Below are 72089 nucleotides of genomic sequence, written 5' to 3'. Positions count from 1 at the left end.
TGGACCCCAGTGGGATGGGCAGGATTTGGCAGCCAGAAGTGGTGGTGGTGGGGGGAATCATTTTGAGGAGCCACATGTTTGACAGGATGTGAGAATGACATCATAGTAGGAAACTGTGACTCCAAGATGCCACAGTGACAGTGACTCTTCTGGCCCAGGTTTCTCTTGTAAACCCCCCGCTCCCCACCCCAACACTGTCAGGGTCAGTCTGTAGGATCAGTAGAGTATGGTGGAAGTGATGGTGTGACTTGTGAGACCAGGTCACAGCAGACATCACCACTTCCCTGTTGTTTGGATCATCTGCCCTTGGGGACGTTAGTTCCTTATCATGACAGAAAAACCTGGGTGGGGGAGGAGCTAAGGTTTCTAGCCACCAGCATCACCTGCTCTCTCATCTTGGGACACATCTTCCAGCACGAGGACCAGGCTTCAAGGACCCACAGCTTATTCTGATGTCTTTGTTGGTTGGTTTCAGTGTTTTGGCTGCACCTGGCAGTGCTCGGGGCTTCTCCTGGCTCTGTGCTCAGGGGTTGCGCCTGCTGCACTGTAGAGTTGTGGTATCAATGACCAGACCTGGGTTTCCCACATATAAAACACATGCATACCCCTTTGAGCCCTCCCAATGCCATCTGACATCTAGACTGAAGTCTCAGAAGAGAACTGCCCAGTGCCACCATTTGCTCTAGGCCACTAAGTTCTGGGTCATTTATTTTGCAGCAGTATGTAGCTGACACACATTAGTGTGCATATTGTGTGTGTGTTTTTTTTTGTGTGTGTGTGTGTTGGAGGTGGGGACAAACGATGTGGGAAATGTCTTGAATTTTCAACGTGTTGTGCGGAAGAGAGGGGTAATGAGGGGGTGAAAGGCTTGGAATGAACACCAAGAATCCTGATTCTGATGATGGATGTGTGTACCGTGGGGGCTCAAAGAAGGAAGAGACCAGGAGACGAGGCCACTGCAGTAGTCCAGACCGCAGCAACGTCTGTGCAAAGATGCTGTCGGTATACCAAAGACAGCGCTGTGCTGGGACCATGAGCCGTGTGCGGGGAGAATGGGAAGCAGCAGCAGAGGAGAACATGTTGGTTTCCTTTGTTTGGGTCTGGCTTTGAGGCCACACCCAGCAGTGCTCAGGGACGACAGCTCTTTGTGCTCAGAGGCCACATTTGGCAGTGCTCAGGGCCCCTACACAGAGCCGAGATTTAAACTGGGATCATAGCCACAGCCACGTGCAAGGTAAGCGCCTCAACCTTTGTACTCATTCAAGCCCTGGCACAGGGGTTTGGAGCTTAGGACCACTGGAGAGCCCCATCTTTCATTACTTAAGGGGACGCACAGGGGTGAGTCCCATTTAGGGGTGGAGGAGGAGCAGGAGCAAAGAATCTGAGATGGCTCCTCCCCAGAAGGGTTCCTAGGTTCCCTAAGTCAGGTCCCTGCCTGGCAGTGCTAGGGTGGGATGGGGGTTCTGGGGTCCTGGGGCTTGACTTCAGGCCTCATGAACGTTAGCCAAGTGCTCTGAGATTTGAGCTAAATCCCCAGCCCTGCCCTGGATTTTCTTGTTTGTTTGTTTGTTTTGGGGCTACACTTAGCAATTCTCAGTTGGATACTTCTGGCTCTGCACTCAGGAGTTACTCGTGGCAGGCTTGGGGAGACCATATGGGATGCTGGGGTTGGTCACTCATTGTACTATTGCTCTGGCCCCTGCCTGGGACTTTTTACTTTTTAATTTTATTTTGCTTTTGGGCCACACCTGGCATATTCAGGGGATACTCCTGGCTCTGTGCTCAGGAATTACTTCAAGGGACCATATGGAATGTTGCAGGTCAAACCTGAATTGGTTGTGAGTTAGGAAAATGCTTTACCCATTCATTGTACTACTACCCCTTGCCATGGAGTTTTAATTATTATTTTATTATTATTATTATTATTATTATTATTATTAATTATTTGCTTTTTGGGTCACACCCGGCAATGCACTGGGGTTACCTCCTGGCTTTGCACTCAGGAATTACTCCTGGGGACCATATGGGATGGAACCATATGGGATGCTGGGAATTGAACCTGGGTCAGCTGCGTGCAAGGCAAATGCCCTACCCACTGTGCTATTGCTCCAGCCCCCTGCCATGGAGTTTTTATGTGTTAAGATGCAGTCTTTGCTCACAACCAACACCATCTTTTGACCCTGGCACTGCATATGATCCCTTGAGCACCTCTAGGAATGATCCCTGAGTATAGAGCCAGGAAGAAGCCATGAGAACAGCCAGATATACCCCTCTTCCAGCCCCCCCACCAAAAATAAAGGAGCTTTAGACCAAAGAAAGAGACAAGCAGTGGTCCTACCACATCATGAGATATTGCTGTCAAGCGAAGGCTGAGCGCTAGTGCCCTGTGTGAACAAAGAGAGAGAGAGAGAGAGAGAGAGAGAGAGAGAGAGAGAGAGAGAGAGAGCGCAGCAGAGCAAGAATGTCAGCAAGGCTGCCGCAGGCCAGGTAGGCTGCCTCGCTGGAGGCTTCAGCAAAACAGCATCCGCTGTCACTTTGAAGAGTGTGTTTCCCAGAATCGGGAGGGCTGGAAGATTTGCATTTCATTTGCAGTCTGTCACATGCACAGAAAAGCAGGTGAAATGTGCATCCTTGGAACAAGGCACTGGGAAGGCCGTGCCAGGCGCTGAGGCGCACATGCCTGTTCTGCACCCGGGCTTCCCAGTCAGCCCCCAAGTCTCCCTCCCCTAGAACAGTGTGGGGGAGCAGGGAAAGGGAGCAAGAAGCCTCTTATGCAGTGTTTCTGTTGGAGAACTGAAGTTTCTTTCCTCTTAAAGAGTATTTGGAGCATCTAGGATAAGAATCATCCCCACAAACCAGGGCCCGGGGAACGGCTCACAGGGCTGAGCACACGCCTCACGTGTAGGGGTCCTGGGGCTGGTCTCGGCATTGCACAGTCTCCTAATCACCACTGGGAACGACTCCAGAGCACTGGGCCAAGAGTAGCCTCTGAGCACTGCTAGTTGTGAACCCCCAAACCCAATGAAAAACAATTAGCCCTAAGCAGGAGCAGGGGAAATGGCTCCAAGGGTTGAACACAAGCTTTATGCTTACTCCCGGCTCTGCTCTCCGGAGCTTTTCCTGGCTGTGCTTGGGGAAACATATGAGATGCTGGGGATCGAAGCCGGGTCAGCTGTGTACAAGGCAAATGCTCTCCCCACTGTACTATCACTCTGGCTCCTGGAAGCAAAGCTTTTCTAGATCTGTGACTCCATCAACCAAAGAACCACCAATTTCGGAAAGCGATCCTCCTCCTCCTCCTCACTGTAACCATCACCAGAGTAAGCATCTACCTGGTGAACGTCAGAGCATGCTAGCAGCTGAGTCTTCTGTTTCCAGGGGAGCTGCATGGAGGCTTTGACCTCAAAACATAAGATCTCATTGCCTGTGAAGTGAAGGATCCTAACAAGGCCTCCTGGCTGATGTAGTCGAGACAGACAGCTGTAGAATTGTATTGGGCTGGGCTGGGGGCATAAGAGAGTATTTGGGGGTACATCTGCCCTAGACAAAGAGGAGAAGACTTGGGTGGTAACAAATGAGCAAGGCAATTTGTTATATGCCTGCCAACGGGACAAGCTGGATGATGACAGGGGCCGTGGGGACACTGGCGATGGTATTTGTGTTGCAACACTGTAGCTTGATACAATTCTATTACGAACAGCTCTGGCCACTTGCAGGATGGGCTCATCTATTATAAGGCGTCTTCATTAAAAATAAATAAATATTTAAAAATATATAAGTGGGCAAGGGAAGAAATTTTGCAAAAGAGGTTCTAAACTGCTGAAAAGAAAACAAACAAACAACAACAACAAAAAGCTGTGCTGAGCCAAAACCACATCACTGCAGTTCAGTTAATTCCTACTAGAAACTAGAGCGGAAACACCAACAGGACCAAACCCTTACCCTGAGCGAAGGGAACTCGTGTAGGTTTAGTTTGATCATTTCTCGATTGTGAGATGTAGGGACCTTCAGTTCACACACCCAGTTTCTTCACTGTCCGTTTCTAAAGCTTGCTCCGGCAGCTTCCTCCCCTTGGCCCTTTGTCTCCCCTCAAGACTCAGCATATATGGTCCCGTTTCCACCCCTTGTTACTTGTATCCCAGGCTCAGTCTTTTCAGTCATCTTCCCACACACCTGCAGGAGAAATTCCAGTAGCAGCCAATTTGTGATCGCTATATGATTTTAACCTAAGTAAATAAGGAAATCAAAACCATTTAATATGACATAACAAAATACCTATTCTCATTTACATAAATTTTCAACTCTGAAATCTTTACTGCATTAAACTTTATTTTATACTTGGATTTCATTATGGTAATAATCATATCTTACCTGTCATTAATAAAACTTTAGAAAAGTTCTGTGCTAATCTATTTTGGACTGCACATGAACTGGGCAAGACCCTTTGTTTAGTCTTTAGCAATAATCCATCCTTGCTCCTAGGAGACATTAAATGTCGGTTCAATAGTTAGGACACAACAAACTTCAAGCCAAACAAGTTTCCATTTGGTGGGATGAATTGAGACACAACTATCTCCTATCACAGAGAGTTTGGGCTTCAGGAAGAATCCATCTGAGTTGGTACTATGCCTACTGGCTGCAGTATTGCTTTGTCAGAACTACTGGATTAAAGTACCGAAAATCTGAAGACTTTATGCATCAGAGATTTATTCACTACAGTTCTGAAGGATCAGAGTTCAAATCAAAACAACATGGTGGAAGTAATCTTGGAAGACTTGAGGGAGAATCTGCTGCATGCTTTTGTTTCATGGTAAGGAGTTGCCAGCAATTCGTGCTGTGGGGTTCCCTTTCATACTAGCCCGGCTGGCCCACTTTTACTCCAGTGTCAGAGGCCTTCTTGCCTCTGTGTCTCTACAGGCCTCCAGTTGTGCTGGGTAAGGACTCAATCTGTCCCAATGTGTCCTGAGGCTTAGCAGTGACCCTCTTTGCAACAAGACTCCCTGGTTCCAGGGTTCAGGACTTAAACATATCTTTTGGTGGGAGGGTATATTTCAACAGATAGAAGTTACCCAGACATTTCGTGCAGCTTGTAAAGTGAACCAGGGCCAAGATGCCAGGCTTATTACTTTGTAAAATCCAGAAACACAAAGCTGTATTACCAGGAGGCACATGTTTTGTTCATGTCAAGCTAGACTGGATAACTTCTCTAGGCCAGTGTGTCTCAGCCTCTTAGAGGGGTCAGAGCTTCCTGTGGGTCCGTAGGATGTTCTAAGGCATCTACAGGAGAAAATGATTTAAATGTGGGGGCGGGGGGAGGCAGGACACAAGACTAGGGGGCTACCTTCTAGGACAAGGAGCCTCTAGAAGGAAAGAAAGAAGGCACCGGAGTTGGAAAAAGGTGAATTCACACTGCTGTTCCTGATCTTGGTGGCAGCAGCCTGCTCTCATGGATGGGGCTCTGGCCTGGAGGGAATGCATACCATTCTGCTGCCCCTTCTGGTGGAGCAGAAACTGTCCGGCCAAGGCACAGTTGTGGGCAGAGAGCCCTGTAGGACTTTAGAATCCTGGATGTATCCAAGGTTGACTGGCCTGCAGCCGGGTCCAGACACATGATCCCACAGTTTTCCATTTTCCCTTCCACTTTCTCCAATCCTGATCTGGCAGGGGTTGGGCAGAGAGAAACTCCAGATGCCTTTGATCAAATCTGAAGTTGCTCGATTTTCAAGACATAAGAATCGACTCCTTGGGGGAATTAGAATGGGATTAGTAGTGTTAGAGATGGCTGGAGAGAGGAATGATTTCCTCCTGAGGGTAAGGAACTTGGACGCTGGGCCACAGGGACTGCAAGGAGAGAGAAGTGGAGTCATATGGAGATTGGGAAAGATGAAGCATCCAATAAATGTTTGCAATTATTAGTATTGGAATTCTGATTCTTCAGAATCAAATACTCCTAAACTAAGATTTTAGTGTCACCACATACATCAACTCTCAATCAATATTTTTATCTGTAAAATGGGACAATATACCTCTCCCTAAGATTGTTATAAAGATAAAATTAAGCAGTGTGGGTCAACCTACTCACATTTAGTACATTCAGCAAGTGTTCCTATAATCCACACTCATTTCTTTGCGTTCTCTTGCTCTTTATTCTCTTGCTGTAGATATAGACTTCAGATCACGAAACTTGTTACAATCCTGCATATAATTACGAGGCTCATTTGGCTTGCTGTGTTGTAATTCATTGGCTAACGTAGATAGTAGGGTTAATAGATTAAGCTGTAGGTGAGTAGGAGTCATCTTGGGTCACTTCTGTTTGTGAGGGTCTGAGGTTCAAATTCAAACACAGTCTGAACAATAAGATTGTGTTTCAGATGCTTTAATTTTCTTCTTTCATGATACTTGAAAGGTATCTTTTAGGTTTTCAACAACCTTCATAGTGTAAACTGTAACATCTCTTAGGACATGTGGGAACATCTGTATTTTTTCTATTACAGTAAATGTGTAAGGTCTCTTGGGATATCTTTTAAACAAACTTAGAACAACTTTTAGGAATTATAAGTCGTAAGGGAATGTAAGCATTTCATAATAAGACCATTGGAACCTTATGCCTAATGCAGTGTTAAAAGTGTACGATTAAGCAAGTGGGAGCCAGGAAATTCAATTAAAATTATCACAATAATATGAATTTAGCCACATCTTGTACTAGTTATGAAATCCATTTAACACCACAAACAATAAGGGTTCAGCTAGTTTATTCAAGAGGAAAACAGGAAGCAAAACACTTTAATGCTCTATACTCTGTTAATGTGCTAAGGCACATTTTTGCCCTGGGAAGAAACTTAACTTTTGGATCTTGGAGTGCCCAGTCATTTAATCTGAGTATTCCATTTCCTTACTTGTTGCATAATTTCTGTCAATAAAAGAACAATAACAAAAACCAGAGATCGTTGTTCTCTTCTCTCTGCTCATCCCAAAGAGAATGGAATGTGCACAGGCTGAGACCATCCTGCAAGTGGCCTTTCTCATTTCTCTCTACACTTCTAAGCATGCAAGGATGTGCTTTGGTTATAGTGGCTGTAATTCGTGATGGATGTTGCACTCCATCGTGAGCTCCGTGATGAATATTGCACTCTCCAAACAGACCTGGGAACCTCCTGTGTGCATGTTTTTGAAAGAAAAGAGGTTTGCAATTCAGTTCTCCAGTCACTACATAGGCTTTGGAGATTCTCCATCGAGTTTATTCTGTGTGCTTTCCAGCTGTCAGATCGCCCAGTGTTCCTTCTCCTACCATGAGGCCAGAGGAGATGGACATTTGTTTTTAACTTACGTACCCTGGCCTCATGTCACATTGGCTACATCTCAACAGTACTGCCAAATAGATTATTTGGGAGCTATGGTGCTTATCAAATATTTCTTCAAGAATAGCCTAAATCAACTGAGCCCTGGGAACTTCAATTTTGTGCCAAATGACCCCTAAGAAAGTACTGTAAGAGTGATGAAAGTGGAAGGGTTTTCTTTTCTTTTTGTTTTTTTTTTGTCATTATTCTTTAATTTAAAATTTTTTCTTTTTATTGAATCACCGTGAGATACACAGTTACAAAGTTGTTCATAATTGGGTTTCAGTCATACAATGTTCCAACACCTATTCCTTCCATCAGTGTGTATTTCCCACCACTAATGCATCCAGTTTCCCTCTTGCCACCCCCACCCCCAGCTTGCCTCTATGGCAGGCACTTTTCTTCTCTCTTGCTCTCTCTCTCTCTCTCTCTCTCTTCTTCTCTTACTCCTCTCTCTTTCCTTTTGGGCATTATGGCTTGCAATACAGGTACTGAAAGATTATTGTGTTTATCCCTTTACCTCCTTTTAGCTCTCAGTTCTTGTCTAGAGCGATCATTTAAAATTACACTGTCATAGTGGTCCCTTCTCTATCCCAGCTATACCCCCTTACCCCCATCCTGACTTGTGGAAAGTTTCCAATAGTGGACTAATCCTCTTGGCCCTCATTTCTATAGTTCTTGGGTATTAGTCTCATACTATGTTTTTCATATCCCACAAGTGAGTGCAATCATCCTATGTCTGTCTCCTGACTCGCTTCACTCAGCATAATACTCTTCATGTTCGTTCATTTATAAGCCAGTTTCATGACTTCATTTTTCTTGGTGGCTGTGTAGTATTCCATTGTGTAGATGGATCTTTCTTAAGAACAACTTCATAAGGAATGGCACTAACATTCATCCTGAATGATGTCAGATCTCTGAGATTCATTTGTGATTTGCCCCTGTATCTTGCTGTCTCGTAATGTAAAAGCAGACCTCAAACCCATCAGCTTCTTTCCCATGCTATTACCTTCATGCTTGTTTAGTTATATCATAGGCCTCTAGAATGGACACTCAGCTACTCTCCTTGTTTTCATGCTGATCCTACAGTGTGTGTGTGTGTGTGTGTGTGTGTGTGTGTGTGTGTGTGTGGTGTGTGTGTGTGGTCACACAAGGCTACACTCAGGGATTTCTCCTGGCAGCCCACAGGGGACCATAGGTGGTGCTAGGATCAAATCTTGGTCAACTGTGTGCAAGACACATGTGCCACCTGCTCGCTGTACTATCTCTCTGGCCCAATAGCTCACTGATATGTACATTTTAGCCAGAATGATCTTCTAAAATAGAGATCGTGTTGTGAGACTCCTTTTTTTTTCTTTTTGGTTACTCCTGGCTCTGCATTCAGGAATTGCTCCTCGAGGTGCTCTGGGGACCATATGGAATGCTGGGAATCAAACCCAGGTCAGTTATGTGCAAGGCAAACACCCTACCCACTGGCTACTGCTCCAGCCCCGAGACTCCTCTTAAAATCCTTTAGTGGCTTATTTTTGCCTGAGGTTCATTTCAAAACTCTGAGATGGGATGGCTAGGCCCTTTGTGATGTGGTCCCCAGACTCCTCCCATATAACTTTTAAAATCTAGTTTTCAGCATAATGGAAAAAATATTTAGTTCCTTAACTGCACTGAAGTGTTTATTTTGCTGAGGATCTTTGAACTCATCATTTCCTCTTTCCTAACCCACTTAGCCAAGTTAGTTTTTACCCATCATTCAGTTTTTACCTTTTCCTTAGATGCCACTTCCTCTGAAAAGACTTTCCTGATATTCTCTATAATCAGTATTGAAACAAGATGCCTAAAAAATATCAAATTTTCAATTTTCCCCAAATATTTTTAGGGCAGTTACATTTGTATTTTTCACATAGAGATTCTTCATAGTGTGTTAGATTTATACTAAATATATAATTCAGGGATGTTAGTATAAATGGTATTGTGCCTTAATCTTATTTTTTATTTTGGTTTTGGGACCACACCCAGCAGTGCTTTGGGTTTATTCTTGGCTTTGTGCTCAGGTGACCAGATGTAGTGTTGGGAATTGAACCTAGGTCAACAGCATGCAAGGCAAGTGCCCTACCCACTCTACTGTTGCTCTGGCTCCTGATATTATACTTTAATTATTATTATTATTATTATTATTATTATTTAAGACATTATTTATTATTATTATTTTTGGGGGGTCACACCTGGTAATGCACAGGGGTTACTCCTGGCTCATGCACTCAGGAATCACTCCTGGTGGTGCTCAGGGGACCATATGGGATGCTGGGAATCGAACCCGGGTCGACTGCGTGCAAGGCAAACACCCTACCCGCTGTGCTATTGCTCCAGCCCCCTATTTATTAATTTTTTAATTGAACACAGCGAGATACACAGTTACAAAGCTGTTCATGGTTGAGTTTCAGTCATATCATGTTTCAACACCCATCCCTTCACCAGTGTACATTTCTCACCACCAGTGTTCCCAGTCTTCCTCCTGCTCCCCTCCTGCTTCTGTGGTAGGCATTTTGCCTCTCTCTCTCTCTCTCTCTCTCTCTCTCTCTGTTTTTCTTTTAGGTACTGTGGTTTGCAATTACAGATACTGAAAAGTTATCGGGTATATCTCTTTACCTACTTTTAACACTCAGTTCTCCAGAGTGATCACTTCGAAGTATTATTGTCATACTGGTTCCTTCTCTATCCTAACTGCCCTCTGCCTCCCACACATTTGTGGTAGCTTCCAACCACTGACCAGTCCTCCTGGCCTACATTGTACTTTTAATTTAAAGCTCCACTTTCTGGTATAAGGGAAGTGACTGATAATCTATTTTGCAACCTTGCTATAATCTCATTAGTTCTAGTGGTTTTTATTTTTATTGATTCTTCCATTTTTTTCTATGTGGACAGTGAAGTCACGTATTAATAAAGGCTGTTTTATTTCTTTCTTCCTAATCTGCATATCTTTTATTTCCTTTTTTGGGTCTTTTGGTGTTTGTTTTGGAGCTCTACTACAGTGCTCAAGTGCTATTCCTGGTGGTGCTCAGGGGACCATAAACAGTGCTGATGATGGAACTGGGGTCAGATACATACAAACAAGTGCTATAAGCTCCACACCAACTCTCTGGGCCCTGTTTTTATTTTATTTTCTGGCCACACTCAGTGATGCTCCAGGGTTAGTCCTGGCTCTGCACTTAGGAATTACTCCTGGATGTGCGTGGGGCAATGATATGGAATGCTGGAGATTGAACCTGGGTTGGTTGTGTGCAAAGCAAGAGCCCTACTGGCTGTCCTGTAACTCCAGTCCTGTTCACTATTTTTCTTGTCTTTTGTTTTTTTCTTTTTGCTCTTTGGGTCACACCCAGCAATGCACAGGGGTTATTCCTGGCTCTGCACTCAGGAATTACCCCTGGCGGTGCTCAGGGGACCATATGGGATGCTGGGAATTGAACCCGGGTTGGCCACGTGCAAGGCAAATGCCCCTACCCGCTGTGCTATCACTCCAGCCCCTATTTTTCTTGTCTTAATGCATTATCTAAGACATCAGCATAATATTGAAAAGAAATGTTGCCTCATTAGTCCTGAATTTTGGAGGAAAGTTTCTGGTTTCTTATCAGTATGATATCAACTGTAGGTTTATTTTGTGGATATTCTTTATCAAGTTGAGGAAATTTCTGTTCATGTCTAGTTTGCTGAGGATTTGTTGATAGTTGAAAATGTCCATCTTTCACATCAGCACAGTTGAGAATTAAGGAGGGGAGTAGAACTTGTGAATGGGTCCATATGGGACGGAAACCAGACCAGAACCAGAGCTCAGTTTGTCAGTCCTGACATTCACTATCTTGAATCTTGAACCATTACTGTGAACCTCAGTTTCTGTCTTGGCAAAATAGACTAAGAAAAGATAACACATGAGAGGGATACTGGGAACATTGGTGGAGGAGGATGGGCACTGGTGGAGGGATGTAAATGATCACTGTATGAATGAAATGCAAACATGAAAGTTCATAAGTTTGTAACTACCTCACGGTGATTCACTAATAAAAAAAATTTTAATAAATAAAAAATAAAAAATAAAAAGCAGGCTGCAAGCCTGCACCCAAGCTAGAAACATCCAGCTTGAAGAAAATTAAAAAAAAAGAAAGATTCTTTCCATGCAGGATGTCCAGGTTCAAACATGGCACCATGTGGTCCCCTGCTAGGAGCAGCCCTTGAGCACTGCTGGATGGGCCACCAGGTCAAATAGATCAATCAATCGATCAATCAATCAATCAATCTACTCCTTTGGTGCCAGCGAGATGGCTCAAGAGGCTTGGAATGCATGCTTTACATGCAGGAGGCCTGGGTTCAGTCTCTGGCAATGCATGGTCCCCCGAGGACCACGTGTTACTCAGACCACCATCAGAGTGACCTCTGAGCTCGAATCTGGGAATAGTTTCTGAGCACAGGTGGGTGTGGCCCTCACAAACAGCAGCAAGATAATGCTTCCAGAATACTTTGCACCATTCTGTACCAAAGATGAACCCTCAGTAAATATTAGCTTTTCTTCCTCAGTGCTCTGGACTTAAGAATTAAATGGAGCCATACTGAGTTTATGATTTGGGGTAGTTGGATTGGAACTTTTCTTAGAATTAATTTTACATAGTGACTTGATTTTGTGAAGCCAATTCTAACAGATTCCTTCACCTAATGGGGTCAGGTAAAGTCCTGTCAATTTATTGATTTGTTCTTTCTTTTCCATTTTTTTTCCCTTTTAGGCCTCCTGGTACTCAGCCAGCTGACCTGGACAGACCAATGTGGGGCCAGAGATGCAGTGCTGCTTGAGCCCAGCAGCATTGGGTATTTCCCAGCTATGTTGGGGGTCACCAGGGCCACACCTGGCTGGAGATCTGGGCCTCCGGATCTACAACAAGCATTGTTCAGGGGTGCCCTGTGGTACAAGGGATTGAATTCTGGGCTTTGCATATATAAGATATGTACCTTTAATCCCTGAGTTATTTCCCCTGGGATATTTCCAGGACCCTGGTTTGAGCTTTCTTTGAAATAATTTGCATTTAATGCCCTTCCTAGTTTCAAGTGCCCCCCTTCATCCTTCTTGCTCATTTTCTTTCTGGGCTTGAGGAAGTGACTTCTGTCTAAAGATAGATGATCTGGCACGAGTAGAAATTCACAGCTATTCCATTGTTGTTTTTTTTTTCCTACAAAAATTAAACTTAATTATCATTTAGGCCAGTTTAGGATATCTGGCTCATATCTTAGATTCTCTGAAAGGTAATTGCACCTAAAATGCTTAGAGATCAAAACAAACAGTGGACTAGATATGACACACTAAGATATTACTGGGCCTAGCTGGCTTTGCCTTTAGGCAGCTTAATTGGCTGTGTTGGAATTATAGGATGACTGATTCATACATTTCAATAGTTCAGTTAATATTAATTCTTCTTGGAACTTTATCAGATAAAGTGATTATGTATCTTTATGCAGCCCACTAAATTTAACCTCTAAGTGAAAAATTCTAGACATAATATCCAGAGAGTCTCTTGCCCGCATGCCTGGCTGTCTTCCCCAGGGCCCCTCGGAGGGGATGGGCTCCAGCTTCCCTCCCCACCCCGATCAGAGCTCCCGGCGGCCAAAGACCACCGGAACCTAGCTACAGCCATCCTCGAGGCCCCTCTCCACACATTCGGACAGGCCTCACGCATGAAGGTACCGGCAGAGGAACCCAGGTGTGTGTAATCCCATCAACGGCCAACATCCAGAGACTTAAAAGCAAGCTCCCAGAAGCACTCGGCCGCAAAGTGGCTGCACAATATCTTGTAGCCTACTTCTCCCTCTGGGAGAAACTGGCAAGCTTCTGAGAGTTTCCTGCTCACATGGGACAGCCTTGAAAGCTTCCCATGGTATATTCATATGCTAAATCCAGTAACAAGCTGGATCTCATTCCCTGACCCTGAAAGAGCCTCCAGTGCGACATCATTGGGAGGCCCTAGCTGAGAGAAACTTCTAAGATCTCAGGGAAAGGACGAATGGAGAGGTTACTGAGCCCGCTCGAGAAATCGATGATTAACAGGGATTTTGTGAATATCCAACAAGCTATTAGATATTATAATTTATTTATAATTTTTAATTTTTTGGTCTTTGGGCCACAGTTCAGTAATCCAGGGCTTACTCGTGGCTCTGCACTCAGGAATCACTCGTGGAGGGCCTTGAGGAGCCCTATAGGGTGCCAGGGATCAAACCTGGGTTGCCACATGCATGGCAAGTGCCCTACCCACTGTACTATCTCTCCAGCACCATTTACAATATAAGGCATTCATTTTAAGGGTACAATTTGGCAAATTTCTCTATTCATGTAACTATTATGAAAATCAGGATTAGAGCATTTCTGTCACTCTCCCAATCCTCAAAGGATTTTCTGGTCTTCTTTTCCAGTCAGTATTCATTCTAACCTCAGCTCTAGCAATGGCTAATTTGTTTTCTGTCACTGAAGATTCTGTGGATCTTTTCTAGGATTTTGTGGAAACAGATTTATGAAGCACACATTCCTTGTCTGTCTTCTTTGGCTCAGCATGATGGTTTTGAGATTCATTCTGTTGTGTACAGCAGTTGTTTGCTCCATTTCTTTTTACCCCCACTTTATTTAAACATGGTGATTTCATGGTGGTTTACACAATTGTTCATGATCATTTGTTCCAAGCACTCAATATTCCAACTCCAATCCCACCACCATTACCTTCCCTCTACCATTGCCTCCATTTTCCCAAAACCCCTCAAACCTGTCCCCAGAGCAGACCCACAATAATTTATTTTATATTGCTTGTTACCACTAAATGACTAATGGGATGATAAAAATATATTTCCATAGGAGAAAATTATGACAATTGTTATATCTCACCATGGGGACATTAAGCCCCTGTCTGAGGATTTACTAAGATGTTATTGCAAGTTAAACCTTCTGTATTAATGCTTTTGTCAGTCGAGATTTATTGGATTTTAAGTTGCATCCCATCCAATCTGGTGTGCTGCTACTTGGATGTCAGTATTGTAAAGCTTGAAGATATTGTCCCAGAAAATTCAGAATATTTAACTGGGCAGTAGGGCTGGCTGGAGACATGGCCATGGCTTTGGAGAGTGGGAGTGGCTGCTCTGGCTTTGGCAGGGCAGGAGCTGGTGGATTCCCTCCTGAGATTGCCAGGTTGGTCTCATTTGATTCTTTGTATTATGGAGCAATTCCACTCTCAGAATGTCCCATTCTTTGTTTAATCCCTTCCCTGCTTTCGAACAGAGTTACTTGTAGACGTTTTGACTATCTTGAATAGCGCAGTTACAAGCATTATTATATTAACAATCCAGGTCTTCATGTTGGCATATGGTGGATTTGCATGAAAACGTATTTGGGCCCGCTGCTGTGACCTTTTCCAGGCATCTTTTAGACTGAGCCATGGTCAATCAAATGTTCCAAAGTAATGTGAGTTTTCACAACAACACAAGAAAGAAGATAAAGGGTGAAAGGAAGGCTTGCGATGGTAAGCCATCGTGCAGGTAGGATGTGGCAGTGGTGTTCAGCAGCCAACTGAACTGCCTCCCCAGGCTCTTCCGGATGATGGACAATGGGTGAAAGACAGGCAACAGGCAGACTCCCTGGCATCGTCCAATCTCTCCCTTTACGGCATAGTCATAGTCGTCATTTTGGCTGCAGTCCCAGTCAGAGTTCCATCATCCAAGTCTCCTCGCAGACCTCAAAATCTCCAAAGTCTCAGTTCTCCTCCTTGCTTTCAACGCCTCATTGTTGATCTTTTGTCCTCAACATCTAACTCAGCATCTAGTCTTCATCTCCTTCCCAGGGTCTAGTTCCAGAGTTTTGTCCTCGGCATCTTCAATTTTCTCTTCAGAAACTCTCCTACAAGTCTTACAACCAGTCCAGTCTGACTCTGTGTGGGAGTGTGGAGTCTCTTCCAGTCTCTCTCTGTTCTCTCTAATCTCTCTCCAGTCTTTCTCTTAATCTGTTTTTAGTCTCTCCCACGAGTTTTACTTCATCGTCTCCAGTCTTCAGTCTCTCCTCTCTAGTCTCTCTCTGTCTTCCTTTTCATCTCAGTTTTCAGTCTCTTCCACAACAACCCCTTACAGCACAGTTATATAGGAATCATGTAGGGTGGAATACAAAGGTGGGGTTGAACATTAACAAATCAACAAAGAGAGGTAAAGGCCACTCCTTCTCAAGGACAAAATCTTATCTAAGGCGATTACTCAAGATTACTAAGAGATCTGCCCAAGGGCGGGATTCCATCCAGGGTGTATTTTGTATTGCTTTCTCCTTGGCTAGTAATCCACTTAAACAGTTATAATAAATCTACTTCTTACAATATTTCTAGCAATGTCATTTTGTACGAGCACAGTAAGAGATATACTAAGCCTTAAGTTTGGCTCTTCCTGGGATATCTCGCTATATATTCAAGACCACAGTCCTCAGGCCAGGTTAGTCTTCCTAACCTTGGCAGGGTCCTTATTCAGTTACCTCTTTTGGGTCATGACAGAGTTTGACCACGACTGTGTTCTTAATTTATAGTTAAGTATTATGGCACTTGGTCTGGTCCATTTCAATGCCAGGGTAGCTCACAGCTTGCCCTGGGTCCATCAGTCTCTCGTTGGGACCCTGCTCTTGGAGTGCTAGGAACTAAGAGCAACTGAGGCTTAAATCAAGTAAATATGGATGCCCAGGAGTAAATATTATTTTGGAGTCAGTTAACTCCCATGTTATATAGCATAGCATCAATTGTCTTCCTGCATCTATACAAAAAGGACATTGCTAAATAAACCATACAAATGATATAAAGGAAAGAGGAAAACAATATAGGATTATTAGTGCCTGATGGAATTGGGTGTGTTTCAGTTACACTGTTGTGGAAGTAGCTCAATAAACCCCAAGGTCCCTGTGGGAACAGCAAAGACAACCCAGTGTTATCCAACAGGGTAAGTTCTTACACCAGCCCTACCTGCTGCTAAGAGTCACAAGGCCCCATGTGTTTCTTAGGCGTTTCCATATATACCTTGCTCATGCATACTAATTCAATCCTTTTACTATAGAGTTCAAAAATGGCCAGTTTTGACTGAGATACCCCGCTCCCCAAAAAGAGAGAGGGCCCTGAATACAAACTTAACTTTTCTGAATGTGGCTCTGCCTGTTGGACCTTAGGACTCAGCTAACATAGGAGCACTTGAAATGACTAAGGGACATACAACTGTGACTTGGATGGAACCTTTGGCAGCCTCTGTTGGTGGACCCATCAGAGTGCCATGGGATATTGAAGCAATATGCTATTCCAATGTGATAGCTGTTGCATGATCACTCCACTCTGGAGTGACCCTGATAGAAAGGAGTAAAGGAAAATCCCCTTGCTGGACAGAATTCTGAGCTGTGATAGTGGGGAGAGGCATACAGTATGTTCATTATATGCCCCAGCTCACATCTATAACTAATGGTGTAGTGCATTGTTGGGGAACTAGGAAAGAATGTGGTTGGAAAAGTCTTGGTAAGGAGGCTTTGATAAGAGGTATATGGGTGGATTTTTCTGGACACAGACAAACCATGGGAACAGGGGTTAGGAAAATAGTACAGGGGCTGTAGCGATAGTACAGAGGGTAGGGCATTTGCCTTGCACACAGCAGTTGTAGGTTTGATCCCTGGCATCCCATATGGTCCCCCAAGCATCGCCAGGAGTAATTCCTGAGTTCTGAGCCAGGAGTAATCCCTGAGCATCGCTGGGTGTGACCCAAAAAGAAAAAAAAAGAAAAGAAGGAAAATAGTACAATGGATAGTGCTCTTGCATTGCACCCTGTTGATTGGAATTTGATCCCAGGCAACCCATATGGTGCCCTGAGCCCTGCCAGGCATGATCTCTGAGTGCAGAGCCAGGACTAAATCTGAACATTGCCAGGTTGTGGCCCAAACAACAAACAACAGCAGCAGCAGCAGCCAAACAACAACAGCAGCAGCAGCAACAACCACAGGAAAAATTATGTGATATGTAGTTTATATAAACAGCAACTGCTGTATGGAGTATGTTCATTATCAGGTTTTTCTGGCTGCACTGCAGTGGAATCTCCAGATATTTCTCCAGAAAGCCTCAGTCTTTGCAATTTGAATGTCATAACATGTGATGTATGACAGCTACCTATAGTTATATTATCTCCTATTGTTTTTAGGGAATATAATGGTTCTAGTGATTGGGCCAAGCCACAAAAATAAGGACATGCATTTGCATTTCTTTGGGAAAAATACTTAAAGAAGACATGCTAGGCTATCTAGTAAACATGTATTCAGCTTTTAGTAACTACCAAACTATTTCCAATGTGTTTTTATTTATATTTTCCCATTTTTACAAAAAAAATCAAACCTTTGTCCATTGTCACAGTCATAAGCAAGATATCTCCTTGTTCTACATTCTTGATAACCAACATAAGAGGCTTAGAATGGGAACTCATTTGTGACTTTAATTTGTGTTTTTATAATGACTAACAATGTTGAGTATCATTTCATACATGTGTTGGCCATTTGGTGTATCTCCTTTAGTGGAACATCTATTTAAGTCATTTACCCATATTTTCTTTTTTTTTATTTTTGGGTTGCACCCAGCGATGCACAGGGCTCACTTCTGGCTCTGCACTCAGGAACCACCCCTGGAAGTGCTCAGGGGACCATATGGGATGCTGAGAATCGAACCCGGGTTGGCCGTGTGCAAGGCAAACGCCCTACCCACTGTGCTACCACTCCAGCCCCAGTCATTTACCCATTTTTAAGATTTACCCTGAGCACCACCAAAGCAAAAATTTTAAAAAGTAAGAGTAACTCTGGAAGTAGTTTTAAATTTTGATATAGTCTAATTTATTGATTTGTCTCTCCTTACATAGCTCATACTTTGTAGTTTTATACGAGAAATCTTTGCTTTTCTTGTAGTTACAAAGACTTTCTGTTATTTTCTTCTAGAAGACTTACATTTTTAACTATTCAATTTTTCTTCCAGTTTCGGGTTTTGGATCTGTACTGAGAAGTGCTCTGGGCTTACTCCTGGTTCTGCATGCAGGGATCATCCTACAGAACTCAGGGAACCATATTCAGTGCTGTGGATAGAATCAGGGTCTGATGCATGCAAGGCAAGCTTTCTACCCACTGTACTATCTCTCTGGTCCTCTTTTTATATTTGACACATTTGTAGTTACAGTTTGTGCACTTTGTTTCTCTTATCCCCTGCATTTTAGGAATATCTAGTTGTTCTAGTATATTTTTCTGAAAAGGATAGTTTTAAATTTTCTTTGCTCACTGTCAAAAATCAGCTGAACATGTATGAGGATCAGGCATTTCACCTGTTAGAACTGAACGCTTCTTAATGAGGTCATGTCCACTGCTGATCTCCTTTCCTCAGGCAGCCTAAAGGACCAATCAGGCTGGTGCTGAACCTCGGTTCTTGTGGGTGACACATTGCATAGTGTCTTCTGGATACTGTTGCTGTGTGTTTGTCAGAGGGGCAGGAAGAGACTTTCTTGCAGCCCCTGTGACTGTCTGTGGATTTCTGCTTCTTTTACCCTCTTTCCCCCTTGCTATGATATTTTCAGTGTATGATGTGACATTCTAGAGAACAGAGGTCAGATCTCTAAATGTCATTTTGATTTATAGTGCATCTCACATGCATGCATGGAGTATAGTCTGTAGCCTTTGAGATTGCAGCAAGTTCAAGTTCACTCTCCTTCAGTTTCTTCCTCTAGAACATGGCATGATGGCTCCTCTCTATTCAGCTCAATTTAATTCAAAACCACAGGATGTTCTTGTAGCAAAAGGGCATCTGATTGTGGTGGGATGCAGCTATGGCACTTAAACCTGGCTGACTCAGCTGTCTTGGAGTCTATTGACTAGAACATCTGGGACAGATGGCAGCCTGACTTTTATTCATATCACATAATCTTCTCATCAGTATTGGTCTGAATAGTCCTTGCATTTACTTCTATTGAAATAAATTGTTTTGGGGGCTGGGAAGATGGTTCAAAGTTCATGTTCTGCGAGGGAGTCCTGGGTTTGATCTCTGGTACCACTTAGTCAGGTTATTTCTCCTCCACTCCCAAAGAGCCATAGGAAGTGTTCTGAACCAGCATCTATAATCTGTGCTTCCATAGTTTCCATAGTTTTATGTCCTGTTCAGTTTGAGTTCCCAGCTCGGAGAATTCTGTTCCATCCCTGTTTTACATCAAAATATGGTCTCATCCCCAAGAACAGGGAGGGGAGCCTCAAATGGGGAGTGCAGGAAGAGATGTCCTGAATGAAAGCAGGCAGCTCAGGTGACTTGAGGGATACCGAATGTGGCTGCGTAACTGCAGGATGAAGTGGTCCCGCGTTGCCATGGTCACGGAGGCGCGTGTGCGTATGTGCGCGTGCGTCAATGGAGCGTCCAGGCAGCAACCGTTGTTTCTAAGAGCAGCTGGTCAGCGCCTCTGCCTTGCCTGAATTGCTGCTCGCCTTGAGCTACTGCTTGTTCCCAGCTGTCTTGATCCCTGTTGACAAATGGTCGTCCTTCACAGTCAAACCACTAACAGTACTCTAATAAATGAATGTGCTAATTATTTTTCCTCTCCGTGCATTTGTCACACGCAGATGCTGGATTAGCTCAGGCAGCAGCAGGGCTGGCTTGGGGAGTGGGGCTGAGGGGGGCTTATGAGATCACCTTTACCAGCAGGCAGATGCCTGGGAAATGCTGTTTCTTGTGACATGTGCATACATGTTGCCCTTTCTTTTCTCTAAGGCTTGAGGAACCTTTGCTCCTTTGTAACCAAACAGACCTTGGTTTGAATCTTAGTTTTGCTCATTAGTACTGTGTGACCTTGGGTACATGGTTTAACCTCTCTGAATCTGTTTCATCCCTTGGCTGGTAGGAAGAGTCACTTATCCCCAGAGGATGTCCTGAGAAGTGATGCATGCTTTTGGCATGATGCCTGGTACAAGTTAGGTCCCCAGGCCTCAGCTGTCTGGTGCCTGGGGTCCTGGGCTGGCCTACTCCAGTGTGGGCCCTGCCAGGCCTGCAGACCACAGCCGCTCCTAGGAATCTGCTCAAAGGCCTGCTGTGCTCCCCATCTTCCTCTGTGTTGTTTTTCCTTTTCTTTCTTTTTTGGCTGTCTCAGCAGCTCTTTGTTAAGTTGAATGGCATTTCCACAGAGGAGTGTTCCCAGAATCGTAATGCGGGCCTGTAACTTAATGGCCCTCTCAGTGGACTGTGAAAATGCCCTTCTCAGCTGAAGTGGCTGCCTCCTTCGACTGGCCACTGGCTTTCTACTACAGCAGGAGCTTCCAGGGAGCTCCTTTGCATGGGTCCCATCTCTGGTCAAGGCACAGTGACTGATGATCTTAGTGGATGTTTTCCTCATTAGTGGTGGCTAGATTTCTCTCTGGCCCCCACATTGGTGGGATGCCTGGAGGTGGGGAAAGAGGTAGGAGACAGAACCCCCTTCCTGGGTGCCTGTATTCCACGCACCTGGCAGAATTTCCAAGGGTGCTGTAGGCTGGCCATGCTAGATTCTGGAGATGCTGTTTTCTGAGGCCTACAGATGGTCGCACACTTTGACATCAATAACCGGGACACCCAGGCAGGGAGGGCATCAGCACCAGCCTTAAAGATGACAGGCTGCAGGCGAGAGAAGCTTCGCTGCTTCTTGTTACTATGTTTAATTTCTCTCTTTCTCTGTTTCTTTGGTTTGAGGGTCACGCTCAGCAGTAAGCTTAGGGCTTACTCCTGACTGTGCTCAGGGATCACTTCTCGTCGGTTTGGGGCACCTTACACAGTACCGGGCATTGAACCCAGGTGTTGGCTGTGTGTGAGGCAGGCACCTTACTCCTGTGCTATCCCTCCGACCCTGAAATGGCATTTTAACTTAAGATTGAGTGACAGACCGTCATGCTATTCGCACATAAGTGCATTCCTCCACTCTCACAGTGTTCCTTAGGGAATGGTCTCCTAGGACCACTGGTAGCTTGTGGAAACTACCATGTTCGTTCATTGTCCTGCTAGTTGGTTGTTCTAGATAGTTGCACATCTATTTGATGTGCCTGGTTCGATGACATTGTTCTGAGAGTTGTTTACTTTATTTTTGGTGGGGTTGGGATTCATTTTTGGGCCACACTTGGCAATGCTCAGTCAGGGATTCCTCCTGGCTCTGCACTCAGGAATTACTCCTGGAGGGCTCAGGATACCATATAGGATTCTGAGGATCCAACCCAGGTTGGCTGTGTGCAAGGCAAATGCCATACCCGCTGTGCTATCACTCTGGCCCAGTCCTGAGAGTTTAGATGAGAGAAACTAATAATTTAGTTAACAGAAACTCAATGATGTAAAAGTTGAAGGTTGGAGGTGGACTTACTTTTCATTGTGTAGAGGAAATCTTCTATAGAGGGAAAATGTTGACATGCTAACAGAAGCAGAGACAACTACTCCAAGACCAAACCATGTAACTATTTTTTTAAAAAAAACTTTTCATTGTTCAGTTCCTTGGATTTTTTTTTTTAAGTCAGCACATAGAACAGTCTTCTGCCACATTGACTAAGTTAATTTTGTCTGCAATGGGCTGCTTTAGAACCAGCCTCTGTTCTACTGCCCATGACTAGGATATGATGAGTATTAAACTACCCTTTATGGGAGAAATTCCTGCTCCTTTATCACTAGAACCCGAGTGTTCCCTGAAGCTTGATACCCTGAAGTGTCTGTATGAAACCAAGCTGCTGCTGCTGCTGCTGCTGCTGCTGCTGCTCCTCCTCCTCCTCCTCCTCCTCCTCCTCGTCATACCCAGAAATCCTCAGGGGTTACTCCTGGCTCTGCACTCTGGAATTACCCCTGGTGGTGCTCAGGGGACCATATGGGATGCTGGGAATTGAACCCGAGTTGGCCGCGTGCAAGGCAAACGCCCTACCCACTGTGCTATTGTTCTAGCCCTGAAATCGAGCTTCTTATGGTGAGTGAATAGACAAGGTTGGCTGGTGTTAAGCCCTGAACTAATCCTGCAAAGCACCGTAGGCATGCTGCCTGCTGCCTCCCAAACCTATTTCTCTCTCAGCTGAACTGAAACCTGCAAGCTGGTGGTTCTAAGCATGGGATGTGTGTTAGGTCTGTTCTCTGGGCCTCTTTTCCACTAAGATGCCCTATATTTGCTCTCCTACCACCAAGCGTGGTGGCCAGTGTTCTGTCTCAGAAGGAAACTTGGAGAAATAGCTGCTCTTAATCCCTGCCAGTTATTTTGTCTTAGATGAAGATCACTGTCCTCTTTCATCCCTTTCTCTGTTTCTCTCCTGGCTTGACCAAGAGTCCTGGGTGGGTTTTAGTAGCAAGAGAGTCCAGCTTCTCACAGGTATTATGAGAAGGATGTAGGCTCATTCTCTAACAAGTGGGCAAGGTGAAAATTTCTGCTCTTCTTAGACATTAAGGTAGAAGTGTCTAATGTAAAGAAAACATGGCAGAAACTCAGAAATAAATCTCTTGGAAGAGAGCAACGTGAGCAACATGCCACAGAGATGCCCCCAGATACTGCACCAGGATGTTTTATCAGGGGCAACTCAGACAGGGGCGGGTAAGTCCCCAACCTGTCCCAACTATCCCTGGCAGCTGAAACCCTCCAGAACTCAATTGCCGCCATGCTCACAGCCAATTTCCACAGGCTCAGATGAGCCTCATCCATGAGTGAACCTGCTGAAAACTTAGGTAGGAAGGACTTGTGAACAAGTTCTTCAGGTTTGCATGGAGATGGGAATGGGTGACCACCCCCCATCTCCCTGTGCTTCCAGTAGCCTGGCAGTAATGCTCAGGAACTGCCTCTGCCACCACATAAACTCATTAATACCCATGATCCAGAGACTCACTAAATCTTTCAGAAGAGAGCAACACAGAGTGACAAGCTAGAGAGATGCCCCCAGACCCCAAAGCCAACATCTAGCTAAAAATATTAAATTAACCTCAGCTGTATCACCATATTTAAAATTTTAGAATTCCTGGACATCTCGTACTCTATACCACCAATGTACCAAGACAAGGGCTTGATGACTCCGGTGCGAAATATAGCAAAGTGTCTTGGATCAGTTTTCAGACCATTGACCTCTGCCAGCAGCCCACCATTAGCTTCTTTGTATCTATGTAAAGAGCCACTCCTGGCTATTCTGGGGACCACCAGGGCTACACTCACAGTGCTCGGGTGCCATGGGTGCTGTGGCTGCACCCTTGCGTTGCTGGACATGTGTGCCATCCCTGGTGTTCTCTCCCAAATCTTCTCTAGCTTTACAATGATGTAAAAAACAATGATAAGTGCAGGTGTCTCCCAGAAAGGGGAGAAAATCGACCCTCCTTATTGATCAATCCTTCCTGTTGGAATGTTTCCTTTAGGGTCCAACTGTCACCACTAGTTTTTTGGTTTAAGAGCCAGACCTAGCATGGCTCAGAGCTGACTCCTGGCTATGTGCTCAAGGATCACTCTTGGTGGGGCTCAAGGGACCATATTGGGTGCTGGAGAATCAAACCAGGGTCGGCTGTGTGCAGGGAAGTGCCTCTCTGCTGTGCCATCAATGTAGCCCCTGTCACCAAATTTGTACTGCTTACCAGAACTCTTCGGTTTGGATTTTGTTCTTTTATGACCATTTTACTTTTCCGTAGAAATAGAGACATCAGCTGCCCCTGAGCTCCGTTCTTAACCATCTGGCCTTGGTTAAGGGGTTGCTCTCTTGGATCTTCCATAGGTAAAGGACTCAGCTCCCCTACCCCCCCAGTATACAACCCCAGAAAATCCAAGGAAAGGAGAACATTCTCAGAACACAGAGCCTTTTGGTGTTCCATTTATTTGTTCATTGGTTTGGGAACCACACCCGTTGATGTTCAGGGGTTACTCTCTCTCTGAGCTCAGGAGTTTTGCATGGTGTGGCTGGGGGACCATATGGGATGCCACAGATCAAACCCGAGCCAGCTGTGTGCAAGGTAAGTGCCCTATACTTTGTCATACTTCTTCAGCCATTGTGTTCCACTTCAAAAAGAAAAGCCCCGTTTGCCATTTCCTTGGGCTTCTCTCCCCAAGCCCTGCTTCTCGGGCTGGTCCCTCTCACTTGGCACTCTGGTGGCTACTTAAAAGAAGAAGGCGGCAGCCTTGTGTCATCACACTGGGGCCTTTGGAAACACTAGTGATGAAAGGCGGTACAGGCTTCACTTCCCCTTTCTGCCGGCTAGAGCCGCAGGTCCCCCAGCTGGAACAGATCTCTCTGCGGAGCCTGAGACAAACATGGATCAAGAAACTGTGGGCAACATTGTCCTGTTGGCCATTGTCACTCTCATCAGCGTGGTCCAGAATGGTAAGTAAGGGAGCTCCTACCCTTGAGGAACTCAAGGGCCATTTGGGTCAGCTCATAGTGTCCCAGGCCTGATATTTGCAGTTCTCTTTCTCTGTGTAAGCGCTTTTGCCTTATCTGTATTTGCTTTCTTTTTCTTTTTTACTTGAGCATAGAGGGAGGAGTGTGTGCACCTTGGTGTAGACTTGGCCTTTTCTTTCCTGGGCTTTCACTTTGATGGGGTGACTAATCATGTTGGCAGACCCTGGGGTAGCCACCTGCAGACTTCCCCCAACCCTGCTGACATGTCTGCACCCAGCATTTTAGTTTTTAATGAATGCCACTGCAGGGGTGGGTGGAAGGCAGGAGGCCTAGAAAGACAAATGATATGTTCATTCTGATGCTGGGCTTAACTCCATGGAGCCAGGATCACCTGCTTTGCAGGCTGAAAAGAAAGTACATTGGATAGGGGGTAAGGAGAAAAATCACCTTATTGTTTTACCTATAAATTGCTCTCTTCTTAAAGAAATGTATTTTTCCCTCATTTGTTTGCTTCTGGGGGTCACCTGGCAGTATTCGGGGCTTAACCCTAGCTCTGTGCTCAGGGATCACTTCTTGTGGGGTTCAGGGGTCATATGCAGTGCTGGGGATTAAACTGGAGTCAGCTGTGTGCAAGGTAAGTACCCCACGCCCTCTACTATGGCTTTGGCCATGAAATATATTTGTTATAATCCTCCACTCCACTCTATGCAGGTTTTAAAAAGCATGGAAGTTTTTTAAAAATATGCGGCATATCCATAAGGAGAGCAAGGGAGGATTTTCTTGTTTGAGGTCTATATTTTCATGAACTTGTTAAAAAAATTACTTTAAAGAACCAAGCAAGGTCGCCATAACTGAAAAGGGGACAACTGTATAAGAATTTCTCCTAAACCTCTGAATTCTGATTACTTCAGATTATTTTTATAGCCTTCTTCAGTAGCTTCATATATTGCAGTTTATTAAGAGGAATTTTTAAAAAAAGGTAACTACTAAGGGCAGCTGCTATAACTCAGTGGAATGTGGAATGTTTACATACAGTCCCACTTTGGAAAGTTGAGCATGTAATCAACTTGGGATATTCTGCTATCCCCCTTCACACACACACAGACACACACGCACACACACACACACACACACGCACACACACACATCACATGCACACACATGAGCAGAGACTGGTGATTTAGGCATAGCATAAAGCTTTCTGCCAACCTCTGTACTTCAGGCTAGCCCAACTGAGCTCTGAGTAGGTTCCCTCATCTGGAAGAACGCTTTGAGCTTTCTTTTATGTACCATGCCTGGATGTGCTCAGGGGTTAGTGCTGGCTCTGAACTCATGGATCACTCCTGATGGGGCTTGGGATACCACATGGGATGCCAGGGACCGAACCCATGTTGCCCATGTGTAGGCAAGCACCCTCCCTGCTGAACTATCATTCTGGAACTTTCTGACGCAACATTTTCCTACAAGATCACATGCACTGGAACTGCAGATGAACAAAGGACTGCTTTAGACTGCCATTTCCTCAAGCTTTGCTCTTTCTTTTTTTTTTTTTTTTTTTTTTCCTTTTGGGTCACACCCAGCGATGCTCAGGGGTTACTCCTGGTTCTGCACTAAGGAATCACTCCTGGCAGTGCTTGGGGGACCATATGGGATGCTGGGAATCGAACCCGGGTCGGCCGCGTGCAAGGCAAACGTCCTACCCACTGTGCTATTGCTCCAGCCCCGAGCTTTGCTCTTTCTATGCCTGGACTCCCCGTGCCTGGGAAATCAGCAGGCAGGTATCTTATTTAATTTGTGCACATGTCTGGGGACCCCGCTCTGTTGCAGTCTGTGTTGGCAGGTACAGTAGGTGTAGCAGTAAATAAGATGCAGTGGGAGAAGATAAGCAGGCTAGAGAAGCAGGAAGCTTCTCTGCTATTTTAATTAACTCTGAGGTTATCACTGCAGATCAACTTTGAAGAGTTCAGAAAATACGCAAAACTACCCATATTTTTCTCCCCACCCCACCACCTCTTATCTCCCCAAATGCTACTCCTAGCCCTTTTTGTTAGTTTAAGGACATATTTGCATGTTGCTGCCAGGCACCATGACACTTTGTCTTTGTCCCCAAACAAATAAGGCCTTGTCCACAGGAGTCTGGGTGCTGTGGTCTTGGTTAAGTGCTTATGAGCCTCATTTCCACTGGGGAGAAGCTAGAAGCAGGCCCACCTGCTGGAAATTCCTCCTCTGCCTCACAAACATTCTTTAGACATCAAGCTCTTGTCAATCTGCGGCCTTGTTCCAGCCTGATCCAGCCCAACAAAGATCAGGAAAGGCAGAAAAGTTGAAAATCTCTCCTGCCCAGGATCCTTAACTGGATCAGCACAAGACCATCTTTCCAAGGAGCCAGAGAAGCATGTCCTAGGATTGGTAGCCAGGGAGCCCGGCTTCTCTGCCAAGATGCCAGCTGTTCTGAGGTGAAGCAAACCTGGGCAACACAGATTTAGAGACAGTGATTTCTGCAGGAAACCAAACTAATTAGGATGGTGAAGGGCAAAGGGTGTGAAGCCTGCCTGAGGAGCAGAGGGACGAGGTGCAGGAGACTCTTTTTTTAGTACTTTGCGTTATAAGGAAGGTGGTGGGAATTAGCATCCTCTCTCCTCTACAGGAGGCAACCTTCTCAGTTTCTTTCCTCATCTGAAGCCCAGAAGAGAGACCCTATGGTCCCACAGGAAGAAGTAATGGTGAGGATTATAATAACAAGGAAGGAAACAAGACTGAACCTACCCACTGAGGGCAGGTTGCTAGTACCTGCCCTCCTGGCGATTGCTAGTATCCCCCTTCCAACTATATGCCCACAAAGAAATCTGCTCCCACCATCTGGGAGATCTCACAGCAACCTGGACTGGGCTGGGCTCTGAAACTAGAATCACAGGGGTTGGAGTGATAGTACAGTAGGGAGCGTGCTTGCCTTGCACACAGCCAACCAGGGTTCAATCCTTGGTACCACATATGGTTCCCTGAGCCTGCCAGGAATGATCTCTGAGTGCAGAGCCAGGAGTTAGCCTTGAGCACGGCAAGTGTCACGCCCCCCTCCAAATGAAAACAATAATAATATTAAATATCTGCTCTTTATATAAAAAATAAAAATAGAATCATGGACTTGTAAAGTTCTGTACCTGTGAAGTACAGGCACCAAATTTATACCACTTTCAAGAGCTTCTTCCTGGGTTCTCCAGGGTTGGGGTTTTGGGGGCTTTCATACCCCACTGAGCTCTCCTTCCCATCATTGGGTATAATGAGAGTTTGCTTTGTGCCAAGAACAGTGCTCATGCTGGACACAGTACTAGTTTACTTAATCCTTGCATTCTCAGAAACATCTACTATGATTCCAGTTTCACAGATAATCCAGGTGTGATGAGAATAATGGTGGATTATTCCACAGCTAGTAGTGGGTGCAAACATATTTCAGAGTATGCTTATACAACAAGGAGTGCCTCAAATTTGTTCATTCAAGCACTCACTACTCAGGAAGTGTTTTCACTGACTTCTCTGCAGCAGCCCTACTCCTGCTGGAAGGATCTAGACCAGATCTGCTGCTTTGGTGTTACCAAGTCAGTGTGATCTTCCTTCTCCAAGCAAATACTCCTCGTCTGAATTGGTTTCTAGAACCTTGGGTCAAGGGTGAGGTCTTCCTTTATTCGAAGATATAAATTGATTCTTTCTGTGGAGGGAAACCATTTCTGAAACCTACTCACAAATTCTGTTAAAGTAATCCATGCATGAGTTAGTCCTTTGAGTACTTGTATCACCCTGGAAACTCACATTTAACTCCGGGGCTATGAACATTTCAAAATCTTTATATTCCATCCTAAAAAGGCAATTTTATATTTCTGGACTAGAGTTTCATGAAGTTATAGGTGGAGTTATTCATGACATTGCTATGTGATATTTGAAGATTCTGCATGAGATAATACAGGGGAAGTGGCCAGCAGGGCCTCGCATGTGGTAGATGTGGACTTGTCTCTCATTGCATGCCTCTCTTTCTCTCTGGTTTGATCTGATGTTTGAAGTTTGCCAGGATACACGTGTCAACAATTTCTGCATGCACTGTTTTTGTAACAAGAGTCAGTGGCCAAGGGGACCAGAGGGGTCTGAGGAAGTACAACTCTGCCAAGTTCAACTTAGAAGAAAGAAATCACCCCTAGTGGAATGTTGTACTGAGGACAGGTTTGGGTTTTGTCTTGTCTGAAGGGTAGGAGAGAGTTGAGTATCTTTTAGGGGATAGAGGAGGCAAAAAAGAGATCGAGGTTCAGGAAATGGGCAAACTGATGAAACGATCCCACAGAGGAGGGGGCAAGGCTATGTACGTTTTGAAAAAGAGGAAGGAGGTTACTGAGCAGAGAGCGGAAGAAGAAAGGCAGGCTTAGAGAAACAGGGCCAAGCTGGGCTGCTGGCTATAAAAGTTACCCCAGATATTCTTCTCAGTATCCTGTTTACATATATTGAGGCAGAGGATGTCACCTTGGGTTCTGGAAAAGCAAGGATCAGAATCTTGCCCTCACTGTCAGAAGAGATATTCAGAGGGGCTGGAGTGATAGTACAGCAGATAGAGCACTTGCCTTGCATGTGACCAGCCTGGGTTCAATCCCTGATATCCCAATGGTCCCCTGTCATTGCTAGGAGTGATTCCTGGGCAAGAATCAGGAATAAGTCCTGAGCACCTCTCAGTGTGGCCCCAAAACTGAACAAAGAAAAATATATTCAAAGCAGACAGGTGCTTTCCCAAATCCTGTGTAGCAGATTGAGCCCTTGCATGGTGAGTCAGAGAAGAAATACATGCTTGCATGGTCAACTGGATTTGAATCTTGGTGCCCAGTGACATAAGTCTGAGAAAGTTATTAGACTGCCTGAACCCCAGTACCCTTGTCTGCAAGTCCCACTGTGCAGGGTGTGGAGGCCGCAAGGAAACCCTGTCTTGTGCCTCCCAGAGAGCCTATGGGGTGACCCCTTCCTGTAAGCTGGTTTGGTGCGATGACATCAAATTGGACATCTCCTAAGTGAAGGAAGTTACTTTGGCTGAAAAGAAATCCAGGAAGAACTTTAATCATAGGTGCAGTTGACAGTTGAGAGGGTGACATGAAGCTGATGCAAAGGAACCCCAAGGGTGGGTCCCCGACAACCACACTTTCAACTCACTTTAACTTTGGAAATAGAGTTAAAGAAATAAAGCCAGAGAGGATGGAGAAGAGAGAACCTCACTCCCCTTTGATGCTTTGTAGATACCCGCTTTGACGCTGTGTGTCACCCCCGCCCTCACTCCAGCCAGTCTCCTCCATCCTCTGCCCTGGTCTGGCTCTTCCCCCTGCCCCCACACTAAGAACAATTCCTGCCCAAAGGGGCAGCCACCAGCCACACCTGCCAAACCACAGCACACTTTCCTCTACGGACTTTGTTTCCTGCAGGTGCTAGCCTGTCTTTGCTTTCCTCACCAGAACACAGGTTTTTTGAGTGCTCCAGGTCTTCGCTTTTCATGCCTCCCATGTCTGCCATTATACATTTGACACGCTGAACCCTAGACCCTGTCCCTGTGACATTGCATTTTCCTGGAATGGGGTGATGCAAGTGGGCCTCCACCTTTTCCCACTGATTTTGTTCCTTGCTTCCTCTGATGATGTCTCCTGCCTTCTCCATCTGATTTTCTCCTTCATGCCACTCATGTCCTCTAGAATTCCTCCCAACCACAGCATATGTGGTTGCCTTTGACTCTCCAGAGATGAGTTCTCGCTCAGTCCCAGCGAGCCAAGGCCTTTCAGCAGTGTGTGGTTTCCTTCATCCATTTATCTATTTCCTCGGGCTGGCAGACCCTTGAAAGTAAAGGGCTGGGGGCGGTGTCTTATTCCCTATGGGGATTATCAGAGAGTAGCTGCTGAATATATAGATTTTCCCCTAAAGGATATTTGTTGGAGCATAGTTAGGGATGTTTGGGAGGTTAGAAAGCTGCTGAACTTTCTAGTAAAATAATAGAGGTCCCAGCTCACGCATGTACCCATGATAAACCAAATCCAAACCTTTCCCTCTGGCAGGGTTCTTTGCCCATAAGGTGGAGCATGAAAGCCGGACCCAGAACGGGCGAAGCTTCCAGAGGACGGGGACACTTGCCTTTGAGAGGGTCTACACTGCCAAGTGAGTAATTGCAAACCCTGATACAACTGACAAGAGCATGGGGTCCACCACTGGACTGAAACCCATCCAAGAGGCTGCATGTCTCTCTGGTCCAGCATGGTTCATGCTAGGTGGGCGGGTCTTCCAGAGTACCTTGAATTAGGCTCCAGGACGGGCTCTATGTAAATGTTCCAAGGAGTGGAACTAGGGCCAGAGCTCACATGGCAGAACATATGCCTTGTGTAAATCAGACCTGAGTTTGACTCAGCATGGCATGCCCCCACACTCTGTAGGCCCCCTGCTACATGCACCCCGCTCCAGCATTGTCTAGGAGTGGCCTGTGCCCCCTGAGCACTGTTGGGTGTGGTCCACACAAATGGAAAAGAAAGGAAGTGGGGAGAGTTGTTTGGGTTGGGGACATGTGATAGCCACAGTCCCCACCCCTTTTCATTGGTCCAGACACCTGTCACTTAAGTGAAGGAGGGAACCAATTACCCAACAGTCTTCACGAACTGGCCAGCATTTTCGGGGACAGCCGGACGTTTCATCATTTTCATCAGGTAGCAGGTTCCTTGAGCAACCCTACCTAGAAGAGAAAGAACAGAAGTGCTCCCTGTCCTCCTTTACTTTCACAGGACATGCTGCTGCAGTGATGGTGCCATGAAGGTGCCGTTTGGCAGGCAAACTCTCAGGGGGCTTGTTCCAAGAAACAGTCTTCTTTTCTGCAGAATGCATCAATATTTTTTTTTTGGAGGGAAGGCCCACCCAACTGTGATCAACACTGACTCCCTACTCTTAGGTGCTCAGGGGACCCTATGTGGGGCCAGGGATGAACTGGGGTCAGCCCCATGCAAGGCTTGTGCCTGAGTCCCTGTCCTACATCACTGTCCCTGAAGAATGGTGGGCTCGTGCCTCTATCAGCTCTGTGCTTTCCTGTGCCTGGAACATGGAGGCCTTCAGAAAGCAAAAGATTTTCTGTGACCTAACCAAGGCCAACTAGCCACTGGGAGGCAATTCTGGGATCCCCAGAGATCTTTCCACAGGGGGAATCATGGCTGCCAGAAACACACACTTTAAAGAGAGCAATAATGGCATGGGCAGATTCAGGGCTGAGAATTCACATGGAATCAACAGGAGGCTCTGAGACCTGCTGGTTGTGGAGGAACAGGCCAGGCCAGCTGGTTTCTGTCATTTGCCCCAGGAAACGGAGCAATCTCTGTTCCTTAGAAGACATGATGTGGCACTACCCAGGTGCCAGTCTTCAAATTGCGGAAGGGCCTTTGTTGCTGGTTGTGCTGTGTCATTTGAAAGAGGGGGGTGTGGATTTCCTGAGTCAGAAGGAGCTAATGGGAGCAGTCTGGGTGGGGTTATTGCAGTCTGGGGGTCCCAACTGGGGGAGCACTGCAGCCCAGTTTCCACAACCTACATTTTTCTTAAGGTTGAAGGCCTAAGAAGGGACAGAGAAGCATGGGCAGGAAGATGCTAGAGACAGGTGACCAGAGGACTTCTGTGAGTCACCCAGACACTGCTGAGGTTCTGCTACTAAAACGACTTCCTCCCTGATGCAGCTAACAATGCTCCATGTGTTGTGGCTGGTTACCAAGGGGCTGAACCAGGAATGCAGTAGGCAGCTGCTGGCTGGCCAAGCTGGCAAGCTGGTTGGCTTGCCTCGGTTAGGAGGCTTCTAGGAAGGGCATTGTTTGTTAGTCCAGAGGGCTCATTTGTTAGCCATTTAGTCAAGAATTTCTCCCAAAGCACCAAGAGGCAGGCAGGAAGAGCTGTGAAGATACAAGAAAAGAGCATGGATTTGGTCTAGTTATCTGAAACATAAGAGATGAAGCATCACTCGTTTATAAGGCACAGATTGAGAATAATCTGGGCCCATAATTTATATGAGCCCACTCCTGCCATAGACTGGCATGATGAAAGCTTTTGGTTGATGGGGTGTGGGATCATGAATGTTTAGCAACAATAACTATAAAGGAAACACAGCATAAAAGATAAATGGTGTGGGTGGATGAGAAGCCTGGTGCCAATATTTTTTTTTGTCCATACTTGTCAGTGCTCAGGGCTTATTCCTGGCTTTTGTGCTCAGGGTCTCTCCTGACGGGAATTTGGGACCGTTTATTATAAACCCCGGTTAGCCAAGTGCAAGGCAAACTCTTATCCACTGTTTTATCTCTCCAGCCTTGGAGCCTATTTTATTTTAGCATAAACTATGACAGTAAACAAGTACTTCAAGAGGTTGAGGCAGTTGAAAAACAGGCATGCCAGCCAGGCTCAGTAGCTCAGACTTGGTCTCAGTTTATGGTCCAGCTCACCATCTCCTCTGAGAGATAAAGGAAATCTAAACCTTGTCTCGTTATCTGTGTGTGTGCAGCAGAGTTCACAAACCTCCTCCCAGCCTGTGAGCATGACTAGAGCAGTCAGTGTGGCAATGTCTGCTTGTTTGAGAAACATTCCAGTTGACTGCCCCAAGATCCTGCCCCTTGAGTGTATAAGCGCAAGTTGCAAAGAAGAGCTGAATATCGAAAGCTGTTTCCCCTCCCCTGCAAAATGTGTTCTTTAGATGACCAGCTCATGAATTCTAATAAATAAAATTTTGCTTGTTTGGGGGCTACATCTGGCAGTACAAGTTCTGTGCTCAGGGATCACTCCAGGAGGAGCTCAGGTGACCATATGGGGTGCAATAGATTGTACAAGGGTCAGTCACATGCAAAGTGAATACCTTACCCACTGTACAATCTCTCTGGCTCTGTTTCATGTGCTCTTAAAAGGTGTGTCAAAGAACATGTTCTGCACAGCAGAACTTTATTTTCTTTTTGGTATTTGGGCCACACCTGTCGATGCTCAGGGGTTACACCTGGCTCTGAACTCAAGAATCACTCTTGGAAGGGTCAGGGGATCAAATGGGATGCCGGGAACTGAATATGGGGTCAGTGATGTGGAAGGTAAGCACCTTACCCGCTATATTACCCCATAGTTTCCCAAAACAACAAAACTTATTTTATTTTGCACAAGAACCTTACTGTGCAAAGAGATAGAATGGTTCTTGGTGGTCCAAAAAGGGTGGTCTAATCTAACTGTAGACCTTGCCTCCTACATTTTAAAAACTTTTTTGCATCTTGAGTCACACCCAGCAATGCTCTGGGGTTAAGCCTGGCTCTCCACTCAGGAATTACTTCTGGCCATTCTTGGGGGACCATATGGGATGTCGGGGGTTGAACCTGGGTTGGCTGCGTGCAAGGCAAATGCCCTACCTGCCATACAATTCTCCAGCCCCAGCTCCTCCTTTTATGGTGCCTAGCCAGGATTTAGCACTTCACAGAACACATTATGGAAAATATCATCCTCATGTCCCTTCTCCCATCCACCTCTAGAATCCACTCTAGACTCACTTCTAAGCAGTTAGCACTTGTCATATTATCTGAAGGTGATAGATACATTAAGTTTGTTGATTAGTATTGGTGCCCTTTTATGGTATTTACTTACTTAAAATTAGGCTTAACTAAAATTAATTTCAGTAATTCTCTACTACATTCCAAAAGGTGAAGAAAAATGAAAGGTAAAGTAACAAGGAGTTTTTTTCCCTCTAAAAACATTGACAATGCAGGGCATCGAATTGAACATAGCACGGTAAATTGCCTCAAAATCAGCTTAGCAGCTCAGTTAGGCTTCAAGGATTGAGAACCAAAATGGGTTTGTCAGTTTAGCTTTGCAGAAAAAATGGCACAAAACTCTTTACAAAAGAAGATTTGCAATAACAATAATTTGTCAGTAGGAAAGACATTTCCATTGGGATTTAGAGGAAGAAAAACATTGAAGCAATAATAGCATTCATATATTGAATTCTTACTATGAGTCAGCCTCTGCTTTATTTCATTTTCTTCTCGCAACAATCTGGGGAAGTAGTTACTAATTTCTCTAACTCTATGGAGGATAAAATGGAGGCTCAGCAAAGTGAGGAAAGAACCCACATTCCCATTGGCAGTGATAAAATGCACCCTTTGGAATAGAGACGGGCTGTGTGGTGCCCAGCTGATGGGATGCCTGGCACTGATCGAAGGACTGAATTCTGTACTGCAGTGGGGCTTTGTCGTGCAGGGACACGTGCACATGGCACTTTGGGGGGAATACACAGCAGACATCCTCAGTGGAGAGAAGGCATAGGCTTGAGCCAGAATTAGGGCAGAATAGAATCTGGGAGAATTCCAGAAATCCTGAGGAGGCGACTATGTCCCCACAGTTGGGAGAGTATTATTCAACTTCAGGTGATGTTTTAGTCAAGGATCATGTGACTCGAGATCATAGGCTAGCATAATTGAATGGCTGATTCAATGTAAAATCACTGGGCAGTTTTCTCTGGTGAGTAAATCCTTTGGACAATAAACTTCAACATTTTGCTAGGGATATGGTTTAGTGGGAGACTATGTGCCTTGTATGAGACTGAGAGTTGGATACCTAGTACCGCATATATTACTATTGCTGTTGTTTTGGGGGCTACACCTGGCAGTGCTCAGAGCTTACTCCTGGCTCTGAGCTCAGACATCACTCCAAGCAGGCTCGAGGAACTGTATAGAGTACTGGGGATGGAACCAGGGTTGGCTACAAGACAAATACCCTACCCACTATACTATATACATGTATATGTATGTATATATATACATACATATATATATATATATTCTTTTTTGGGGTCACATCCGGAGATGCACAGGGTTTATTCCTGGCTCTGTACTCAGGAATTACTTCTGCCGGTGCTCAGGGGAACATATGGGATGCTGGGAATCAACCCCAGGTTGGCCACGTGCAAGACAAAAGCCCCACCTGCTGTGCTATTGCCCCAGCCCCTCTACCCACCATACTATTGCTCCAGCCCTTCACTACTGGATATGGCCATTGGCTCTGCTTGTGCGATTCTCAGTGCACCGGTAGCCACACAGTCCTGGCATCTCTGCAGTCTGTGGTCCTTGGTTGCAAGTGATTTCCAGCCATAGCACAGCCTACTGTATGAAAGTTCCACAGTAAAGGGTGTGAGCCTTAGAGAGCACCCAAACATAAGGGATCCACAAACACTGTGGCTGCCAATGTGATCTTGGGCAAGTACATGTGTGACCACCCATCCAAATGGTGCACGTGTGAGGGCCCTGTCCTGTGGAATTCAGACTGGCCATTAGACTAGGAAAAAGGAGGATTTTCCAGAAATCCATGATTGTTATAAGAGGGGGCTCTGCTCTCCCAGATCCATGTGCAGGACAGCACACAGTGTCTCTTACCTTTGATTGTCATTGATTTTTCAAGCAGTTCCTTTTTTTTCCTTTTTGAGTCACACCTGGTGATGCACAGGGGTTACTCCTGGCTCATGCACTCAGGAATTACTTCTGGTGACTGGCTTGCTAGAATGTAGATTTCCAGGGTCCTGACTGGAGAGTTTTGGGTAACGGCTGCATTGTGTGTGTGTGTGTGTGTGTGTGTGTGTGTGTGTGTGTGTGTGTGATATGTTTGCGGTTCTAACCAGTAATGGTCAATTCTGATACCAGTGAAACCGACCACATTAGCCCATTATCTCTCAAGGTTGACTGGATCTTAGAGTCATTAGTGACCAGGTGAAGAATTTAAGCCTAGAGAGAATGCTGGGCCAGTAGTTAAGGGCTGGTTAATGTCAGGTCAGGGACTAAATCCCAGTCTTGAGTACTTTCTGATCTATTGTTTTGCTCCTCCAAGTTGGGCTGATTGTCTATGAATGGTCTTGTTGATTGTTCTGATCAAGAGTGTATGTGCCCCATGAGGACACCCAGCATTTAATCTAACATAGTCAGAGAGGTAATAAATCTGGTTTTGGAATTAAACTGACCAATGGTGTGGAATCTGACTGTCCTACTTCATAGCCTGGTGACCCTGGCCAAGTTCTTCAGTTTCTCCAAACTTCAGTTTTTTCAGGCAAAACATGAGAACAAATTTTGGTAGACAGATTGTGCTCCTCCTGCTCCCCTAACCCCCAGGATGTTCATAATGAACCGCAGGAATTAGATCCTGCTGCATGACAAGGAAGGATGGGGGGATGTGAATTGAAGGTTGCTGAGAAAAAGAAAGATTTTTTTTCTTGGAAAGAGAACAGCACAGAATTATTTTATTTTATTTAAAACTTTAAAAAATGGAATATCCTTGAGGTAGACCATTACAAAGCTGTTCATGATTGGGTTTCAGCCAGACAATGATCCAGTGCCCATCCTTCTGCCATGTACATTTCCCACCACCAATGTCCCCAGTTCCCCCCCACCATCCCCAACTCTCCCCCCACCCCGCAGCCTGCCTCTATGATGGCACTTTTCTTTTTTCTCTCTCTCCTTTTATGCATTATGATTTGCAAAACAGGCATAACAGGTCCTCATGTTTATTCCAGATGTTCAGTATTTCATCAGGAAGATAAGGTTGGAGTAGCTTTTTAACTGGGTGGAGTGTGGATGTGACTGTCGAGGTTTCCAGAAGTACTGGGAGTTAGGGGGATGTAGCTCATCCCAACCCTGAGAAAGCCTGGAGACTTCAGTCACAAAACCTGCCCACCCAAATTTTCAGCAGATTATATCTCAATGAGGTTCGTCCAGGTGGAGTCCGGCTGGGAGCATGGCGGTGACTTTGGATTGTGGAAGCAAGCGGGGGCTCTGCTTGGGAAAGCACCACACTGACCTGCCCCCCTGTGATTTACCCTGGTCTGTTCAGCCTTGCATGGCTCTGAGATTAACTGGAGCTTTTGATCTCTTTTGAGATTTACTTATGGGTTTCTGAAGCAAGGCCAATAAATGAGTTTGTATGGCTGAGCTAGAGGTGGTTTGTGGGCATGGTTCCCACATCGCATGGTTTTGGCTATTTAAATTTTTAGGAAACTTGGTCCTGAGTTGTTGGGGTCTAGCCGGAGTCACAGTGGCAATTATGGGTGTCAGGAAGTATAAAATCACCATCAGGCTGTTGATGCACTGGCTCTGCAGGTACAGGTTGATTTGCTGGTGTCACTGCACCTCGAGAAAGAGACTTGATGTGAGTTTATCTTTAGTGTTCAGTGTGATCTCTGGGCTTCCTGAAAGTGGAAGGAGGAGGCTGAGAGGCAAGTGCTGGAGCGCTTCTGCGGTAAGATAGAGATGACTGGCCACTGTTCAGGGCTTGGAAGGAGTCCAGGTGGGACAGACCGGAAGATGGATTGTTTCCTGGGGCTTCCAGAAGAACTGAAGTGATAGTAGCACATTGATTGGAGCTGATTTCACACTTCTGCCTCCAGACTACAAACCTGTGGTTCTTATTTTTTGTTTTGTTTTAAGGGGAAGGAGGTACACCCGACTGAGCTCAGGGCTTGTTTTAGCTCTTTGCTCGGGGTTCACTCCTGGCAGTGCTTGGGGAGCCATATGAGGTGCTGGGAATCAAACCTGGGTCAGCTGTGTGCCAGGCAAGTGCCCTACCTACTGGACTATCTCTTTGACCCTAATTTGTGTTACTCTGAGCCCATGAGCACCTGGCTACTTGTTCTCACCATAGAAAATGCATGCAGTCCCCATGTACTTATAGGACTGTGGAGAAGTCGGAGGAGGTCAAGGGTGAGAACCTTGACACAACACCTGGTGTGAAGTGAGAGTTCCCTGGGGCTGGGGAGGCCTGAGCCAGCACCTGCCTTTGCATGGCTCCAAGCGAGCACCAGACTCTTGGTTTCTTTTCTGTGTTGATTTCTTTTCATTTTACAGTTTGTAGCTCACTCCTGGTGATGCTTAGGAAGAGAACCCAGGTCTCCTGTGGGTAAAGCACGAGCTCCCCTCTTTGAGTCACCTCCCTGTCCTTGGTCTTGGTTTCTTAATGCTTATTTTTTTTTTTAAATTTTTTATTGAGTCACCAATGCTTATTTTTTTTGGGGGGGTGGCACACCCAACGTTGCTCAGGGCTTACTCCTGGCATTGTGCTCAGGGATCACTCCTGGTGAGTCTTGGGGGAACCATATATGGTGCCAGGGACCGAACTTGGGTTGGCCATGTGCAAGTTGCATACCCTGCCCACTGCACTATCTCTCCAGCCCTCTTTTCTTTATCTTGTCAAAGTTTCACCAAAAAAAAAATACAATTTATTTTTTGTTTTGTTATTGGGCCATACTCAGCTGTATTCAAAAATTACTCCTGGCTCTGTGCTCAGGAATGGCTCCTGGTGATGCCCAGGGGACTGTATGTGGTGCCAGGGATCCTACAGGAGTCAGCACGATCTATCTGGCCCACACAGTGCAGTCTGTGTGCTCAGCCTGGCCTGCGTGTCTGTGCTGACTTGTGTGTCTGCTACCAGAGCCGACTGCTCCATGTGCCTGTCCTCTCCCACCACCCTGCTGTCTGCAGTGCTCACTTTTCAATTCCAAGAAGCACTTTGGCACAAGCCAGGGGCAGGAAGCCTGCCAAGGCGAATACATCAAGAAACCGAGTCTCTGATCAGTTTCATCGAGGACCGGAGCAAATGGATTCTGAGGGCGCGTTTGCTCTCCTCCGCTGTCTGTTGCTGATGGGGCATCTCTGTGGTTCAACAGGAGCAGAATTATGAATGGGGTTTGCATGCCCTGCCCCATCGTGATTATTCATTTGGGGATTTGGGTCATTTTCCCCCCGACTGCCCTGTGATAAAGGTGTTTTCTGACCTTTCTGGAACTCCCTTCTTTTTCCACAGCCAGAACTGTGTGGATGCGTACCCCACTTTCCTGGCAGTGCTCTGGAGTGCGGGGTTACTCTGCAGTCAAGGTAAGTCAGTCTTCCCTTTGTTCTTTCTCTCAAATGAGCCTCCGGGGAAGGTTCAAGTGCATGCCTTTGTTGGAAAAGACTTTGCCTGACCTCTAGCTCCCTTCGTGGAGCCCCAGAGAGGTGTGTCCCCCCCCCCCACCCCCAACCCTCAAGGGGCCACGTTTCAGGCAAGGCTCTGTGACTGAGCAGAGCAGTCCTATAATGCATCGCTAATGCCTCTTCCCTGGTGGCTAGGAGAGGTGGTGACTCAGAATCCTTAAGCAGCCTGTGCTCAGGTACAAGGCTGTGATCACTGAGCACGCCCGGGGGCTCTATGCTGGCATTGCTGGCAGTTGGCCCTTCTGCAAATCAGCTTCCTGTGTGGTGGTCTTTCTCTGGGTCCGGCTACAGAGCCACCGGCTGGTTTCCATCTCCTTTGTGCAACCCACAGTTTTGACTTTGGTGGGTTGAAACTCCTGGAGTTGATTTGGGATGAAAGAGAACCCAGAGTCATGCTTTTGGGTCCCCTCTCGGGATGAGCTATATGTTTTGGCAGGAGCTGGGCACAAGCTGGTCGCTTCTAGTTTGTGGCCCAGCAGGGGACCTGTGGAAAGGCCATCCGTAATCTCTAATGATCTCTCCCACCCTTGTCATCTTCATTGCCCCATTAAACTAGGTGGAGGAGGGACCATTTCCTTGGATTGCCTTTGAGGGACACTTTAGTTCAGAGAGAGAAGGAACTGGTGTCTGGTTCCCAGCTGGTGAATAACTGGATCAGGGATAAGAGCCCAGGTCTTTCCAGCTAAATCCTGGCCTTTCTGCTAATTTCATCTTATTTTATTATGGTATCAAATACCTACTGTATGCCAAGATTTGTTTCAGGGTCCACAGTGATAAATGAGAAAGAGACGGTGGCGAGGCACACAACTGTTGTGGGCCACTGAACCGTAGCAAACGAGTGAACCAAGAGCTAATTGCTGAAGCGAGAGCACCATGAGGAGATAGACAGGATGCAGTGATGGAGAGCGGAGGGGAAAGGCAGCAGAAGCCACTTCAGAGATGCCATGTGGCCTCCTGGTGTGCTCCGCATGGCTGTCAGTTAGCGATTTATTTTCCGCTCTCTATTCTGAGTTAAATAAGAAACATGCCTGGCATTACTTGAAAAATCAAGTTGAACTATGCTTATACTTAGGAGTAATGAGTCTTTTCTGCCTGAGATGACACTTGATAGAGACAAATCTAGCATTGTTCCAGCTAGATAAATACAGAGAAAGTTTGAAGATATTTCAAAGCCCTGAAAAATATATATGTTATACCCAAACAAATTGGCATTGCCAGGAACCAAAAGTGTCCATAAATCCTGTTCATCATTTCTTATTGATGTAGACTGTGCACTTTTTTACATGGGTCATACCCAGTGGTGCTGGGGGCAGATCCCGGGAGTGGGGGCCTGGCAGCTCAACTGCTTACAACTACAGAGGTTCAGGGGCTCACTAAGGGGTCACCAGGGTTACACTCAGTGATACTGAGGATTGGGAGGTGCTGAGTATCAAATTCAGGGCCTCATCTATGTAAGACAGTTGTCCTATCACTCGAGCTATCTCTCCAGTCCAGTGGAATTTTTATTTTGGGTTGATGCTCAGGGACTACTCCTGGCTCTGCTCTTAGGAGTCTCTCCTGATAGTGTTCCGGGGACCATATAGAATGCTGGGAATCAAACCCAGGTTGGCCATATGCAAGGCAAATGTCCTACCCACTGTGCTATCTCTTTGGTCCCAGTCTGATAACATTTTTTTCTGGGGCCATACCTGGCAGAGCTCAGGGTTATTTCTGGCTCTGTGTTCAGGAATTACTCCTGGTGGTGCTCAGGGTACCGTATGGGATGCAGGGGAGCAACCTGCACTCTGTCTGCTATACTAACTCTCTGGCCCCTGGTAGAATATATATATATATATGTACATATATATATATATATATTTTGCTTTTTGGGTCACACCTGGCGTTGCACAGGGGTTACTCCTGGCTCATGCACTCAGGATTTACTCCTGGCAGTGCTCGGGGGACCATATGGGATGCTGGGAATCGAAGCCTGGTCAGCCGCGTGCAAGGCAAATGCTCTACCCACTGTGCTATTGCTCTAGTGCCCCCCGCCCACCCCCAGTAGAATTTTTAACTGTAAATAATCTGGGAGATCATTCTAGTTCAAATCTAAAACCTTCAGTTTACAGAGCAGAAACCCAAATCTCAGAAAGACCAGTGGTTTGTTTCAGGCTTGGTGTCTGAGTATGAGCCTATGACACGGCACCAGAGAAGACCCAAGTCCACATATGGGGAAATGATGCCTGTTTCCACCCATGACCTCTTGCAGTTCAAGCCCCCCTTAGTTCTTATGGAAAGAGGGGTGTAAATCAGAGCAGCACCAGCTGGATGTCACAAACCAGTGAAAACTTTGTCCAAGACAAAATGAGAATGTGACCATTTATGACTTTCAGAAAATAAGATGAAATCAGATGTCACTTCACTATTTTCGGGGCTGGGGGTGGGGTGGGGAAACGCGCACTTAGTGGTATTCAGGACTTACTCCTGGCTCTATGCTCAGAGATCACTCCCCGTGAGCTCAGGGGAACTTATGAGATGCTGGGAATCAAACCTGTGTCATCCACATGCAATGCAAATGTCCTACCCATTGTACTTTTGTTTAGGCCCCAGGAGCCATGTCTTTTGTGTGTTTGTTCCCACATCTCTGATACCTAACAGTAATATTTCAGGGGGCCATTGGAATCGATGATGACAATCTTGAGTGACCCATGGAGGGAGTGTGACCTGGCCGTGACTCAGATTCCTAAACCTCAGTTTCCTCATTCGTGAGACAGGACCATGCCTTGTCCAATAGATAAATGTCCATAAAGCCCTGGATGTGATGCTTGGCATAAATCAGAGGGAACCTTATTCGTGACCCACAAAACGGCCATGTCATGTAGTTGAACTTAGCAATAAAGTCCAATAAATGCTGCCGCTGATGGTGCTGCTGGGGGTGATTTGGTTTGGAATCAAACCTGGTCAAATTGCCTCTCTCCCTTGCTACAGCACTCTGACTGGTCTCATTCATTTTTCCTGAAAGTCATCATAGAGCCAAAGGCTAACAAAAGACCCCTGTTCTCAGGGAGCTCTGAGTCTGGGAGGCGACACTGGGAAAACAGCCCTTCCTGGAGCCTCAGTCACTCAGTACTCCTGCCTGGTCACTGACTGGGTTGAGCACCTGAGTACACCAAGTGCTTGGGGTCCTTTGTAACTGTCAGTGGTCAATGCAGTTAATTTGGTGCTTGAGGAGCGCCAGGAGTTTTAAATGCAGGAGGCTGTTTCTGCCTCACCATAATTTCTGGTTAATTCTCTACTTGAAGTTAATCTTTTCCCCCAATACACAACTGAGCACCTGACAGTACTACCCCTCCCCACTACCCCTCCCCCCAACCCCAGACAAGCAATCCCTGTGAATCTGCATTTTCTTACTCTCTGCTGGAGACATTTGGATTTTATAGGGCTACTTGGGGTGAGGCTTATGGCAGGTCCTCAAAGGGTAGAATGCAAAGGATAGAATGCCAATCCAAAGACTCCCCTTCTCTAGAGATCTTTTCAGAAAAGCAGCAACTGTTCAGTTTTCTGGATAAAGTTGGCATTGCCTTATCTATAGGCCCAGAAAGGGAAGGCACACTTTTTAGAGAACACTTATTAATTGATTGATTGATTAATTGGGACCACACCTTGTCTGGCTCTGTGATGAGATATGACTTCTGGTGGACCTGAGGGACCATATATGTTGCCAGGATTAAATCCAGATGCATGTCATGCAAGGCAAGTAGCAGATCCATTGTACTGTCATTCTGATCCCATAGGAGAACTTTAAAATTCAACTCGTTACCCCAACACTCACTGATAGTCTTTTGGGAGGGGCCAGGGAGCACACCTGAAGGTGCATGGGCGTCTCTATAGGAGATGCTGGGGGACCATTCCTTTTCCTGGGGGGTGGTTGAAACCTGGGGCACTTGCATGCAGAGTCTGAGCTCCAGCCCACAGAGCTATCTCCCACTCCACCAGCTGATAGCCTCAGAGAAACCCCTTTGGCCCTTGAGCCTGAGCTTTACTTCTGGAACTAAAAACCACGATTCTGATCAAGTTGAAAGGCTTCAAATTAGAAGGTGGATATGAAAAGAGTTGGTTAACACTAGCACAGTAAAATCACCTTACTCTTGTCAAGGGGCTGAGATTTCTTCCAGTCTGAAATTTTATGCTGAGTTAACAGCATCCCTGTCAGAACCCAACGCCTCTGCACCCACATGTTATTGTGTCATTACAGGTGTTCATTTTGTTTTACGCATGTCTGTGCTTCTCTTGAAGTAACAAGGAAATTTTCCTTTCTCCACCTAGCACCTGCTGCCTTTGCTGGACTGATGTACTTGTTCGTGAGGCAGAAGTACTTTGTTGGCTATCTTGGTGAGAGGACGCAGAGGTAGGCTGTTGGTTTTGAAGAACCAAAGTGATTCACACGTTTGAGCACAAAGAACAATAATGTTCCTGAATAGTCAACCTAAAATGTGGGAGGTGAAGGCTGACTCAGGTTCCTCACCCTTCCCTCCCTCAACTTTGAAGGCTCTGAAAATGTAGCAGGAGCACTTGGTTAGATTTCCTGTTAAACGAACTCTGCACACAGCACTGGGCTCACAAAGGATGCTTTACCTCTGTGCTCTGCGCCTTCCTTGCAACCCCACACCCTCCACTCCCACCCAGCAGAGTCTGGGGCTCGAATAATGGTCTGTCTGGCTTCCTCCCACCCCCCAGTCTCTGGTGAGTGAAGCCTTTCATTGTTTTCTTAGAGAAATGAGAATGAAGGCTTGCACCTTGTGATAAGTTCCCTTGAGTAACAGATCTTCCGGGGAGAAGCAGAGAGAAAGTTGAGAAAATAAGATGCAATGAGATGAACGAAAGGAGACCACATAAGGCCACCACCACAGCAAGGCAGCACTTCCACTGTTCTTGCACCTGAGCTGGGAAATCTGAATTGTTTTGGATGGGGGAAGGGCACAGCCAAAGGTCCTCAGGGCTTACTCCTGGATCCATGCTCAGGAATCACACTAGGTGATGCTCAGGGGACCCATGTGCAGCTGGGGAGAGAATCCTGGTTGGGCACATGCAAGACCCTGCCTGCTGGACTATTTTTTCAGACCTGAAAAGCTGGAATTTTGTAAATAAATGATGATGCAGAAGATATGCTCCAATCCCAATGTGTCCTCTGGTTTGTCAGAGATTAGACTTTTGAATTTACCGAATAAACTCCAGAATCAGGATAGGGTCTGGGGAGCCTTCCCCCCCTCCTCTTCCTTTCCCTTGTCTCACATCCTTTGCTGTCCTTTACAATCACTCTCTTCCAGAATGGGCTCCCTGCCATAGCTTCCTTCAGGAGTGACAGGTCTCTATCAGGGGACCCAGAGGCCTGAGCTCATTGAATGGGGGGGTTAGATGGTGAGCTGCAGTGGGAAGAATGAGTCCTCACCACAATCTCTTCACTGCCTGAAGCTCTGAATTCCTCTGAAACCACAGTTCTGCTTTCTCCCTTAGCCTTATCAACACAGTCCTAAGTGTTATTTTTATTCTTTCCCACCTCAGGGGGCCTCTATTCTACTAGTCCCAGTTGGTTTCCTGTTGTGAAGAGGGGAGAGGACAAGTGTCTCTTATTAGAATAAATAAAGGGTTCTGCTCTCTTGGGCTGGATGTGTCTCTCTCCCCTAGAGACTCAGGGATTTGACAGGGTCATCATACTCTTCTGCCACTGCTTCCTAAGACCACGAAAGGGGCTTGATTTCTAAACCAATCTGTGAAGCTTAGAAAATTGTCTTATTTGCCAACAGATTTTTCATTTCAAAGGTTCCCAAGGAGTGATCAGTTGGTAGAAGTAAGGACTAGGCTATAGACTGAAAAATCTTAAACTGCTCAACTTCCCTGGACCCCATTAAAATGTAAATGTAGTGACCTCTTAAATTTCCCCATCATGATAAGAAGAGGTCCACCCTGAACCCCTTAACCCACTCTCTGAATTGGTTCTAACCATCCTCATTCTTGAATCCCTGGCATTTACTTTTTCCTTTCCTTCCTTCCTTCCTTCCTTCCTTCCTTCCTTCCTTCCTTCCTTCCTTCCTTCCTTCCTTCCTTCCTTCCTTCCTTCCTTCCTTCCTTCCTTCCTTCCTTCCTTCCTTCCTTCCTTCCTTCCTTCCTTCCTCCCTCCCTCCCTCCCTCCCTCCCTCCGTCCCTCCCTCCCTCCCTCCTTTCTTTCTTTCTTTCTTTCTTTCTTTCTTTCTTTCTTTCTTTCTTTCTTTCTTTCTTTCTTTCTTTCTTTCTTTCTTTCTTTCTTTCTTTCTTTCTTTCTTTCTTTCTTTCTTTCTTTCTTTCTTTCTTTCTTTCTTCTTTCCTTATTTCTTTCTCTCCTTTCTTGGTATTGAGGGCCACACCTGATGGTGCTCAGGGCTTATTCCTAGCTCTGCATTCAGGGTTTTTTCCTGGTGGGGTTTATGTGTGTGGGGGGGCACATGTGGTACAGGGGATCCAACCAGCTGCATGCCAGACAAGTGCCTTGCCCCACTCCACCCTCCACCCCCATCATCCCTCTGGCCCTATGGCATTTACTTTAAATCAATCAGATACTCTTTCCTGCCTAGACTAAATATGGCCTCAAAAACCATTTTTGTTCGTTTGTTTTTGGTCCACAGCTGGTTATGCTTAGGGCTACTCTCTAAGGTGTTTGGGGGACCATGCACTGCTGGGGATCAAACCCAGGTCTCCTGCATGCAAAAGATGTTCTCGGCTTGTTGAGTGCCCTTTCTCTGATTCCTTTTTATACTTTCAAACACATATTTCTGAGCAGATGTCATCTATACAAATTGCATTTAGTAGGTGAAATGTTTAATTCTCATCTAGATTAAAATAAAACGCTAGGTGGACACAAGTTGGAGGTGCTTCATGTTTAGGTCCAAAGCAATTTTCAGCTGTGTCTTTTATTTTATTTTTTATTTTCTTGGTTTTTTTTGGGGGGGGATGGGGGTGGGGGGGGACACACCTGGTTCTGATTCTGCTCTCAGGTATCACCTCTGGTGGTGCTTGGGGGACCATATATATTGTCAGGGGTCAAACCAGAGTCCATGGGGTGCAAATATCTTAATACCTGTACTATCTGTCTGACCCTCAGATGTGTCTTTTAGAAAAAACTTGCCAAACTCTTGTCTGAGTCCTAATTATTTGTTGTAGATTCCTTTCTTTCTCACCTGCCCACACTGTTGCATCAAACTTAGACTTAGCAGGTGCCTTTGGCCTTAGAATCTGCTTTATTTTTCACCTCACTCAATTCTGGGGAAGACACTGTTCACTGAGACCCACCCCCAGAGTCTCTTCTGGGGCCTCCAGTCCTCCTTGCTCCTGTCCCACCCCTTCTGAGTGACAGTGAGCTTCCTGTCTGCTGGGGGTGCTGTAGGGAAGACACTTCTCTCGTCCCCACTGAAGCCCCTTCCTCCAGGCTCCTGAGAGCCCTCAAGTCTTAGCTGTTTTTTTTTCTTTTTGGGTCGCACCCAGCGATGCTCAGGGGTTACTCCTGCTTTGCACTCAGGAATTACCCTGGCGGTGCTTGGGGGACCATATGGGATGCCGGAGATTGAACCCGGGTCGGCTGCGTGCAAGGCGAACCCACTGTGCTATCGCTCCGGCCCAAGTCTTAGCTGTTTTTACTTAGCTTTTTTTACTTTTTTTTTCACTTTTTACTTAGCTTTTTTACTCCTTTTTAGGAGTTTCTGGTTCTTTTTTTAGCCCTTTAACCTTCTCCTTGACCCTTCACATTAGTCCATATTAACGAGGTAGCAGTTAGCAATGAGTTTGAGCTTCTTTCCCATTCATTCTGAGCTGCTCCCTGGGACCCTTCTCAAGGTAGTTGGCATTAAACCACACAACGATTTGCCTTCATCAGATGATACTAGGCTGCCCCCACTTCCTGTCCCCCAGAACCCTGACTCTCCACACAGTCCCTGCTGAACAACTCTTGGTATTTGCAGCTCAGTGGTGGAGAGGACCAAAGACTGGCAACCCTCGAGCCCCAGAAATTCAGCTTTCCCTGACCCCCCTCCTCATTGGCTCACACACTCATTCACTCAGCAACCATTTTTGAACATTCATTATTAGTAGCCACCTTCTTGGATGAAGGTACCAAGACAATCACCGAAGGGATGACAGTAAGTGTGACAGTCCTTAGAAGGAATTCTGGATGCTCCCTAGAGTCCATGACGTGGACCAAGATCAAAAATATCATCCTACAGAAGTCACAATGGGCACAGATTTTAGAAGAATGGAACCCATGCAACCCACTTTTGTCTTAAGGTCAAGAGTTCAGTCTCTGGACCACCCTTTAAGCATATATGATGGGGTGATTTGAGCACGCTGAAGAGGCACATGCTTTCTTTGGGACATTCTTGTGAGAATATCAGTACCAAGGCTGGAGTTTCTTAAAGTGAAACACACCAGGTAATTGTACCAGAAATGAATGAAGTGCTTATTAAAATACAGATTCCCAGGCTCCACCCTGGAGAGACACACCCAGAACCCTCAGGACAGGGGCCCAGGAAGATCCCAATGTTGATTTTGAAAGCTGCATAGTTTTGGATTCATTGGAAACTATTCATATCCTTCCTGTGAGGATGATTCAGTGGTTGGAGAAAAGGTGTAGAGGATCTGATTTATTGGAGATACAGTGGCAAAGAAAGGTGACAATATGGTCCTCTTACAGAAATTAGGATTTTCATTGCCTTTAAAGTCACCACATTGAAAGTGACATTTCTTTATAGAAAGGACAGGATTTTAAACTCCATATGGAGTGTTAAGCTTGTTTCTGCTCACGTTGTACTCATTTTTGGGCTAGGTAGGAGAGGGTTGATGGTCCCTCCTTTGTGACATGATGCTGGGACTTAGGCCACTTGGGTCTGTTTTTCCCTCCCATGGCACAATGCTCTTTCTAGAAGATTCCAGGCACATTGGAGATGAGAATTGGCCTATATCTCCTTTCTTTTTATGTTTCTATGTAGTTTTGTTTTGTTCTGGAAGCAAGGTATTTTTTATTGAACAAAACTTACTTAGAAAGATGTGTGTGTGTGTGTGTGGGGGGGGGAACAAGAATATGAGCTTGAGGAGCAAGCAAGATTTGTGTCCAAGAGAGAGCACAGGCATGAAGAGCTGGGCTAGGTTTCTACATTGCTTTTATGCCTGGGTGGACACTAAATCCAAAATCTCTATGATCTGATGGAGCCCTACTAAAGTCAAGGTGGGTAAGAGCAGGCCCCCTAGTTACAGGCATATGAGGCATATGAGTCCCCACTTTGCCTCTTTCTGCTTAGTGACCTTTCCCAGACCTGCCCCCTGTCTGTCTGCTTTCAGTTTCCCCATCTGGAAAATAGGTCACTAATACCTCACAGGTGGTTCTTAGAACAGATCATGTCATAATAATCAAACACTTAACCCTATGGATGCTCAATACTTGAGTTCTGACTTTCCCAACCACTCACAGAGAGAATGAAGGATTCATCTTTAGGAAGCAAGTGAGAGCGGTCTTGTTTGTTCCAAATGTAGTTCTGCAGAAGCACAAGTCTATGGTTCCATGCTACTACTTTTCTCTGCCGCATTTCAGGCTCTCAGCAACAGTACTTGAGTCTCACCTGCAGGCACCAGCTGCAGCTGCAGGACCATTGTCTACTTCCAAACTGAGACTTAAAAAGACCTTGAATGAAGGGCCTAAACTGGGTGTCCCTAGTCCCATTTTGCTTTCAGGTGACAGATTCTGCTTTACTTCCTTTCCACATACCCTTCAGAGCCTGGAGTTCTAGACCCTTAAGGGGTCTGTTTACTTGAGTGTGGGGGGGCTATATCTTGAGTCCTTCAAGCAATCTTTACTGGATTTAAGAACCCCACTATTTTTCTTTTTATCACACTGCTCTTTCATTCTCCTCTACAGATTAAGCTTGAGTCTCTTCTAAAACAATTTTGCAAGTCACTTTGTCTTGCTTCTGTCATGAGCATATGCAGTGATCTCATTCACGAGATAACTAAATCACCTCTAGATTTGACTTTTCCCAATTGAAATTCTCAAAACCCACTGTCCTCTGGCTAAAGAATAGCTCTTTCTTGGGCTCTTTTCCTATCTTACCAGTATCAGCCGGTAACTGTATTCATTCCCAAGGGTCATCACAATCAACTGCCACAGACTGGGTGGCTTAAGCCACAGAGATGCACTTCCTTTCATTTCTGGGGACTGAGTCCAAGACAAAGGTGTCAGCCCTGTTTTATTCTGCAATCTCTGCCCTTGACTTGGATCTGGCTTTCTTCTCCCTGTGTCTTTACCTTATCTTTTGTGTGTATATATGTATGTGTGTGTGTGTGTGTGTGTGTGTGTGTGTGTGTGCAGCTATTGAATTAGGGTCCCCCCTGTGGCTTCATTTCCCTTTTACTAACTCTTTAAAGAACCTGTCTCCAAGCACTCTCTCATTCTGAGGTGCCTCCAGTTAGAATATCAACCTGGGAATTTGCCTGGTCCCAGTTCAGGTTCTACCCCTAACCCTTGATGAATCTCTCCCTGCAAGGATTAGCAGGTCTCACTCCATGAGTGTGACAGTGGACGGGAAGCCAAGGACAGAGGCACAAGCTCTCCATAAAGCAAGAGCATTACGGTGTTGTACTTGTGGTCTGAACATGCATTCCTGTGTTTTGTGTTCAGTGGAGCTACCTGTTGATCATCCTTGATTTCTAAACTTGGCAATACTCCGGGGTTACTCCTGGCTCTGAACTCAGGAATTACTCCTGGTGGCGCTCGGGGTCCATATGGGATGCAGGAATTGAACCTGGATGAGCTGCGTGCAAGGCAAACACCCTACCTGCTGTTCAATCTCTCTAGCCTGCAGAGTTACATTCTGAGCTTTGGGAGTTCCCCTCAAAGGGATCAGATGTCGACCGTCAGCCTTGTGGAAGCCAAATTCTGCTTCTAGACAGACTATATGCAGCAGCATTAGTTCACCCGCTTAGCTGAGCTGGTTGTCCTTGCAGAAAAGGTCTTTTCCTCTTGGCGTTTGCTAACAGCCTCAAAGAGCCCTTTGTCTGACCTTGCAAAGAGGCTGGAGCTGCAGATGCTGGCCACAGGCTCCACCCTGGCTCACAGGAGGGCTCTGTAGGAGGTGGGAGGAAGGGTGCTGTGCACCAGGCGGTCACATATTACTGGGGAAATGCCTCCTGACCCCGGCTGATGAGCTGCCTAAGCAGTTTAGGATTTAGAGGTTTTCAGAGGAGAATATGAATGTAGTGAAGCCTTTCTCCCTCCGTTCACTTAAGAGCCTGTCTCCCGTTGCTGGGGGGGTAGGGGGCGGGGGCAGCTCTCATTAGTGTGAACATGAGTTATTCTCCGGCAGCCTTGAGAGAATAGATTGCAACCTCCGATGCCAGAGCACCTTTTAGCTTTCACCAGCCTTATTGGCTCATTTAAACCATGGCTTCTCACAGGAGGTACTTACAGGCTCGCATTATACACAGAGCTGCCGGCGCAGCACTTCCAGGCGCCCCTCCAGAGAAGCAGCTGCAGAGGATCTGAATGAGACGATGGGGTTCCAAACACCCAGTCCGAATGCCTGGTGCCCAGTAGAAACTGCCACTCTGATGCCCTCGAGAAACTGGGGGGGCAAGAGTGGCTCATAGTAAAGTCCCACAGCCAAGCCCTGGATTTGATGGGTTTTGAGGTCCAGGCTCGGGTAGCCTGGTTTTGAAATATGTTCAGTGACTAATAATAGCTCAGACACTTTCATTCTTCATATGAAGTAAATGGTGCATTCTCGAGTAGAAGGAGCTATAATTTAAACCCCATGTATCTCAGAGATAACATTTTTTGTTAAATTGGCTTCATTTGTGCCGCTTCCACAATTTTCTCTCTCCTTCTTTTTCCAGCACACCTGGCTACATATTTGGGAAACGCATCATTCTGTTCCTGTTCCTCATGTCCGTGGCTGGCATTTTCAACTACTACCTCATCCTCTTTTTCGGAAGTGACTTTGAAAACTACATAAAGACAATCAGCACCACCATCTCCCCTCTGTTGCTCATTCCCTAACTCTCTGCTGAATGCAGGGCTGTTGCTCTCATCTAATCAATACCTAGATATGCTCATAACTCAATCCTCTCAAGGATGCAGGTCCCTTTAGATAGCTGTAAATCTAATGGCCATCTGGGCTTGCCAGCTGAAGTTAACCTTGCTTTTCCTGGAAGAAGACAGCAGCTCGGTTCCTTGAACATAGCTGTGGCCCCAGAGGTGTGAGGCAGACCTATGTTGGCCTTTTCTTGGCGCCCATTGCTTTATTATGACCGGGTTGGTGGTTTCCTAAAATAAAATGCTGAGACATAGTTTAGACTGCTGATTCAGTTTATTACTTTTTTAAAAAATGTGGGTATGTTGCTACAGTTGAATAATTTATTTTGTTTTGTATATTCTAAATAGTGAAAATAAAATATACACTGTCCTCACACACATACCTGGAAGGGAATTCACCCCAATGTAAAGTGTGATTATCTCTAGGTGAGCAGATTGGGTTTGCATCTTATGCTCTGCTATGAATCTTCATGTGTGATTTGGATTTTCTTAATGAGACAGTGAATACCATTCAACAGAAAAACAGAAGAGATACAACTATAGTTCTGTGTTTTCCAGGAAGTCTTTCTTAACTCCAGATGGTCCCGAGTTGTTTCCCCCTCCTACAACACACAGGCACAACCCCAAAACAAGCACAGTATAAAGATATTTATTAGTGTGTGTGTCATTCTTCACCACTAAATCATCAACTCGTGATTGAGTTTTGAATACCCTTACCCAGTTAATTTTGTCTTTCCTGTGCCAAGTGCAGAGACTGGCACTTAGCAGGCACTCAATGACTCAACTTGTTTGGAAACTCAAATTAATGTCCTAAAAAAACAACAAATTGTAGGGAACAGTAGGTGTGAGGTTTTTGTTTGTTTTGTTTTGTTTTCAGAATTACTCCTGGTGGTGCTCGGCGGACCATATGGGATGCCTGGAATCGAACCAGGTTGGCCACATGCAAAGTTACTGAGAGATTAGCTGTGCTATCACTCTGGCCCCTGTGAAATTAAGATGTATTGTTTTAGAGAGTGAGAGAGAGGAGAGTGAATCAAGCAGTGGTGGGGTAACAGTGAACGGTGGTGGAGAAATATTAGTACTTTTGTAGTGGGTTTGATATGGCAACATATATTTCCTAAAAGGAACAAATTTGCACTCCCAAAGCACACACCATTATGTAAACCAACATTACCTTTATAAAAGCTTTGAAATTTTTTAATTAAAAAAGTTAAAGGGGGCTGTAGCGATAGTAGAGCGGGTAGGGCGTTTGCCTTGCACACAGCCAATCTGGGTTCGATTTCCAGCAACCCATATGGTCCGCCGAGCACCACCAGGAATAATTCCTGAGGCAGAGCCAGGAGTAACCCCTGAGCATTGCCAGGTGTGACCCAAAAAGCAAAATTAATTAATTAATTAATTAAAAAATTTCTAATAGTGGGGCTGGAGCGATAGCATTGCAGGTAGGGCATTTGCCTTGCACATGGCAGACCTGGGTTTGATTCCCAGCATCCCATATGGTCCCTCAAGCACCACCAGGAGTAAATCCTGAGTACAGCGCCAGGAGTGACCCCTGTGCATTGCCAGGTGTGACCCAAAAAGCAAAAAATAAGTAAATAAACAACTTCCTAATAGTTTCTTTTTTAGCAGTGGTGGTGAGGTTTGGGCCACACCTGACAGTTCTCAGGGCTCACTCCTGGTGGGGCTTGGGGGACCCTATGCGGCAGCACAGATTGAACCTTGGTTGGCCTCACTCAAGGCAAGAGTTCTATCTGCTGTACTATTGCTCCTGTCCCTTCCCAATAGCTGTAAGGAGATAAGTGGCAGAGAAATGAAAGCAAAACATAACAAAACAAAACCACTCCCTCAGCTCCCAGCCCTCACCCAAATTGCATTATCTTTACTGTAGTAGACTTTCTGAATAATCTTGCTGACCTTCCCTCTGCCTTCCCATTCCTAACATGGATTAGGTAAGTATCTTTGTGTGTTAGCATCATGCTCAACTCATCACCTCATGCAGTTTCAAACGTGCTGTGAGTCAGTGCCAGAGCCCAGGATAATGCCAGGCCCATTCTTGGTGCCCTCATATTGGTTGAATAAGTAAATGAGTGGATGACTTCACAAATCTCTGACTGTGTTTAATAAGATCTGAGCGTGGAGTAATATCCCATACTGAGTTTGGATTTGTAGTGAGTTAAGCACCGTCGCATTGTGAATACAGTTTGGAGGATGACTAGTGTGACCAAAAGTTCAAGGCAGTAGACAGAAGCAGCTCCTGCAGGCAGAGAGATTAGGCTAGAGCTCTCAACAGAAGTGTCCAGAAGGAGATGGAGAACCCTTTCACCATAGCTGAGTTGGGGAGCATAGTGGATACACTTATGGGGTCTGGCCTGTGTGATGGTGCGGTCACTGTTTTCCGTGCACCATATGCAAAGCTCGCTCAAGTCAAGGGAAGAGCCTCCATGTGAACCTTGTTTCCTTGACCCATCTGATGGCTCAGGCTGACACCCTGCCTCGGTTTCCAAAGCTAAACTTGATGCAGTAGAAATTTCCTGATGCCAACTGCTTCAAGAGAACTGTTCCTGCTTCTAGCTCTAATAGACTTTAATATCCTGCCTATCATTATTTATTTTTTTCCCTTTAACTTTTATGGGGAGGGAGTCATTGGCCATATCTTGTGATGTTTAGGAGTTATTCCTAGATTCTGTGCTTAGGAGTGACCCCCTGGTGGTGCTAAGAAACCAGATGTGATACCAGGGATCTAAATTGGGGTCAGCTGCATGCAAAGCAAGCACCTTATATCTCTAGTCTTCCCTCCTTTTCCAAATAAAAAAAATTAATTGGGTCACACTCAGTGATGCTCAGGGGAATTACTTAGCCTCTGCACTCAGTAATTTCTCCTGAAAGTGCTCAGGGGACCATATGGGATGTTGTGGATCAAACCTGACTTGGCTGCATGCAAAGTAAGTGCCCTACCTACTGTCTGTCTCTCCAGCACCCTCCTTCTTTTCAAAACTAATTTTCTGTTGGAGTGACCAGATGCATTATAAGTTTCAGCGTGTACACATACTGCAAATAAAGATGAAGTTATATAACATTAAGGCCACCACTAAAAGTTCAATTTTAAATCTTTCATCATACACTTAACCCTTTCCCCCCTTCCTTTCTGGTCACCATGAATTTGGCTTTATACTTTAAAAGTTTGGTTTATTATGTCCACTCATTTGTTTTGTTATCTTTATATGCCACACATTTGTGCAATAATAAAGTGTTTGTCTTTTTTCATTTCACCTATTTCATGAAGGGTAATAACTTCTAGGTACATCCATGTTGTTGCTAATGGCAAAAATTCATATTTGTTATAGCTTAATAGTATTTCATTGTGCACGTATACCACATCTTTTACCACTCTCTACAGGCACTTAGGATATGTCAGCTCTTAGTAATTGTGAGTAATACTGTGAGGAACATAAGGGTGCCTTTCTCTTTGAATTCAGTGTTTGTATTCTTTGGGTAAATACCCAGGAGTGGAATCATATTGAATTCCTACTTTTAATTATTTGAAGACTTTGCATTCTGTTTTCCATATGGCTGTGCCAATTTACATCCCCACCCACAGAGTCTAAGGGATTCCTTCTCATCACATCCTCTTCAACACTTGCTTTCTGTCTTGGATAATAGCCCTTCCCACAAGTGTGAGGTGATAGCCCCTTGTTGTTTTGGTTTGCATTTCCCTCATAACAAGAGATGAAGCACATCCTCGCGTGTGCCTGTTTGCCATCTGGACGCCTTCTCTGAATGGAGAATATCTATTCAGAGCTACAGGGGCATTTCTTTTCTTCATGGTTTTGACAGGATGGTTTTGACAGGAAAGCAACAGGGTAAGGTTGTGCGTGAGCGCTCCTGGCCTGGCTTGGACAGGTCGGTGGTGACTGATTAGCCAGCCCAATGTGTCTGGCCCTGACAGGGTTCTTCAGAGAAGGCACTTGCTGTCTTAAAACTGGGACAGTCCTGGGAAAACCAAGATGAGTCAGTTACATGGAGCATGTGTTTTTACCTATGTTTTACCCATGTGTTTTCTGGTTTGGGGCCTATTATCTAGCACACCCATTTTGAGTTATTTTTTTTATGACGTTAACAATAAAGTTTCAAACTTTTGCATGTAGCACTCCGTTTTCCTAGAACCATTTGTTGAAAGAGTGTTCCTTTCTTTATTATGTGGTATTTATTGATTTATTTGTTTTTAGCCACATCTGGCAATGCTCAGGCCTTATTCCTGGCTCTTTGCTCAGGGATCACTCCTGGTAGTACTTGGGGGAACCACTCATGGTGCCAGGATTTGAACTGGGTTGATTGCATGCAAGGTAAGAGGTTTACTTGCTGTACTATTCTTCAACCCCTGATTGTTTTTATGCAGATTATATGTTCACTTAAGTGTAGGCTTATTTGGGCATCTCTCTATACTATTCCACTGATCTAAATGTCCATTTTTGTTTCAGTACCATATTGCTTTAGTTATCATTGCATTGTAATGTAATTTGGTGTTAAGAAAGATAATACCTCTTTTTTTGGGGGGGAATGATACCTGGCTTAGGACTTATTCCCAGCTTTGTGCTCAGGGATCACTCCTGGCGGGCTCAGGGATCATAGGAAATACCAGGGATTGGACCTAGGTTGGCTGCATTGCAAGGCGTGTGCCCTCCCTACCCACTCTGCTATCACTATGGCCTCTCAATTTTTGTCTCTCAAAATTGCATTGACCATCCAGAGTATTTGTGGTTCTCTATAACTTGTAGAATTGTTCTGAGTTTGTTCATAAAGAGTTAAAGGCTCTTTTTGCAGTTGCCTCGAGCAGAGTACAGAACTGATGGACATTGAATATTTCAGACCTGGGTGAGTCTCTGCCCCATCATATCTCACTCCTGTGACTGCTCCCTAACCCTCAGTTTCACATCTTATATTGGGATCAAATAGTGCCATGCATATTGGGTTGTCATGAAGAATAAAGAGAGAAAAATCATTGAAAATAATTTGCCTGGGATCGGAGCAATAGTACAGCAGGTAGGACATTTGTCTTGCTTGCAGTGAACCCGGGGTTTGATCCCTGACATCCCATATGGTCCCCCAAGCACTGCCAAGAGTGATTCCTGAGGCAGTGCCAGGAATAACCCCTGAGCATTGCCGAGTGTGACTCCAAGAGCCAAAAAAAAAATTTGCCCACAGTAAGTGCTGAAAGTCATGATTATCAAATAGCCTGGTATTTATTATTGCTGTCTCTTCATATTATGTTTCTAATGCTGCCTAATATATCATCACACATTCAGTGACTTACAATCCCAGATCTTTGCCATCTCACAGCTGCCTGGCACAGAGGACCTCATGGCTGAGCTGTTCTCTGCTTGGGACCACCAGGTGTGACCACCACATAAAGCTGAGTGTTCATATTTTCCCTCTAGGTTCTTTGGAGATTGATTGGCAGAACTCAGTTCTCTGTGGTTGTTGCATGAAGGCCCTTGGCTCCTAGAAACTTCTTCCCTCACACATGGTCTTCTTCTGAATGTGACAGTTTACCTCTTAAGACCCAAAGGGGAGACTCTATTATGCTAATCTATTATGCTAAGATTTATATTTATAAAGGGTTCACCAGATTAGGTCAGGAACTATCTGGGCAAACTCCCTTTGAATAACTTTAAGATTTGTGACTTCAGTGGCATCTACAAAGTCCCCTCCCCTTTACCTTGTGAAGTGACTTGGTTAAGGTCTATCCCATGTATTGCTGGCACTCTAGAGGAGGAAATTATATAGAGGGAGGGGTTGCTTTAAGATTCTACCTTTGCTCCCGACTTCCGGTCTCAGAAGAATCAAAGGAGGGCATGGGTGAGGTGAGTGAGTGCCCTGGACAGAAGCATGTGTGCACCCCCCCCCCCACACACACACACAGAGAGAGAGAGAGAGAGAGAGACAGACAGACAGACAGACAGACAGACAGACTTGCACATGTTCTAGAATCTGTCTGTGGAACACCTGGCAAGAAATAAGAAGTTTCCTGAGGAAGGAAGAAGCAGGGGTCCCTGCCACAACTTGAGGGCATGAAACGTTCCCTTTGGGAAACAGCTGAGTGAAAGAAGCAACAGAGGATGGTGAGATATGCCCCAAGTGGGCCAACTTCTCCCACAAGTTCCACTTCCCCTAAATAGGATTATTTTCAGAATGGAAAGCTCGGGTTAGGAAGAGATCCGCTGTGCAACTGGGTTTTATTATTTATTTTGAATTTACATTCTTTTTTTTTAAATTGAGGTTGTGTAATTTTCCATGCACATACAACCCAACACCATACTCATCACCAGTGTATCCAACGCCCCCGACTCTGCCCTCAGGACCCCAATGGCCCATCCCTTTCAACGCCTTCTTCCTAACTCAAATTCCCAACTAAAGATGAATGGATCAAGAAGTTGTGGTCTGTATCCACAATGGAGTACTATGCAGCTCTAAGAAAGAATAAAACCATGAAATTTGCAGTGACATGGGTAGAACTAGAGGATCTTGTGCTGAGTGAAGGAAGTCAGAAGAAAAGGGATATACAAATAATCTGTCAGGTATGTATTTTATTATTTTTATATGCACAGCCTGGTAAGCTACCTGTGGCATATTAGATAGGCCAAAAAAACAGTAACAACAAGTTTCACAATGGAGACGTTACTGTTCCCGGCTCGAGCAAATCAATGAACAAAGGGACGACAGTGCAGTGCTAAATGCACCCACTTCCTAACTTCCCCATTTCAGTAAATGTCGCCCTGTCACTAAGTCTGTGAAGGTGTGAAATGGAGACACTGACCTTCTCACCCAATCCTCTCCATTCAGTCCTCCCTACCCAATCTTCTCACCCAGTGCTCCTCCCTTACCAATGCGCTATGAGCTCCAGCAACTCCGCTTCCCAGGTGAACTAGAGTCACTGTGTGTGCCCGTCCCATTGGTGTGGCTGATGTCCATGCTAATACTAGCTCTCCCAGGGTCACTCCATGAATACCTCCTGCAGGGGTCATGACCTTTGCCACTTCCTTCATTAAAACCCATCAGGGACTCTTCACTGATCTTCAGCTGAACTCCAATGGCCAGGATGTGGCCTCACACCCCTCCCAGCCGTCTTTGCTTTCCACTCTGCTCACAAGCACCAGAAGTCCCATCCCCTCCATTAGAATGTAAGTTTCTACCAATCAGACCTTAGTGTTTATCACTGGGCCCCTGGGGTGAGGGGGGCTGAGGGTGGTGCTAGGGACAGGTCCAGCTACAGCCCGAACAGACTGAGAGATGGTGAGATTGTGCCTGTTGGCTTGTACCACCGTGGGCTTGGGGGTGTAGTGTGATGACCACAGCAATGGACACAGGAAACGTTGTTCTCCAACATGAGCATGCCAAGCTTCAGCTTCGGGTGCTGGAGAGCAGCGGGGTGGAAAGCAAAGAAGGCTGGGAGGGGGGTGAGGCCGCGGAGGAAGGATGGGCCTCAGGGAAGATGTGCGTGGGCCATGGGAAGCTCTGTAAGGGGCTGACCTCGCCTGACTGAATACAGGGCAGGAGAGAAACATAGAGTGGGCGGCGAGCATCCTGCGTTAGAGCCAACAGCACCAAAACCCTGTGGAAAAATGCAAATCTTATACTGCCACTCCTAGGGATATGATCTGGGGAGAAGGGTTTAGGTATAGCACCTAGAAATTCACATTTAGGGGGGTCACACCTAATAGTACTCAGGGCTTACTCCTGGCCCTGTGCTCAGGGGTCACTCCTGGCAGTGCTCAGGGAACCATAAGGGATGCTGAAGATTGAACCTTGGTTGTGGCATGTAAGGCAAATGCCCTCCCCACTATGCTATTGTTCTGCCCCCAGAGTTCACATTCTTATCAAGCTAGTCAGGTTTCCATGATGTGGGGGCTACTGGCCTCCTGCCCCAAAGCTTTTTACCTGACTGCTGCACCTCTGTGCCATCATGAGAGTAAGCAGCTGTGGGGAGCTGCTGAGCCCATGAGTAGGGGCCACTCTGGATTGAGAACGGTTGTGTAAGGTACAGTAGGCTGGGCCGTCAAGACTTCATGCAAAGAGAAAAGTCAAATAGTTCATTCATTATGATTATATTTTGGCTTTGGGGCCATACCCAGTGGTGCTCAGGGCTTACTCCTGGCTCTGCATTCTCAGGTTACTCCTAGTGACCTCAGGAGAACATATGGCTGTGATGGGATTGAGCCCATGTCCACTGCATGCAAAGCAAGAATCTTACCTGCTGTACTATCTCTCCAGCTTCAGTGATTTAAACAACTACATGTTCATTAAGGTAACATTGACTTCAGACTGGAGCGATAGCACAGCAGGCAGGGCGTTTGCCTTGCACGTGGCTGACCTGATTGAACGTGGGTTCAATCCCTTCGTCCCTCTCGGAGAGCCCGGCAAACTACCGAGAGTATCCTGCCTGCAAGGCAGAGCCTGGCAAGCTACCCATGGCGTATCAAAAACAGTAATAACAAGCCTCACAATGGAGATGTCACTGGTGCCCGCTCGAGCAAATTGATGAACAATGGGACGACAGTGCTGTTCAGTGCTAACATTGACTCCTGACATTATAGAAGTTTTTGGTGCACAACATTGTAATCATTAATCATGTTTTTTGACTGTTACACATTGAAATGATAAATTGGGGCCTGGAGAGATAGTAAAGCAATAAGAGCACTTGCCTTGCATATAGCTGACTGAGGATTGATCCTAACCACCCCATATGTTTCCCTGAGTCCTGCCAGGAGTGATCCTTACAGAGTCAGGAGTAAGCTCTGAGCACAGCAGGTGTGACCAAAAAACTAGAAAAAAAAAATTGAGAGTGTATTGTCTTAAATAAAATGGAATCAAATTTCTACTGGTGGATTTTTGTTAATGTGGCTACTAAACATTTCTAAATTACTTAAATAGCTCACTTTGCATTTTCACTGGGAGTTAGGGACCAAAATGTTCCAGCCAGGCCACAGCTGGAATAAATGATGTGTCACTCATAGACATTTGTCTTTAGGTACAGTTTCCTGCAACCATACAGGAAGTTGTAGCAATGAAAGTCTCCACATGAAGTCAACCTGTCTTGGCTAAATCTGGAAAATGGTTCTTTGAAGCTTGTGGCTGTATGATCATAAGAGTGTTTCATTTACTATTTCTGATCACAGATGTGGCACATTATTAAAATATCATTTTTATGGTCACCCTAGAGGCGAGGGTTATCTGAATATGGGAAGAGAAACAGCTTGTGGAGCTGTTGTATAAATGAAATTACTAGAAAGCAGTGCACTCGATTGCATATTGGCTTGGGGGCTTCTGCTTATTAAACTGTTTAGATAGCAGTTTCTGCTCATTTCTGCAGAATTGCTCTCCAAATTAAAAATTTGGCTTGGCACACCAACATGGCAGAGTCTCTGGAGGAGTATATCCTTTCCTTTTTTCTTGTTAGTCAGGCCTAAGTACTTAGATGTACTGATAGGAAGCTCAGCCTGTCTTTACGGAGAGTGTGGATAAGACTCTAGCACAGCCTTGTGAACTGACACACTTCAATTTGCCCATGAGAAGTCAGCACAGGCTTTGAGAAAGTCCATCAATAAAGAAGCCACACCTCTCTCTATCTTTTTAGAAACATTTTTTAATTGGTCTTAATAGTTGAGGAAGTTACTGTAAAAAGGGATGCTATTAATAGACCAGATCTACCACATAAAAGAAATGAAATATAAGCCTCAGAATTCAGATGATAAGTAATTGCTCGGCCAATCAACAAGAGGGCAAAAGAATGAACATTTGGGCTAGAGCAATAGTATAAGGAGAAGGGAGCTTGCCATGACTAACCCGGGAGTTATCCCTGAGTGCAGAGCCAGAAGTAACCCCTGAGTAGTTCTGGGCGTGGCTCTGTCATCAAAAATAATTAAATAAACAAAACACTTCTTTTAAAAAGAATGAACATTTGGTGCACAGTTACATAGTTCTGTATATATGTATGTATATATATGTATATATATATATGTTCATGTTTCCAAGGTCAGTATTACAGCATCTGGAATATGGTCATAACAACCATTTGGATATTTCTGAAAACATCTATTCTCACATGGAGCCGAGAGGTCATCCCAACTGGGCACAAGATCTTATCCTCTCACTTGAATTATATTTAATCTTACCAATGCACCATCAGTGACATATGAAGATTCACTGGCTGATGTAACTGAGTGAAAAGACCAGATTTTTCTTTTAATTTCTAGTCTTGAAAAATGGATTGGGAGGAGAGGAAGAAAAAGGAGGAGGAGTAGAGGAGAGACAGCAGGAGGAAGAGTGAGAGAGAGGGAGAGAGAAAAAGAAGAGAGAGAGAGAATGAGAGAGAGAGGGAGAAAGAGAGAGAGAGAGAGCATGCAACACAATACCATTTTGTGATTCAGCTGACGCATCCTTTCCATTTCCCCTTCAATCATCTGAGTTAATGGGACCACAGAAAACATTAGCTATGCCTAAAACCTCATCTCAGTTTAACCCTTTGTTTCAGCCCTTTTTTTTCATGAAAACAAGATTCCTTACCAGTGTCCCCTTATACTGAGACCAAAACTGAAATATAAAATGTAAGAGGCCAAGCAGAGAAAGGAAGTTGGGAATGTGAGGAAATTGAGAGTTGCTTAGGGGCTTTTCTAGAAGGTTTCTTTGACCCCAGTAAAGCATTCTTAACTGGTGTAGTGACATGAAACAAGCCAAATAAATACCTAGGTGCAAGGTCTGATCTTGATGAAATGTTCAAAAAGAGAAATAAAAGAATTGCCATTGTTTTTCACTCTCCCTACTCTTCTGTTGTTCTGTTGTAAGCATTTTTAAGCATGACATCAGAGAAACACCTGCCATTGAGAGATATGTTGGTGTTGATTTCACTCAGACCTGAGGAAGCAGGAAAGAAGAAAATGCCAGTGAGGAGGAGAAAAAGGTAAAGAGAAGTGAGAACAAAATAAAGATGATTAAAGAGACACTTTCAAGGAGGTGAGGGGTACAGACTATGATGCCAAGGGCTGTTTAGCTCAAAGGTGCCCCCTCAGCAGATCAATACTGGTGTAACAATGAGTTTCTACTTCATGCAGACTTCCTTATTTTGCAGAAACAGAATTGCTTATGAAAAGATGATTAATCATTCAATCTATAGAAGGTAAGAAAAACAGTATGGGTTGTAAGATCTCAGAGGATGCAATTATTGCCACCAAAAGTTTGCAGTTCCAGGGAGGAGAGATTTTCTGGGACCCAGGAGAACAGTTTATGGGTGGGACTATTAGTGGGAGGGATGGTGACATGGAAGGATGGTGACAATGAAAATGTTAGGGATCATTTCAGTGGACACTGAAGATTGTACTTATTCCACTTTACAGGATAACTATAGTCTAAAACATTTCTGCAATTCACTGAGTTGTGGTTGTTTTTGCTAACATATAGCAAGCACCATGCACTTGGTTGTGGTGCTTGCTAGAGGCTACACTTGTTCTTACACCAGGTATCACAGCAGCAGTGTTGGATGTCACATTCAGTGATGTGGGGTAGTGTTGGATATCAAACTCCTGACCTCATGCATGCAAGAGAGGCTTCTGTAAACTAAAAATTTCTAGATTAAGACAAACAGATACAGTAGGTAAGAGAAGTGCAAAACTCATTGAATTTCAACATGAGACCTAAAGCTTGAAAGCAACAGCCATCCCCTTCCAATTTTGGGAGATTCTAGTGATTTGTGAGACAATAGATTATGAAAACAAAGATCTGTGGGAGAATAATGAGTGAACCATTTTCTGGACTGTAGTGAAATATTCCCTGAAAGGAAGGTCTGTGGTTTAGGATGTGGAGACCTCTATTATCAGCTAGCTTATGGGATTTGGGTCTCTCAGTAGAGTGGCAAGTGTTCTGTTGTTGCTTTTAGAGAATGGTGACTTGTGAAAGAAGAATTGCAGTAGAATAATCTGGCAGTTTGTAGAAGACAGTTTGAAGAGAGGACCAACTAGACAGGAGAGGCAAAACAGCTGGAGATCACTGGTAGATGAATATTTGAATGATCTAAGTGCAACATGGAACCTGAATTGAATTGGTTACTGAGGAGATGAAGATAGAAGAGAAGATGTAACATGAATAAAAGAAAAGAAGCAGCAATATTACTTGAAGGGAAGCAGGGAAAGGGGAAAGAGAATTAGGGAGAACTTTTCATTTTGAACCTGAATCCAAAGAGACTCATTGTGCAATTCTATTCTGATCCTGCAGCTAGCATAATTCAGGCGAAGGGCTAGGAGTCCGTTATCAGCCGTGATTTAAATAAGATACAACACTTTCCTGATTAGACTGGGAAAAGCCTTTGTAATACTTCTACTGAGTCTTCAAACTTGAATTCCCTGTTCTCAAGGAATATTCAGCTGAGACATGCAGAGTAAACATCAGAAGAACAGAGGTCACAAAAGGCAAAGAATGAAGAGTTTCAAATTATATTTCTTAGTTCTGTGTAAATCACCATAAAATATAAAAGTCAAAGAACATCAAAGATTTCCTTACATAGAAGAAACGAGAATCTCTAGTATTTGATAATAATCATGATAATGACTTTATTATGTTCTCACTGTGTGCCTACACTGAACTGTGCTCTTTGCATGCTTTAATTCATTTCATCCTTTTGTTGTCTATGATTGGAGACATTTGTCCAAGACCACAGAATTAGTAAATGACATAGAAGAGACCAAATTCAACTCTTTACATTTAACCTCATTTTTATTTTTAAATGTTTTTGGTTTAGGAGCCATACTCAGTGGCACTCAGGACATGCTCTTGGTTCTGGGCCCTGCTCAAGGGTCCCCCTTGGCAGCAGTTTCCAGAGGTGGAACTCCAGAGTTGAGAATAAGCAACCAGAATTCCTGAGTAATGTCTGGAACTCATAGCTTTCTGTGATGGGCCCTCCTTGCCATGGCCAAAGACCTCATGAGATTCCTATGACACTTTTCTGATTACATTGGGGAAAGCCTTTGTAATATTTTTTCTGAATCCTTCAAACTTGAATTTTCTTAATTTTATCATTGAGAGTCTATATTTCTGAAATACATCTTGTAAACTGGCAACCTCTCCCTTTTTCCAATTTTAAAAAAATGACTTCTGATTCATTTTCTTAATTTTTGAGACCTCTGTTTCAATGATCGAGTGCTGCAGAGCTGAAGTCTTCCTGAAATAAACAATGCAACAATTGAGGGTGAATTTTCTATTAGAGCAACTAAATGCCTCAGAGATGAGACTTCATTACAAACTCACATTCCCAATTCTCACTGTCAAAGCATTTTAAGTATAAAGTCTACATTGTAAAGCAAACCCATGCTCTTGGTCTCCACTCCATAAAACTTTAGTATATAACATATAGTTTTAAAAAATACAGATACAGATGTTAGCAGGAAAGTGGATTTTTTTCTGCACTTGTGAATTCTTGAGAATTTACATAACAAAGATTTACACACAAAACTCAGATGCTTGAGACGTTAAAGTTTATTATAGTTATTATAGATGGGTCCCAGTTCCCTGTGTACAACATCACCCATCTCAGCTGGTCTCTGGTCGGGATTACCACGTACTGGTAACGGGCAGAGTGTGCTGACTGGCCTTGTCGCTGCACCATTCTCTCCTTCAGTGTATATGTTCTTGATCTAGAGTTTGTCTAGCTGAGAGGGAGCCTGTCACCTATGACTCCTTGCCGGGGCTTGCTGCTCTGGAGCCGTTCCCTGGGCCTCTCTAGGACTGTGCCCTAGCTATTTCCCATTGTCCCAGCTTTACTTAGCCCCTGGCCACGGTCACGACCACGGCCATCGTTGTGTGCCGAGCACGTGTGGGTGTGACTTCCGTGCTGTCTTTTGTGTCTGGACATAGGAGCCCTGCCTCCTTCTGCCTTTTGTCCAGGAGTGAGAGCCCTACCTTTTCCAGCTGATTGTCTGGGAATAGGGGAGTGGGTAAAGGAGAGTACAAGCCTTGATTCCTCTTTTCCGTTGTTGTGGCTCTTTTTGTGTTTTTTCATTTCCTGGCTGGGACTTCCTTTTCTCTGCTGTTATTTTCCCGCCCTAGTTACCCCACCATTTATTCTTGATTGGACACCTTTGCGGGTCGGTGAAGTGAAAATGACCAGATTCAATTAATCTGGCACTCCACCTTTCCACCCCTATGTGTCACAGGTAAACTAAAGAGAGTCTCTGTTTTATTCTTTGTGATCAGAAAACCTGAAACGGGCTCAGGCATGAAAATAACAGTTAATGATGCCCATAATGAGCTTTCGTGATAGGTGAGGCTCTGTTCTGGGAGCTCCAGATACATCTGTTCATTTAATTTTCAAAAAAAACTAGATAGAGATGTTCCAAGCCAATTTAGCAAAGGAGAAAAGTGAACTTTAGAGAGGGCAAGTAGTTCACAACAGATCACCCAACTCAGAAATGACAGATGAGGGGTCAGAGTAGAACTTGAGTGGCAGAAAACTCTGAAATGATGCAAAAAATTTGTGAATGTGTGGGCATCCATGTTGTTGCTAGAAATGAAGGGTAGGGAAAGTCTGTGGTTTGTTTCTATGACTTTCATTGAATTCTGGAAGCCTTTCGACACCATGGTCTGAACTATCTCTGTCAGAAGCCAGACGCCGAGCCTGACAGCTGCCGGTCGTAAGTCATCTTCTTAATGGAGGTACATAGGCAGATGCTTCATTTCCTCTTCCGTGGACAGACATATTGAACTGGGCCTTTTAATCTAAAAACATGGCAACATTGTCTTAATTTATGGAAAATATGTCAGGTAAGAAAAATCACATTCATGAGAAATCAATTGATCTCTTGTATTTATCATTAATTTTTTAAATTTTTCAATTTACTACTAGGTTCAAAGAGAACAGGATGACTCCATGCTATGAAATTCAAAATGTGGGTCTTCTTCTTAATGTTTATTTGGTAAAGAAAGGTGATTTAAGGGATTTTCATGATAATGGCCTTAAACACTTTCTAGGCTTTACAAGTGACTCTACTAACTCTGTAGCCTTCCACTGTTTGAAAAAAATATTCTACTGCTGTATCTATTTGCACCAAAGCAAAATAATCATATTTCCTTTGGTTTTGATGAGGTGTTGACAGAACAGATCATCAAAACATCTTACTGTTGCCAAAACAAACTGATTTGGAAAGGAGAATGGGTGATGAAAGGGAAGTAGAGAATTTTTTTTTGAGATATTTTGTTCTTCTTTTCTAGGGTATCTTGAATTTTTTTTTAAATTTATTTATTTTTAATTAGAGAATCACCGTGAGGGTACAGTTACAGATTTATACACTTTTGTGCTTATACTTCCCTCATACAAAGTTTGGGAACCCATCCCTTCACCAGTGCCCATTCTCCACCACCCGTAAACCCAGTGTCCCTCCCACCCTCCCCAATCCCATCTCCCCCCCACCCCACCCTGCCACTGTGGCAAGGCATTCCCTTCTGTTTTCTCTCTCTAATTAGCTGTTGTGGTTTGCAATAAAGGTGTTGAGTGGCCGCTGTGCTCAGTCTCTAGCCCTCATTCAGCCCGCAACTCCCTTCCCCCACATGGCCTTCGACTACAATGTAGTTGGTGATCCCTTCTCTGAGTTGACCTTTCCCCGGAACGTGAGGCCAGCCTCGAAGCCATGGAGTCAACCTCCTGGTACTTATTTCTACAGTTCTTGGGTGTTAGTCTCCCACTCTGTTATTCTATATACCATAGATGAGTGCAATCTTTCTATGTCTGTCTCTCTCTTTCTGACTCATTTCACTCAGCATGAAACTTTTCATGCCCATCCACTTAACTACAAAATTCTTGACGTCCTTTTTTCTAACAGCTGCATAGTATTCCATTGTATAGATGTACCAAAGTTTCCTCAACCAGTCATCCGTTCTGGGGCATTCGGGTTTTTTCCAGATTCTGGCTATTGTAAACAGTGCTGCGATGAACATACATGTGCAGATGTTGTTTCGATTGTACTTTTTTGCCTCTCTGGGATATATTCCCAGCAGTGGTATTGCTGGGTCAAATGGGAATTCAATATCTAATTTTTTGAGAGTCGTCCAAATTGTTTTCCAGAAGGGCTGAACCAGTCGGCATTCCCACCAGCAGTGAAGAAGGGTCCCTTTCTCCCCACATCCTCTCCAACAGCGGTTGCTTTTGTTCTTTTGGATGTGTGCTAGTCTCTGTGGTGTGAGGTGGTATCTCATGGTTGTTTTGATCTGCATCTCTCTGATGATTAGTGATGTAGAGCACTTTTTCATGTGCCTTTTGGCCATTCGTATTTCTTCCTTGGTAAAGTTTCTGTTCATTTCTTTGCCCCATTTTTTGATGGGGTTGGATGTTTTCTTCTTGTAGAGCTCAACCAGTGCTTTATATACCATTGATATCAATAGGGTATCTTGAATTTTTAATGAAATAGTATTTCAGATATTAGTATCACCAATGCATGATTTTTCTACAATATCCCCTTTCTATTTGAGCATAACATTTACCTTAAGAATCACTTAAAAATTTTTATAGAAAAAGGTATGTAAACTTTGCAGTAATTTGAAATGTATTCTAGCGACACATGCCCCCAAATTCACCATTCTAAGTATTTTTCATCCCATATTCTTAAAATTAGGCTAAAATAAGCAAATACCTCAGCTCATCTGCCCCATATTTGGAGAACTTCTGTGAATATTGAAGCTTTGCTCAGTATAATATGAGACTCTGGCTCTGTTATGCAGAAATTCGTGAACTTCCCACTGGAATGCTTGGATATGCAGAACTGAGAAGCATTTCAGGTTACTGTATCAGAACTAAGAGCAAAATTGGTGTGGAAATGAATTTTTCCAAAGCCACCACATTTCAAATGCAAGATTTTTTCCATCTGGTTACTTCTGGGGAAATTACAGCTGGGAGGAGGGAGATGAAAGGGAAGAGACACCAAAATGTGGCTCAGCTCCTCCATGACCCTAAGGTCACTTCCATGTGCCCCCTCTTCCTCACCCTGAGGGGGAGTTCTAGGGAATGTCTAGGTGCCAAGATAACTTGCTGATTCAGCCACCTCCTCTTGCCCCACTCTCCCCTGCTTACACATGTAAACATCAGAGCTGAGTCCTGAGAGAAGCAGGGCACTTGCCTTGCATGTCGTTGGCCTGAATTGGACCCCTAGCATGGTTTCCCAAGCCCCACCGGGACAAATTTCTGATTTCAGAGCCAGAAGTGAGCCCTGAGCACTGCCCGGCGTGGCCCGAAATTTAAAGAAAAACAAAAAGAACCAGAGCGAAGAGGCAGTATCTCAGGCTGAAGCCAGAAGGGATCTTTAAATATGATCGGTGTCCTCCCCTTTGAATACCCTGAGAACGTTCCCACACCGCACTCCAGCTGTTTGCCTTTTCTCTCTTCTGAAACTTTCATTTGTGTCTACCTGTGCCTTTTCCACCAGATTCTTTCTTTTTCTTTTTATTTTTTTGGCCATACCTGGCGGTGCTCATGGCTTATTCCTGACTCTGTGCTTAGTGGTCACTTCTGGTGGACCTGGAGGACCATATGCAGTACCGGGGACTGAACCCAGGTCAGGAGCTCACAAAGCAAGTGCCTTGATTGCTGTACTATGTCTCAGACCCCTCTTCCCCAGACTTCATCTTCTATGCTTAGTTCTTTATGGTGGGAGTCTGAGTGTTGGGCTGATGGTGGCAGAAGGACTATGGGTTCTGCTCACTCCTTCACTTGTGGCCCACAGGTCGGGGTTGGAGAATCAAAGCAGCTCCAAGAAGCGGGACCTAATCTTACTTGGAGCTGTAATGATGCAACATTACAATGTTTCATTACACTGATGCATCATTGCAGCTAATCTCTATGGCAGTCTTGGGGCTCTCCCTGTTCTCTGAGGGATTGGCAGGAACAGCCTCTGGCTCCCAGGGATTCCCTAACAGCTCTGGGAAGCATCAGCTGTGGCTCACCACTGCAGCTAAGAGAAGCTTCATCTGGCAGTGCTCTTTGCCTTCTCCCGTGTCTCCAGGCTCCTCTCAGCACTAGCTGCTCTCTGAGCAGCATTTGGCCTCTAGCTGCCAGCAATGGCCCAGAGCGACGCTTAGTACAGTGTTAGAGAGTGGGCGCTGGTAGGGAAGGAAACAAAAGGGCTGCAAAGCCAGGGCAGTGCTGCAAGCTGGGCGCTACCGCTACCGGAGGCCTCACTGTTTCTGTCTGGGCATGTTCTCAAGGCTCCACTGTGGTTTTTCTTTTTCTGTTACTTACGTGCACCTCACAGGTGTTCAAGGACTTACTTTAATTCTGGGCTCCCAAAGGTTGCACCAGGCAGGCAGCTTCTTCAGGTCCGGTGTTAGTTATCTCACTATTTACTGTGATGGTATGGAGAAACCAAACATTTTACCCTAAGTCTCATGTTAGACTTGGTGCATGGAATGCTTATACGTATTCTTAAAGCTATGCTGGGTCCTGAGAGCTCTTCGGCACTTGCCAATTTCCAAATGATTGCTTCGATTTTTTTTCTCATTGCAGACATCTTTATACATATATTATATATGTATTTTTTTTCATTTGAGAGGTTGGGGGAGCTGGGGGCCACACCTAGTTGTGCTCATGGATCACTCTTGGCTCTGTGCTCAAAGATCACTACTGGTGGGCCTTGGGGGGAATCATATGTGATGCCAGGATTGAACAGTGGTTGGCTGCATGCAAGGCAAGCACCTTAATTTCTGTAGTATTCTCTCTGGTTTCTATTTTATAGCCTCTAGATTAAAATGTACCTGTCACTGTCACTGTCATCCCGTTGCTCATCGATTTGTTCGAGCAGGCACCAGTAACGTCTCTCATTGAGAGACTTATTGTTACTGTTTTTGGCATATCCAATACACATGGGTAGCTTGCCAGGCTCTGCCTCGCGGGCTCGATACTCTCAGTAGCTTGCCGGGCTCTCCGAGAGGGGCGGAGGAATCGAACTCGGGCCAGCTGCGTGAAAGGCGAATACCCAACCTCTGTGTTATCGCTCCAGCCCGTAAAATGTACCTAGTTACCATAACCTTCATTTTACATGCCCCAAACAAAACCCCGATTTCCCCACTCCTGATTTCTCACCCAGTTCCTTATTACTAAACAGAGCTCTCTGCTAATTAGCTGTTTGGGGGGAGAAGCTTGGGGCTGATCGTCTTCTTGAATAAAGCACATCCTGTCAGTTTGACCTTCATTAGATGTTCGGAAAATCTCACCCTTCTCACTATGCTGTTACCTCCACCCACTTGTACTGTCCCATCACCATAGCAACAAAAACTCTGTGAGGGTATAGATCTTGTCAATTTTGTTTATGGTGGTGTCTGCTGGCATGTAGTAGGTGCTCAGTAGGTATTTAATGAGAAAATCTTTTGCTTAGATTATTGCAACACCCCTACCCCCGCTCTTTTCCCGAACTTTCTTGACTGAAGAACTATTATCTGAATAGTCCTCTGTTGTGGGGACTTACTTCACAATTGTTGTAAGATGGTTCAGAGCATCCCTATTTTCTAGACCTCTTGATACCAGCAGGACATTCCTCTTGCGCTCCAAAGTGTGAGAAACAAAGGTGTCCAAATTGTCCAGTGCCCACTAGGGGCGCAACCACTGCCAGAACTGTTTTTTCACCTTCATGCTCATGGTCCCATGTTTCTGGGTAGCCACAGAGATTTTCTAATAATTGAAAAAAAGGGGGGGGGGCTGTAGTGATAGCACAGTGGGTAGGGCGTTTGCCTTGCACGCGGCCGACCCGGGTTCAAATCCCAGCATCCCATACGGTCCCCTGAGCACCACCAGGGGTGATTCCTGAGTGCATGAGCCAGGAGTGACCCCTGTGCATTGCTGGGTGTGACCCAAAAAAAGCAAAAAAAAAAAGGTGAATGGGTTTCCCATTGACTGAGAGTCAAATCCAAATGGCTTCTATCACCTATAGGTATAAGGTAGTAGACCCTATACCTCTATATCCTTCTCCTCTCCTCCTGACATGGAGGAGATGTACAAGGTGGAGAGGCATAAGGAAAAGAGAGAAGAGAAGGGAATAAAGTATAAGGAGGAGAGGAGAAGAGAAGAAGAGTGTATACCTACATACTGATATACCTTCTTCTATTGGTGGTATAAGGCATTTGGATTTGACTCTGAGCAAAGGATAGGAGAAGGGTATACACCTAAAGGTATAAGGTGATAGACTTTGTTTCTCCTCTACCCTTGAACCTCCTCATTGCTCCCTCTGCCCCAGACACACTCGCTGATGGTCCGCTGACCATATACA

General features: G+C 45.1%; 1 protein-coding gene across 1 annotated transcript; it reads left to right on the top strand.

Moving 5' to 3' along the window:
* Positions 1–24588: 24588 nt before the first annotated feature.
* Positions 24589–52041, top strand: ALOX5AP (arachidonate 5-lipoxygenase activating protein). Its single transcript, XM_004604545.3, has 5 exons — positions 24589–24702; positions 30786–30885; positions 39550–39620; positions 44025–44106; positions 51606–52041. The coding sequence occupies exons 1-5, from the start codon at positions 24633–24635 to the stop codon at positions 51766–51768; spliced, it is 486 nt and encodes a 161-aa protein (XP_004604602.1). The 5' UTR covers positions 24589–24632; the 3' UTR covers positions 51769–52041.
* The last annotated feature ends 20048 nt before the right edge of the window (positions 52042–72089 follow it).

This window comes from Sorex araneus, chromosome 1 (assembly GCF_027595985.1).
Source record: "Sorex araneus isolate mSorAra2 chromosome 1, mSorAra2.pri, whole genome shotgun sequence".
Taxonomy (NCBI): Eukaryota; Metazoa; Chordata; class Mammalia; order Eulipotyphla; family Soricidae; genus Sorex; species Sorex araneus.
The sequence above is the reverse complement of the archived record's forward strand: the minus strand, read 5'-3'. Positions and strand labels throughout refer to the sequence as shown.

Coding starts and splice junctions, on each gene's coding strand:
- ALOX5AP (XM_004604545.3), top strand. CDS start 24,633: ATGGATCAAGAAACTGTGGGCAACATTGTCCTGTTGGCCATTGTCACT. Junction 39,621..44,024: donor GGGGTTACTCTGCAGTCAAG/GTAAGTCAGTCT, acceptor TTCTCCACCTAG/CACCTGCTGCCTTTGCTGGA. Junction 44,107..51,605: donor CTTGGTGAGAGGACGCAGAG/GTAGGCTGTTGG, acceptor TTCTTTTTCCAG/CACACCTGGCTACATATTTG.